Consider the following 65,942-nt stretch of genomic DNA (forward strand, 5'->3'; position numbering starts at 1 on the left):
ATTCAAGGACAGATACAAAAGGCTGCCCCTTTGGAAGGAGTAACCTCTCACAATTATAAGTGCTGGGGGTTTTCCAGCTGGGGAGCACCTCTCCTGAAAAGGGCTTGGGGATCTTGGTGGACAGCAAGCTGAATGTGAGCCAGCAGTGTGCCCTGGCAGAAAAGACCAACAGCATCTTGGCATATATTAACAGGAACATAGCTAGTAGATTGAGAAAAGTTGTTATCCTCCAGCAATCATCATTCATTCAACATTCAGAATGTTTGTCCAGTTTTGGGCCTGCCACTACCAGAAAGACATTGACAAATGTCAGTGGGTTCAGTGGAGGGGCACCAAGAGGGCTGGGGGCTTTGAGCACTTGCTGAGAGAGAAGACACTGAAGGAACTGGGCTTGTTCAGCCTGGAGAAGAGTAGGCTTTGGGGGAATCTAACACTAGTTTTATAATACCTCTGCCAGCTATCAAGAAGATGGAGTCAGATTCTTTACTGTGGTATATGGCAGGAGAACAAGGACAACAGGCATGATGTGAAATGCAACTGGTTCTAAACAGATGTCAAGAGAAACCTTTTTACCCATGGGAACGGCTCAGCAGTGGAACAGGTTACCCTGAATGGCTGTGATGTCTGTGTCCTTGGACATTTTCAAGACCTGACTGCATAAAAGCTTGAGCAAGCTGTTCTGACCCCATGTTGATGCTGCTTGAGCAAGAGGTTGAAATATATATGATATCTGGAGATCCCTTCCTAAATTATTCTATAATTGTAAATTTATTATTTTCAGTTGTATCACACACAAAATCATTTACTTCATTGATGTAATACAAGCATAACTAAATGACTTTTAATAACTAGTTCTCCTGAAGATGAAAATTGATGATAATACTATCCAGTATCTTTGCTTATCTTATGAGCACCATAATGGAATGGAAAAGTGGACGTCCTTTCATTACTGCGATCAAAAGGTATGACTTTGGCTATCTTCAGGTAGCACTGCTGTTAAGCAGAAATGACATCTTACACTATCACTTTTAAAGGTGATAGATTTCACCCTCAGCTTTGCCATATATGCATTATGCACTTTATCATTACTTCATATACAGAAATTAATTCAATAGTGTTATAACAAAGTAAATAGAAGTAAAGCTACCTTAATTTAGTTTGGAAGCATTCATATTGTAAAAGTAAATGTAGGCAGAATTTCCTGACCTTTGAATATTCTGTTCTTCATTTAAAGATTCTCTGAAATGTTTTGATTTTCATTTCCTCTGTCTTCTGTAGTCACTTTACATTCAAGATTTCTCACTGTCATGGCTTAAGCAGCAATGTCTCTAGCCATCCTGACACTTCAGAATAGTAGAGCTTTGACTTAGTAGCTCAAGGCTTGACAAGCTTCTAGCTCATGGCCTTGCTTAATTAACATAACACATGTGGCTGTCTGTACTTTGAGAAAAACCTGTACTTAACTTGCACTATGAATATCACACCTGTTAATTAAAAAGTTGCAGCAGTACCTGTCAGTAATAATGTGCCCATGCCCACTTCATAGTTCATCTTAGATAAAGACTATTAAGAGTGGTCCATCTTTTCTTTGTTTCCAATATGTGTATGTATATATATATACATCAAGCTAAAACTTTTCTTGTCTAATTATAGGTAGGGGTACATTTTCATCTGAAGAAGTTTAATTAAATCCTGCTTAAGCATGAATTACTGTTTTTCCAGCAAATGATATGCTGTGCTTGATTTGTTGGGGGTTTTTTAGCTTACAGCATTATCACCGTTGAACTCGTAATCTGGTCAACTGTGGTACTTCATGGATATTAATAGATACCATAAACTATGTTTAGTAGTAGGTCTTCATCCTTGTTAGTCCTATGGCAATGTTGCTACTTCTAGAGAAATAACATTTAAGTATGTCAGTGTAGGATTTTTGTTGGGCATTTTTAATTTATTAATTGAAATAACAGTACATACAAAAATCAAATCATTATTGCCAGTATTTTAAAAACTAGATGTGCTGAAATCACCTGGAATTCGAGGTCCTGTGTACTCAGGGCTAGACACACAGCAAAACTTTGCAGTACCATGATGGCTGAAGTTAGTACATGTTGCAGTTGATTTAGCATTATGTTTTCCTTTTTAGTCTCATAATGATTAATAGTGACACAATGAAACCAGCAGGTTTTTCTAAACTGGGCATGTCATTCACATTGTTTCTGGGAGGAAGCCTAAAAGGGAAGAAGGATGGTCTTGTGGTTAGGGTTCTGCCATAAGGATATATCTCTTTGTCAAGTGAAATCTAACATAGTGGTGTTGTAGATGGCTGCAAATAAGTTAATTAGTTCCTAGTTCAGACTGGAGTCTTGCTAAAACAAACAGTCTGGTAATTGTAGTGCCATGGCTAAACCTAGAGCACCTGAATGTCATACTACATTCTGCAGCATGCATGCATCCATAGGAGACAAAAATCAGTTTTGTGAAAAATGCTTATCTTTTCTATTCTTCCATTTGGCAAAGAGAGCAGGAAGCAGAAGTTTTCAGCTTTGTTCCATGCCAATGGGATCTCGAAGAAGCAATTTTTTCCTTATTTTTTTTCAGATGAGCATTATTTTCTTCAGGTAACAATTTTTAGTAACAATTAGCTTTTACTTTAAATGAAATATGTTTTCAGTACCTCAGTCTATTTGGCTTTTTTTTTTCTTTTTTTTAATTTTTTTCTTTTTTTTCTCCCCCACCACTTCCTTTAAAACTTGTTGAATTAGATGAGCCCTTTGAAGCTTAGCCCATGGCATATTTTCACTGCTCATTACCTGAATTACATGGGCTACTCGATAATCAGTCAGCTTTATCTTTTCCCCAAGCAAGCTATCCTGATTTGAATTGATCTTTCTTCAATCTGGTGCTAAGGAAAAAGAGGAAAATCTATTACTTCATTCTTCTCATGCTTCACTCTAAGTCCAAGTGATTAAAATGTGAGACTCCTTAAAAGATCCAAAGCTGAGCAAAGGAAGGGCTAGGGTGGCTTCTCAGAAACAGATGAATCAGAAGAAAGAAACAGGTTTCCTCTACCACTACCCACATCTGAACATACAAACAACAAAAACAATGGTAAGGTAAGGAACAAAATGAGGACAAACTCAAAAAAAAAGAAAAAAAGAGCTAGTACTCAGATAAAATCAAAGATTGTTTCCTACCATCAGTTTGTTTTGGAGCATTTATATTCATAGGGTGAATTTGTGTCTCTACTAAAATCAGTGGACTGTTTGTTACTGATTTCAGAATAAACCAAGTTTTTCATCTGGAGATTTTACCTTCGATTGCAAGAAACTTCAGCCTAAAGTTCTCAGTGAAAATCCTGGTAATTTTTCTTGATGGTTTTTAGAAAAGTGTCCATTTATGATTGCAAGAGATTAGGAGAAAGACACTGATTTATTCTAACAATCACTCTCATTTTTCAAAATGGGTATCTCTTGTTCAGATTGAATTCTAACTCACACTCCAGTGCCTGGACTTTGTTATGCTTTGGTTCTAAGCTGAAAAGCCTTCTTTCTTTTGGAAGCTAGATACAATGACCAAATTTTTTCTTTATTTTTTTATTTATAGAGAAAAAGTACCGTTAAGATCTGATGTCTCTCCCCATATGCCTGTATGGACTTTCCTCTATTATTACCGAGATCACATTTTGGAATCTAGCATCCCAGGTATTTGATCAGACTTTAAGGTTTAATTTATGTTAAGACTATCTAGAAATCAGGTATTCTTTTAATATTCACATTTTTTCTCCCACCTTCTATCTCAACGAACTGCTAACAAAACTTTCCGGTGTACTTTTAAAGTAGGACAAGCCAAATATAAAAAGTATGTTACAAAGGTTTAACGCTTAATACCCCCTTAGAAAATGACTGAGTCCATATTACTGCAGAATAAGAATGCAGCTTTCTTTAAAATGTGCTACTGACAGCAGCTATGGTCTTCTTGGACTTGGGGAAGATTTGTGGGATGTGTTATTTAGGATATTTATGTTATACTTCATGTTTCTTGTTGATTAACATCTCTCTAATAATACAATACTACTAGGATGAGATTGATTTCATATCTTGCAGCTGCAGTTTAACTTCACTAATCTTCTATAAAGACTTTTGATGCTGACACATACAAGCCTTTTAGCTTATAAATACATGAATGCACTATGAGATCAGTATCCTTGGCACTTCACTACAGAAAACATGTAGCATTCCTTACATGAAGGCAAACTATTTAATGTGAAAAAGCAGTTTAATCCATTGCCGGTGAGTATTGCAGCTGATCTTGGTCACATCAATGCTCTTGCAGGCTTAGTTATGAAACAGTGAGCTCACCTCTGTGTTAGTTTTATATATCTGTGTAAGTGGTCTGAGCCCTCTCGGAGTCAGAGAACAGGCAATGCTGTTAAATGGTCTTAGGCACTGTAAATTGGGTTTTCATATCTGCATTCTTAATTTGTCCTTTTTAATCTGCTGACAGGTGTTGATATCAGAACTGAAAAAAGTTACACACCTGCTCTATATTTATAAATGCAAACTCAATCTCACATAACATGTGTTTCAAATTCTTAACATTAGATCAAGTTGAACTAGATTTGTTTGACAGGAGCTGCACAATATTTTGAAATATAATTTACCCAAGATTTTCAAGATAACGTTATGATGGTGTGTTAATGGAGCTGGCTGTGTTAAACTATTGCATTTAAAAAGGCTTTTAGCTCAGGTAAGTGTAGCACATACAGAACAGAGGCCAGGCAGGTTTTTGGAAAGGCTGGCTAAAAGTATTGTTAATTCCTATTACAGGCATAAAAGCTTTTGCTGTTTTTTTTCTGTGCAAGCAGAGAATATATCGTAGAATTCTCCTGATGATTTTCTTCTGGCTAATTAAGCAACTCTATTCAGCCAGACATACAATGGTAATAAGCAGGTAAATGGTATTGGAGCAGAGATACTTGATTACACTGTCTAAGGTAATTGTATATATATATTGTATATATTTGATACTTGATTACACTGTCTAATGTATGTTGCTGGTAGGTTTTCTCACTTCCATTTATAAGACCCAAATGTAGATATGCTAATCCGAAACACGAGATGTTCTGCCTCTTTCAGTTAATGTGTCAATGGATTTTGTAACTCCTGTTCTAGAGGCCTATTTCACTAAGCAGGACACTGTGACCTGACCTAATTTGATCTGAGTAGGTTACACTACTAACACGCTCACAAATGCAAGCTGACCTAATTTAAATTATCATGTGTTACTGTGCTTAAAAGGTCCTTGCATTAAATTGATTGTCATGCTTATGTAAAAGCGATGGCATTTGGAAACTTTTCAGACAGCTAAACCAAATGAAATTAATGTCTCAGTAACTGCTGTAGCAGCAGTGACTCAGATACAATCATTTACATATCTGAGTTTAAGCCATGTTTTAACATTGGAAATATCCTCAGGAATATCAGCTCAGGGTTTATCCTACTATCTGAAAAGTTTTCAGAAACATCCTTTGTTGGACTACTTCAGTGCTGGAGGACATCTTCAGCCTCTTTCACATAGTCTTGTGTGATTTTCAAATGCAGAGTCAATAGCATTAATTAGGAACTTATTTTTTCTGCATAGATTCTTGCCTTCATGCAGTCAGAAGTGGCAAGTATCATTCTATCTTTTCAGTGACTTCAAGGCTGACTCTGGACTAGAATGGACATGAAGTTACGTCCAGTTAACCTCTTCTGTTGTAAAGGTTATCTTAAAAGTGGTGGTGGCATTGTAGTAGGAAAATGATCTTTTTTTCCTCTTCAGCTCTGCTGTTCAGTTGTTTTATGGTTCAACTAGCGTTTTGGACAAAACTAATGAGCAGTGGTCCTGAGGTGCATCACTAGGAGGGAAAGGACAGAAGCTGAAGCTGACAGATCCCAGATACTGAAATAAAGGAGGTGAGAGGGAAAGTGGGGAGTGACAGAAAGATGGAAGGAAGGAGCTGATTAAGGATTTTACTTGCGCTACTTAGCAGACACTGAGACCTACTCTCACACTGTAGAAAGATGCCCAGGCTAAATAAAAAACTCTCCTGCCCTGGTGCTAAGCCCAGGCTGGCTGACATATGGGAAGAGGGGAAGGAAAGGGGAGGGAAGGGGTTTTGCATCTTGCCAAGCATTAGATTTTTCCATTTTCACCTGTGAGAAGTGAAACTTCTTCAAAAGACAGAGATTTCTCTTATGCAATTAAGTAACTGTAGAGTGCTGATCTATGAGAAACATGCAGACCACAATCATTCATTCCCAACACATACAACCAGCAACAGGTTGACTGCATGCTAGTGGCTCATTAGATAAAACAGTTCTAGCACATAAACCACAGGCAAAAGTGTCACGTCGCACCCACACCTAAATGAAACACTTGCACATCTTCAGGGTAAATAAAAAATCTACATTGGACAATGTTTTTTCATAAGTACCTTTGTTTATTTTTACACAACAAAACAGTCAATTAGGTAATAAGTTTAAAAGAAGACATGCAACAAAACATGGTGACATGAATTTCTGTATCTCTTTGAAGATGGGAAACCCAGTATAAGAGCTGAGTTTTAATTAAGGTAATCAACTGGAGCTTGTTATCTGAAATAACTCTTGTAGACAATCTTTTCAGATGTAGTAAATTCTTGCAGCTCATTTGAAGGTGCTGGATTTTTGTGGTTTTACAGCAGATGAAAGGCTTTCAGATTAAATTACATGACAAACATTATTAGCAGAAGTGTCAAATCCATCCTTATATGTAGTTATTGAAATTATTATTTTCAAATAATTTAAAAAAAAAAACTTAGCCCCTTTCATCTTTGCCAGGCATTCACAAAATTATCCAAAGATGTGGCAATGCATTTGTGCTTCACAAACTTCATTCAGATTTTGGATTAAGAATTTGCACTTTGTACATATCAGTCCTATGCATTTTAACATTCCTGTTTATATGAGGTGATAAAGTGGGAGGGCAATAAGCAACATGTATTCTCGTTCATACATTAACAATAATCATCTGCTTCACATCCAAGTACAGATGTTTGCAGCAATTAATCTAGAAAGAATTTTTTGAATGGTTATATAAAACTAATATTACTTCTATAACTATTTGTTAATTATATATGAAGAGAGGCAGAAAGCTAAATGGAGCAGCTGCTGGGGTCTATCTTTGCCTCGCTGATGTCTGTGACAAAATCCCGCTGGTGCAGGAAGCCCCCCGCTCCCTGCAGTGTTCACTGCCTCTGAGTTTAAGAAGTGACATTCATGAACCTTGATCACTACCAACAAATCAGTTATCAAACCTACTTCTTTTTCCAAAATCTCTGTTCTGAGGCTTTCTAGTTCAACTAAATAACCAGCTCAAACCAGTTAAAGTGGTTTAACCCTCCATAGTCCCGAGTGCTGGTATCTTCTCTGTTGCTAGCTATTGCTGAACACTCTGTTTCATTGGCTGAATATTCTTACTTTGGAAGAGAAAATTTCAGGTGTTCAGTGCAAATGAAGCATTGGTAATTTTTGTATTGGTAACATTTTAATAATATTCAGGACTATAATAAACTTTTCAAGGTATAAGTATTGGCTCCGCTATGTAAACAGGAAAACATAGTTTTTTGATAGCTTCCTATCTGAACACCATTTTCTTGTTGGTATGTGCATATGAGTCAGTTGTCAGGAAACTTCAAGATTCTGCATGTGTTTGTTAAAATACCACTTCTGTGACAGCATAAACCACTGTTAGATAGCAAAGGTGCCTGGGAGGGATTCAGCATACCTATGTAAGACCCAAAGCTGCATATTTGTGGCAGAGACAGAATGTGCCTGTGTCCTGTTCTGATTCACGGTGCATTTCCCACCCTACGTCCCTTGATGCTGTTGTATTAAGCTACTTAGTTAAATCTGTAGTTCACATCATCGTTTTACATGAGTGAACAACTTTAAAGAAAATAAAATGAAGCTGACATAAAGGTGCATATCAAAATTTCTCAAGATTAAGAAGCCATGTTTTTTGGTACAGCCTTTCTGTGGTTTCAGAAAGGAGCAGAAATGAAGGTTTTTGTAATTGTTACTACTTTCTAAGTATAGAATCATGGTACCTGATGTAACATTGTTGTTGGTTAAAATCCTGACTTTTCCAAACACAATTTGACAGCTTCCATGACTTCACTGGAAATGCATATTCCTTGATTTAGTGCCTTCAGCTACTAATTACTGCTAATGAGGCTGCCTTCATTGAGTCTCTGGTAGGGCAGAAGAACAAAGTACTCCAAACCATGTGGTTGTGTTAAAATGTTGGTGCTCTTTCCAGTCTACTTTCCTAACCAACAGTGTCCAGTGTTCAATTCCTTTTTTGAATTTCTGATCCTTGTCAGGTATTTGAGTTTGATGGACAAGTGGAGAAAAAAAGCTGCTAAAGAATCATGATGCTGGCAGGATAGTTCACATTGTACAGTGAGTTTCCTCTCTGTGAAATGAAGCTAATATTTACTTCTAGTGTTTGGGGGGGTCTTACTAGCTCCAAATCAGTGTGCTGTAAATAGTTTTATTATACTTTGCTTTTGAAAAGCATGTTTGTGATGGTGTCTCCATTTTCTCTGCGGTGGGGCTGAAGGTAACTGCAACAGACACAAGGAACCTGTGCAGCCAGCCTGCCTTGGAAGGAGAGATGTCTGCAACCTCTACATGCCTTTAAAATTGTACTTAGCAGTGCTAACACTTCAAATGAATGTCCATTTCTATCTGTTGTGAATCCTTTTCTGACTTCTTTGTGTAAGGAAATCAGTACTCTTCATACATACTCAAAGTCCTGAATGAGTCAACATAAAATCACTCCCAGTTCTGGGCATTTCTCCAGATTGCTATGCTTACATTTTCCTGTAACTGCTAAATACAATCTACAGTAATCAAATCAATAAAACTCTCCCATGTAGCCCCATAGCTAGGCAAAGAGGTGGTAAAATGGAAGGAACATTTTCTGGAGCAACAGCCTTGTTAAATACTGTTCTGTGGAAGAAACTATGGAGAGTCCTTTGCAAAATAGTTCCTTAAAATCAGGTGCAGAAATCCATTTTTAGTTCCTCAAATATATAGTCAAATATTTAGAGGTAATAACCAGCTTCCAACAGATCAACGTAGGGTGTTGAGCAGCTGTGAAAATCAAGACAAATAGGTAACAATAGGTTTATCACGGGATTTTCAAAAGCTTTTCGGTGACTGAGATGCAGAAATCCCACTGAATTTTTTCCTGTTTATTTTACCTTATTACATTGAAAATCTTTTCCTAAAATGGAAATTAACCTGGAAGATTCCATTTTGCATTTTTTTCTCTACAGTACTCAGAAAACTGAGAAATTTAAATGTAACAGACGAGGAAATGTAAAGCTATTATTTCAGTACTATTTGCAGTGGAACTCCCTTGTCCCTGTGAAGTTAATTTCATGTAAGGATACACAAATGCTGAGTGCTTTACCATGCAGAAAAAGGTGTTGGTGGGAGAAGAAAATAGCGGAGAAATGGTAAACACTAAATATTTTCACTGATGTTGTAAGTGTGATAAAGTTTTGTTGTGGTTTGAGCCCAGAGGGCAACTGAGCACCATGCAGCTGCTTTCTCACCCCTTTCCCCTCAGAAATGGGAAGGAGAAAATGCAACAAAGGCTTGAGGACTGAGATAAGGACAGAGAGGGGTGATTCACCCATTATGGTCATGGGCAAAAGACAGAATCATTAGGAGAAGAAAAAAAATCAATTTAATTCAAACACTAAAAACTACACTTAACGTAATAGAGTATGCCAATGAGAAGTATTACTACATTTTAAAAAATCTTCCCCCCACCTCTTCCTTCTTCCCAGGCTCACCTTTGCTCCCACTTTCTCTATCTCCTCACCCCCAGTGGTACATGGGGCTGGGAATGGGGTGTTAAGTCAGTCCTGCTGCTTCTTCCTCCTCAGTGAGAGGACTCCACACATTCTTCTTTGTTGTGTGCTCCAGTGTGGTGTCCTTCTCACAGGAGACAGTTATAACCATAGCATAGTTATAACCTTACAAGACAGGCTGCAAACTGTGAGGGTCTCAGATGGACATGTCTTCTGGCTAGCCTTGGGCCAGGCAGCAATGCTAGCTGGATTCACTCAGTGTCCCTGTGTCTCACTTCAGTCCCTGGCCTTTTCTGCTCCTCGCAGGAGCAGGAACCTGCTTTCCTTCTATGCCCAGATACAGATGGCTTCCCTCACCGTGCCAGCTATGTTGTAGTAAGTGGAGAGCAGAGGCCCCAGACCATTGACTCTTCCTGCTTTTCACCACTGTCTCCATGAGAAAAAAAAGTCAGCACTTAATGAATTCCCTTTCTACTTGATCACAGGGAACAATAGTGGACACTAACAGTATTGACGCCTTATCCATAAGTCCATGGTCAGAGCTATCCTTTTGTTTACTGCTGTTCTTGGACTTAATATCTTACTGATCACTTTCCCAGCTGAATTTCAGGTTGCAACAAATATGCAGTTCAGCAGCTTTTATCTGTTGTGGTTTGGTTTTTCTCTTTGGCTGCTTGATAGTCATATTTTTGTTTCCCTCCCTCTTTTTTTCTTTTTTCTTTTCCAAGCCTAGGTGATTTAGTGCAGGTTTACAGAACACTCTCGTTGTGAACACAAACACCCTGACACCGATGGCTCCTGAGGCAGTTAAACTTTGGCTGCCCTGAGACTGGGCTTGCAGTTTTTGCCTTGAAAAGTGAAACCAGTGGAGATACGCCTGTTTTCATGTTTTGTTACAAACTCTACTTCAGGCCAAGGTCACTGTAAGGCTGAGCAGCCCTGGTAACCTATAAACAATGCATGTTTATTGTTTTTCTCCAGCATTGCTTCACGTTCATATAAGGTCTTGACACATGTTCATATGAGTGTGATCAATTTCTGACGTGGCTTTGACATTTTCCTTGACTTTTAAAGCAACACTGTTTGCATATAACCCACCATGGACTGAGAGCTAAGACAAAAATTGTGTCTTACGTACAAAACCCAGTGCCATCTCCACAAGTCCAGACAACAGTACGCAATGTAAATCCAAATATACGGTAGACAAATAAGAGCCAGCATATACCTAACTCAGCTGTATGCATTTTAATGCAGACAAATCAGCTTTGTGGAACAACAGAAAATGCTGGCTGATGCTGTGCAAGACAGAGTGCAAGAAGGGATCTGCTGCAGGAGCTGGGAAAGAAGGGGAACTGCCTGGTCCCTCTGAGGGTCTGCAGGCGGCCAGCTCCTCCTGCAGCACGGGCACCTCTGCTGAGTGCAAAGAGCTGTTGCCAGTGGAACTTACATTGTTCAGCAAGCTGAATAGCAAACAAAAAATCTCCTTCTTGGCCTATGTTGTGCCCAGAGCAAGGAAAAAGCCCTGTTTTACAGTAGGTGCAGTCACACCCTAAATTAAAGAAAGCATAACTTCAGTGCAGTATGTTCTGCACCGTGTCTATGTGCAGAGACCCAGAAACTTGTCAGGCTTTTTGTCTTCCTTCTCTCTGGTACACTGGCTCCGTTTGTGTGATGCTGATATTGCACAGATCCTGGCATGCTTCAACACAGGCACCGTGCTGGTCATTCAGGAGACCATAAGGTGGGTCAGCTTGTCCTGCTTGTGCTGCCCCTGCAGGCACCGAGAGCTGTCTTTCCACCTCTCCCCACATACCATAATTTCCACCCTTCCTTTAATTTTTTTTCCCTCCCTCCACATAGGCAACATCTCTCTCAAACCATAGTGAAATTGGAAAGAATATTGCCCCTTGCTTTGTTCATCAGAACCACTTTGGGTAATGTATTCCCTCATGAAACTTACCCATTTTTAACTGTGTTGATGTCCATTCAGCCCATCATGGGCAGCACAACTAGGCGGACAAAACAGCTGGGCAGCTGACCACAGCTTGTAGGGAAGGCATGTGGGCAAGTCAAGTAACAGCCCTATGAAATTAAGCAATTAGAGTCCCAAGTGGACTTGACTGAAGTAAGTGTGCTTAACGGCAGCCTCACATTCCCAGAAGTCAGCTTTTGTATATCATCTGGTCAATGTTTGCACTCCGTCATCCCTTTTATTGGATAAAGGTCTGTTCTCAGGGATGTAACAGCTTCAAAATGAAGTCAGGTAAGACTGTGACCATGTAATTCTGCAGTATACCAGATGCAGTAGTTAAAGCAACCATTGTGATCCAGAATGTACAAACATGAGAATGTGGAGAACTACAGTGATAATCATATCCCTGAACACAGGGGTTAGTGAGACTCTTATGAGAGTACTGTGCCTGGTTCTGGGCACTTCAGGAAAAAGCTGAAGGAAAATGTGGTGTCAGGAAGACCTGTTTTACTGAATGAGAAGTTTAAAGTCCTAGATTTAGTTTGCTTGTTCAAAAACATGATGAAATGATAATTTCATGGTTGACTATGATTATCTGCATGGTAAAAGATTTCAGATAATTCATTTCTGTAAACAAAAGCAGACAAGATCTGCTCAGTGGAAGTTGGATTTAGACAAATTTACATGTACAACTCAAACAATAAGGACACCTAATTTCAAGTGTGCAGTTGTTCCTCCTCTGCTTCAAGTCTTGAGAACACCAAATGTAATAGCACAGGCATCATAAATAAAACTGATACAGAGATGAGAGAGTGATAATCTTTGGACAGTGCTGTGCTACATCACCATGACAGTCAGTTCTGCCTTTTGAAACCTCAGGTTACATTCACAGTGCACAGTGCAGCATGGGGTAGAGATACCTCATCTGGATCTAGGAGAGAACCACAGTGGTAATATGGCTGTGCTGACGCAGTATCCATCTAAGCTCACCTCCCATTACAGTAAATTATGTCAATCAGAACTGTACGCAAATAGTGCTATATAGCATCCAGCTTTTGTTACTACGGCTTTATAGCATTTGAGGTGGTGCTTGTACCTGTAATCTTCATTAGACTGTGAACTGAGAATATTGCTGGGCCAGAGGATTCAGTTTCCTTGTTACACTGAAAGCTCAGCATACATGGGAGCAATTTTTTTGACTGTACCCTTCATGCAGTTCTCCATTTCAGCTAGAATGAAATTTTCAGTGAATCAGATTATCTTCTTTCTTACATTTTCTACATATTGCTGTGATGAAATTCCCTTTATTTCTTTGGTCTTTTTGCTGCTATGCCTCAGTGTAATGCAAAGGCAAGCCATAAAGGCTTGCTAGTTCCATATCACTACTCATTAAACACTACACTGACAGCAATCCCTCAAGAAAAATTGCCATGTAGAAAATAACAGCAGTAATGTGTCAAACAGTGTTCTGCTGTGCCCAGTAGACCTGCTGGATCCCACACCTTTCCATTGAGCAGACACCATGCTCTAGATTTCAGTCCTGTGTTACCTTTCTTTTTTTACATTATTGACACCATCCAATTTAATCCTCTAGAGAAAGAAAGGCCAATCATATTTAGTTTGGGGATTTATTCTGCTTTGTTCAGCATGAATAAGGACCCATATAAAAATGAAACAAAAAATATGAAGCAGATAAGAACCTTTCCCTTGGGGTGAAGGAGGTGACCGGCAGGCCTGCATTATCGGTAGCTCAGCTCTCGTATTTCAGTGGCTGAAGAACGTTCTTTGTGCTCTGCCCTGGCAGGAGCAGGGCAAAGCATTGCATGTTTGCCTTGTAGTGATGGTGTGGCACCCTGCTTTGGGGGAGACAGCAGGGAAGAGCATCTCTGCCCCTGAGCAGTTATGCATGACCAAAGGGAAACATAGAGCATAAGATGCAGGAATGGGAAACTGCCAGCGAACAGGGACTTCACGGCAGGAACGCAAACAGTGGAAGCAGACAGCAGCAGCCTTATCAGAGATTAAAAGAAAGAGACTTTCTGAAGGACACAGAGGGAAGAGTGGAACCTGCTTCTTGTTGCTGAGAGCAAGCCTGGAGAACGGCTCCTGTGTTACACTGAACAGTATTTGAAATCTGATGGCGTTTCTCCATTTCCAAACATGAAAAATGTGAAACCACCTTTGAGTGTTTTTTAAATGCTCAGTGTAATGACAAGATGACAACAATCTGCATGTCAGCTCTGCTAAGGTGGGGTCCCATCACAGCTTGCGTACAACCCTCTGGAATTAGTGCCTTATCCATCTATTTCTTTTTCTCCTGGCTAATCAGACATAATGAATGGGCAGAAACCCTGTAATTATTTTTTTCTGTTATAGAGATTTCCCCACCCTTACATTCATAATGAAAATGGAGGATAATCTTTCAGGTTGATCATATATATGTTCCTGTGGTTTTCTGGCATGAAGTGTCTCAATTTAATGTTATCTAAAACATTGCTCCTATTTAATTGATATGACACGGATGTAATTCAATTTGAACAGATAAACATCTAAATGCACAAAATTTGTGCCAAACCAAATCACATGAATTATATATCTTTTTGTTACTTTTGATAAGTGCTGTTTACAACATGTTTCTTTCAGTTACAATTTCATTTTCTTGTGTGCTTTTCTCAGTTCCTCTACTTCTAAGTAGGTTTCATAGCAGGGAAGAGATTTTAAAATTTCTCTTTTGTGACCTTTTGCTAGCTAATGTTTATCTAGTCCTTATTCACTTAAGAACTCTAAATGTTTTTTAAAAGACAGTCTTAAAAAATATTTTAATGGATTCAGCCTTACTGAGGAAGCTATGTTCAGCCACACTAATTTTAAACAATAAATACCGTTATCCCTATGGCTAACAGTTGGTATGTCTGTTGCTGGCTTCTCAATGATGCTTATTAAGCCACTGGAAGACTGATATGTACTGAGATGTGCAATGAGAAGTAAAGGGAACCTATAGTCAAGGTTGCCTTCAGCAGCCTGATCCACCCAGGTTGGCACCCAAGTCCACTTTGCATCCATCTAAACAGCACAAACCTTGGTTTAGATAGCCATTATCCTCCTAAAAGCCCATGTCTGGAGGACCTGCCTCTCCTGAGGGCTCATCCCTGTCTCTGAGTGGATGAGTGAGGACACAGTCACCACGGGGTTGGCATTGAAGGGCTGGAGCACAAAACCCACGGGAATGGCATGAGGGGATAAACATTGGCAAGATCAGTCCCACACAGGGCATTCAGCACAGCAGCCATGGTCCCTCCCATCCTACCTTACCACAGCTCCCTTGGGGCCACAGGCACTCTGGCTTTGCCACACCACCCGTGCTCAGCACCATTGTTTTTCCCTGAGGTTTCAGCTTCTGCTTTTGTCCATCTTCATAACTGCAGCAGCTATTACCAAAAGTACTGGCAGTACTTGCATACCACACCGTGCCCAGGCAGACGTGGATCCTGTGCCTGCCCAGTATGAGGGAAGGGGAGAAGAAAGGGTAAGCTGCCACCCTCACACAGGCACTGCCTGGGTGCACACCAGTCCTCCCTCTCTCCTTCCCACTTACCTGGTGGTGGCAAAGCCTCACACCCAGAACACATCAGATATAAATATTGCAAATGTTATTTGAGGTTCCTCACACTCTTTTGCACATGTCACCAGCCTCAACTCCCTCAAGATGGTTTCTGTCCATCTGTTCCATTTTACAGTAACATGTCATCATGTTCCTTCTGTTTGCTCCTTCTTTTTGTCCTGTTTGCTGAGGTCTACACTCGCTTTTCATTTGGGGTTTACAAAAGAGTCCAGGTCAGGGACTGGTCGTACATTGTAATGGATCCTCCTACATACCCTTGGCTTTTATTTCTGGAATGGGGTCTGCATGCAGGAACATTATGGCTAAATATTAAATATCCATAAAGCAACCACAACTGTTGTGGACAGATTCTTACAGAATGTATTCAGTTGAAACCAAATCAGGTTTTAGTAATTAAAATTTTTAAACTAAAGGAAATTCTAAACGAAAATTCATTTAAAATAATTCAAATTCAAACTTATTTCACTTAGAAGTTGCAAGGGTCAGATTGGAGTATTTTGCAGAATCAAAATGCATTCACAAAATGCCTCATTGCCACCAAAATGGCAGGGCTATGGCCAGAATTGTGCCTGAAAAATGTACTGAGCATGTATGGTAGTCTTATGGCGGGTGAATAGGGCAATGATCTGCTAGATCTCATAAATGATTAGTATGTCTTGCAGTAGGTTATATGTTTCTTTAAGACCTAAAACAACCATGAAGATAGTGTTAGCTTTCATTTCTTTAACTATGATTTAACTGAGGTTGTTGTAAAGAATAACTGAAAATATCATCCTAAGCACATGAAAGACTTATAAACTAGCAACCAAATAAAAGATGACCAGAAGAATTAATGACTGTTCTTGCTATTGCTGTTGCTAAATTTGTTACTTAGGGGAATAAAAAATCTTTTTTTTTTTTTGCTTGTCCTACAGTTTTGAAGTCTGAGCTCATAATATTTGAATGCCTGACCAAAGCGCACACCAGTCTCTCTTGCTTTACCCATCAGTGTTTTTCTAACCTTTCTATATTCTTCCCTCAGTAAAACAGGTCTCCTTGTTAATATGGTGTCAATTTATGAGTCCTGGGGGAGGAAGTTCAAAGCAGGAATTTTAAGTGACAAAACCTCAAAGACAAAAGACAGTTCAAAGAAACAGTCAAAAATTTCTCCTCTCTGGTACACATGGCTCCTTTCTTCAGGACAATGTATGAGGATCTATGTCTTCCACCCTGCATTGCTCTCATATTCTGCGGACCAATGTGATTTGCTGATGAGGGAAGCACAATATCTTCCAGAGTATCTCCAGCCAGAGCTTGTTTCTTAGCTGAGTAACAGCAGTGTCTACTCTTGTGTGTTCTCTTTCTCTCCACTCAAGGCTTCAAGCTATGTTGTCAGTGGCAATGTTGCCTTAAGCAGTACGACCCCCACATGCTCCTGCTCTTGGGCCAGCAAAACACTTGTTAGAGCAGCCTGAGGCTTACATGAAGTCCTTCAGCTGAGGAGCTGTCAAGAGATGTATCTCCCAGGGAGAAGATATGTTTTCAAAGCAGGTCAGAGTGAGAAATGTCAAGAAGCAACAAAAAAGAAGATCCCCATTCCTTTTTTTTTAAATGTAGAAGTCCTCCTCCTCACATCTGAAGCTGTCTGGAAGATTTCTATTTTCATGGCATATCTGGTTAAAAAATGAAGTCTGTTTGAGTATATATATGTAATACATGTTCTAATGAGATACTGGTTTATTTCTTGCCTTAACTTTACCAAAATCTTTGCTAACAACAACAATAAAAAGTAATAATAACCTGAAATAACAACATTTTTTAGACTTAGGCACGAATCTGTAACTTAGAACTATGGTTATTAACATCTCAATTTCAAGTGTTTATTGAATTTTAGTAATTCTCTTCCAGAGCTGCATGAATCTCCCAGTTTGTCTTTCTGGCAATAGTCTAAAGAAATATCCTATGGCAGATTTTTTTAAAGTGTGCTTAGGGTACTTTTTCTTGAAACTTTAGGTTAATGAGATTCAGAAACACGTTAAATTTATGCACAAATTAAGTATTGTACTGAAGGAGGATGGACCTAAATAGGTGTTAAAAAGCCATCTTGAATCAGCACCCATGGCCAATAGAAGGGCAGGGAAATTGTGCCATCCTCTCCTCAGGCTCCCCACTTCTTTGAGGAGCGGTGCAGAGCAGGTCAGGTTAGGTCACACAAGGGGACCAACACCCTCGTTCTGTGATATATTTAGATAATTTATTAATAGGCCAAGGAACAGAGGAACACCCATATACAATATAGATGGCCAAGAAGCCCAACAGCTCCTGCCAAATCTGATCAAAAGTTCCCTCCCAGTCCCAAGCTGGGCCATGGGTTTGCCCATGGGTATCTGACCAGGACACACCAACTGAGCTCCTCAAACACAAGGATGCTTGTAACCTCCAACCATCAGTGTCTACATGGCCTGTCCCCAGTGCTGCACGCTGGGATGTGTCTGGAGGACCCATTTCACTCACATCCCACAGATGTCCTGGGATCTCCCTGAACTGGAATGTTTGAAGCATGTAGCTGATAGAAGGATGTGATCTACTAACTTCATCTTTCTAAGCAGGTACTGACAGCAGATTTAAACCTAGCATACGTACAGACCCTTTTGCATTTTTTGGAGCCAAGCCATAATCAAAACAGACTTTTGAGTCCTCAGGAGAATAAATAACAAGTGAACAAACACTCTAAGAAGCAAAGAGAAATGCTAACTTGTAGATGACTTACTTGGTTAGTCATTTTCAATAGCTGCAACATACTCCAAGAAGGCGCTGGGTCATGTGGAGCTGTCAGCACGAAGTGCTGAGGAGCTGATACACGGCATGGACAGCACACACCTGTGAACCATAGGGCACTGGAAAAATTGCTTTCCCCAGTCAGCCCTATGACCGGGGAAAACGTATGGACTTTGTCAATGTCCAAAAATGTAAGAGGGTTTAGGGTGACTCAGAAGCAGGGTGTTGGACACAAAGAGGTCTGGCAGACCAATGAAGTACAGGTACATTTTTGCTGGACCTTCAAAACTCTTACCTGTTTAAAGTGAGGGGGGTTTGTGTTGGGTTTTGTTTTTTGTGGAACCCTGACTGAGACAGAAGCAGTGTAAATTTATTGCAAATAAAATGTAATCAAGTTTTTCTTTTAGCCTCTCCTGGGTACTAACACTTCATCTGTCCTAAGAAGTAGTCTCTTGCAAGTTTGATTTCCTATTTCTAGGGCGATAAAGGAAGACAACAAGGTGAGACTGATGGACTCAAATATGTCTCAAAAATCAAACAATTTTTGAAGCAGAGACCCAGAAGTAAAATAAAATATACTTTTGGTTCAGGGCTTTTTTCTATACGAGTTTTTCTTCTTCGCATAGTTCCCCCACCCAGACAAAATGCAGCTATGACAACATGGAAATCCCCTGAGCAGCACAGCCCTGATAATAAGATTGTTCAGGTTCAGCCAAAATATTATGTCTGAAAAGACTTTTTCTTTTAGTTTGCTTCAGCTGAAACAGGAAAAAAGAAAAAAAAAAAAAGATCAAAGTGATAGCCCACTCAATTATAAACAAGACAAATTTAAAGTGAGAAGGTGTAATTTCCAGATAATGATCAGTTTGTACAGGAGAGCCCTCCTTTATTGATATTTCTGGCTGAAAATGAGATAGAAATTAGCCTGAGGGTTTCTGGAATAATATGATATTGAATATTATTAAACCAGGTGCTGAAATCCTTAAATAAACATTTTTAAAGCAAACCAGGTCTAGGCCTTAAGGATGTGAAGTCACCAGGACCCAATTTCATTGATTCAAGTTTGGCTTCAATAGGCTTTCATCAAGCATAGGAAATTCAGGAGGGAGACATGAGGACTAACTACTCCTAAAGTCCCACCAGGTGGCTCAGACCTCTGAAAGAGGGTATTTCTTGAAGGGGTATCGTGTGAATGGGGCAGTGACCCAAATAATTCCCTAACTGAAGTCAAGCTTTTGAGTGAGGGTCAGTCAGGCCACAGTGCTGCCCTCTTCAGTGGCTCCTTGACCCTGCTGCCACGTCCAGCTCCTGCTCTGCTTTGTATGTACGGGTGGTCACTGTAGCCTGGCAGGTCCCTCTCCTGTTTGTGGGTGGGAAGTATTGTAGAGGTCTGACAAGCAGAAATCTGCCCCCTGACTCACATTGGAATCTTTTTGAATTCAATGGAGAGAAATAAATGTATTTAGATTTCATCTTGTTTAGATTTCATCTTTATAATGCCTATGTTAGAATGAGATAAATCACGTTCTCTGCTGGGTAGACAGGAGTGAAGCACAGAAAGTTCGGACATAGGAGTGTACACTGTAAATACCTACATATTTACCAATGAATCTAAACCCATTTTCTCGTATGTACCTAGGCTTAGTGCACTTTCAGGGAACACTTTGGTGGGGAGTCTCAGGGTCCTACCACAAGGAGAGACATGACACGGGTATGGGAGATGTCTGTCTGCTGGGCAGCCTCTCTAAGCTCTCATGGAAAAGACACCATTTCTTCCTACTAAAACAGGGCAGGGAAGCCTAGAAACACCCCCTTGACTACACACTACTCCCTGCTCAGGGCAGCAAGTGGCACTGGAGGACAGTCTCTGATGTCCTGATGAGAAGGACACTTCTCTATACATGAGCACCAAGTTTTCTTCATTTTGGTGAGTGGCTTAAATTATTTCCTTGCACATGAAAAATCTCCTGTGACTTCCATATTGAGTCTCCTTATTATAGTGTCATTGTTTTTCTGTTTGCTTGGGCATTGTTACCAACTTTGCCCTCGATTTCCTTTACGCCTCCAACATAAAGCTTTTTTGGTGCAGCCGAAGCTGTGCCAGAGCTTGTTCTGCTCTTTCAGGTCTTCAGCTCACTTCTAGTTAGCCACATCAGTCAGCCGTGTACATGGCCCTGCATTACGCTCTAGCATGCGTTGGTGTATACAGCCACAGAAAGTGTGCAAAGGAAATATTTAACACATCTTTATCTTCCGCTTTCTGTCTCTACTTTGTCCATAGACTGAAAAAATGTCAAATGTACCACTTTGTTCTCAAGAGCTAGGTTTTGCAGAATTAGTCTTTTAAATCACAGCTTTTCTGGGTCAGCATTGCCTTATGTGGGACTTCATAGAATCACAGAATGGTTTGGGTTGGAAGGGACCTTTGAAGATCATCTAGTCCAACCCACCCTGCTGTGCACAGGGACATTTTTCACTAGATCAGGTTGCTCAAAGCTTCATCCAACCTGTCCTTGAACATTTCCTGTGATGGGGCATCCCCAATTTCTCTGGGCAACCTGTTCCACAGTCTCACCACTCTAATAAAAAAAAGTCTTTCCTGTGTCCAGTCTAAATCTACCCTCTTTCAGTTTAAAACTATTGCCCCTTGTTTTGCCACTACAGGCCCTGGTAGAATATCTTTCTTATAAGTGCCACAATAATGTTTCCCTGGAGCCTTCTCCAGGCTGAACAGCCCCAATTCTCTCAGCCTGTCCTCACAGGAGAGGTGCTCCAGCCCCCTGATCATTTTTGTGGCATCCTCCGGACCTGATCCAACAGGTCCATTACTTTCCTGTGCTGAGGACTCCAGAGCTCAATACAGTACTCCAGATGAGGTCTCACCAGACCAGAGTAGAGGGGGAGAATCACCTCTGTTAACCTACTGGCCACACTCCTTTTGATGCTTAAAGAATAAATAACAGCAATCATGCTTAGTGTTTCACAGCTGGAAGATTTTTTTCCCTCAGACCTGGGTACATCCATTGAGAGGAAAGTGGATGAGAGAACTAGACCATGCTCTCAGGGAAATCAGCATCAAAAATCCCACTAGCCAAGCCCATGAAACATGGTCTCAGTGCACTGGACTTGACCAGGTTTGTCCTAATGAGTCAATAAGCCTGATCCAGCAGGTCCTTAGTTTTGAAGTGGGTAGCATGTTTCAAAGTAAAAGCTCTGTTAATATCTTCATGCTGGCTTCCTGCTCTCTGCCACTAGTCATCCTTGTCGGCATGTTTACATTTCCCCTTGCCTGCGGTCTCTTTATCAGGCAATGGGTTTGTTCTGCGTCTAGTATAAAGTAAGAGAGCGCGGGTTTCACACACAGACGTACTGCACACATGCAGCATGCTCAAGATGACACAGATGAGTACAGTACTGAGCATTTTCGTCTTGTTTCTTCGCACCACTTTTGGGGAAAGTGGTTGCACCTCAGCAGATGGTGATGGTGAGTCATTTCATCTTCATCTTTCCACTCATGTACGAGCTTGAAAAACCTGAGTTAAGAGCTCCGAAATGCAACTGCTGGGTTAAATGACTTAGTGTTTTAGCCTCCAGTCTCTTTCTTTTAGTGCCAGTACCCGAGGCAGATCTGGAGCTTTAATTCAATTCCCAAGTCGATGTCCTTGTAATGTCCAAATTTGTACGAAATTAAGGAGACCATAGCTGTATGCAGAGGGCATGCAAGATCAGACCTGTTAATCCTCTCTCATTGCATCTAGCGTCCATGAGGAGTTATGCCTGGGAGTGAGGAACTGCTTCACTCTTCTGCAGTCCATGGTCACTTTGAGCTGCCATCAGAGAGGGGTGATCTGGCTTCTCTTATTCTGGGCAGTTTCCTCCAAAGAAAATGTTTTAATGTACCTCAAACCTGGCCCAAGCTGTTCCGTTTCAAAAGCCAAGTTGTTTCTCTTTTTCTTTAAATAATTGTATCAGGTATATCTGTGGGATAGTCCGAGTCTCCCTTGTAGCATGACTGAAGCAGCAAGTCAGCCAGGGTGTTCTCACAGCCCATCACTAAAATCATTCATCCCTTACGAAGCAAATAATTATAAATTAATTCAACATTTTAAATTTAGGCTTACTGCAGACTTCATTATCTCATTTGGAGAAGTGAAAATTATTTAGCAGCATCAAAATCATAAATCAAAATGTAAAGAGTAGCAATAAAACCACTGCTTCAGACCACTGTACCTTTTGTTAAAAGGGAGATGAAAAATTGAATTTACAGATTCAGTCACAGATTTGTTAAACTCTTACTTGTCTAATACTAAAGCAACATCAGTAACAGAGCTTGTTGCATTGTGCCTGAAGGACGTGAGCTACTCAGTTAATGGTAGTTTTAGGGCTCCATTGTTCGGGAGTAAAAGAGTTTTTGGTTTTTAGGTAGATAATGGCTGTGTTCCTATGCTATCTCACAGGGAACCTCGTTTTCCCCTGTGTGCCATATATTATAACATGTATGTATGTACACATATATACACAGATAGAATGATAAGATTTTAGTTAGAAGAAAACAGGGAGTGGCTCAGAACTGCATCTAACAACCTTGGTTTTTCTATTTGTCTTTTATTTATACACTGTTTAGATTCAGCTTTGTCAAGCAGCTACAGTGGTGAATAGTCAATGCTGGTGATTTATCAGTGGTGACACTGAAATCTTAATGGCTTCCCAGAAGCAGATATGACCAAGACTTGCTTTGTTTCATCATCAACTTCCAGTAAACTATAATTTGTTTAGACTTAAAGACAAACAGATTCAGATAATCCCCACTGAGCAATTAGCAGCTTTTATGATTTCTTTATGAGTTTCCTGGGTTTGGCCAACAAATTAAACAATCCAGAGTAAAATCACCTGTGATAGATGTTCAGCTTTCAGTCTTCACCTTTCCAACTCACCCTGCCTCCTGGCAGAGTGCCACATGAGCTCACCCCTTCTTATGGGCAGAGGAGGGAGAAGTTCATTGCAGCACTTGCCTTCAATCTCTTCCTCTTTTCTGAGCAGCAGATTGCCTTCCAAGAGCTGTCCCCCAGCCTAAGAGAGTTTGTGGAGATCCCCAAAAGCCCTAACAGAGCTACAAGCAGAGCTAAGAAGGGGCAATCATGAGGCACAGGAGGGCCCACGCAGGGGCAGGAGGAGGCAGCAGGCTGCCGGGTCTCATGGGCAGGACAGCTGTTTTCAATCCTCCTTCTAACCCAGACTTGTATGGTTTGTGTAACCCACATCAAAACTGTTGTGATTAAAATGAGTTCTGCCTGAATCAGATCAGCACTAGAGATTTCGCATTGCTCTGGCCATGGACACAGTCACTTCATTGACACTGGAAATTCAGTCACTGATCCTGCAGGTGCTTAGCAGTGCCTTTAGTTTCACACGCTGTTGTTAATCCCAGTGGCTTCAGAGTTTAAAGCTGAAGCATGTCCATTGTCTCTGCTAACACTCCTCTCTTGGTAAAGGCTCATGAGATTCCTGCTGTGATTTGAACCATCCTGTTTGGTGTTGTCCAAACCTGAGACAATAATTTCTGTGAAGAACTTGTCGTGGCTGTTTTTCTGCCTCTAGAATCACACCATCTCAAACCCTGCCTTGTTTTCAGCAGAGCCAGGGCTCTGCCTTGTCTGAGCTTCTCAAGGAAAAAATGATAATCTTGTAAATTTTTCATTGTGTAAAGAAAGAGTCCTTAGTTGTGTGAGTCATGTTGGAGTCATCAAAACCATTTACGTATCAAACACATTTGTACATGGTAGTTCTGAGGTTTAGAGAAAAAGTGTAAGTTATGTCAGACAAAAAAATTACTGTCAGTCCATAGAGGAGCTGTACCAGAAAAGTGATTTAAATTGCTTACTTAATACCACTGATGAGATTTAATTATCATATATTCTATAATTAGGATATTATTTCCATGCATAAGGAACCATGTAATCACAATGTGAAAGTTCAGTGTCAAAGAGGTAAAACCAACTTTTCTTCCAGTGAGGCACCAAAGGTACACTACACTTATTAAATATTAAATGGCTGTTTGAGCTAAAAGATAAAACCTTTTTCTTTCTTGTCATTTTGCAGTTCAGCTTGATAGATAATTAATAAAATTTCTGTTACTTGTCAGCAAAGCAGTAGCAGACAGCTGAAAGATTTTTTCAGATATGTCATTTATTAATATGATGATTATCAGTTTTGTCTGTTTATGCAAAATCTGGTGTATGTACTTTGCATATACAGAAAGCACCTATCAGCCTCTCTCTCATATAAAGTAAGATCAGTCATCCAAATTCCTAAGTTTTAAAGTTGTCTCGAGGTAGCTATGAATGTAAATAAAACAGTCACCTGGTAGTTGCAAGTAAAGTCAGAGACATAAAATTTGACATATTTGAGCATGTGAACTTTGGGTGTAGCTCTCTATATAAAATAGGGGGGTGGGAGCGGGGGGGTGGGGGGTGTTCCATTTTATGCAGATTCGTTTCAACTTACTTGTTATCCCCTGAATTTTGAATATATGTATATCTATATGCACATTTTACCCACAAATATATATCTTTATGTAATATACATTTCTGTACACGCATGTCTGCACAGATGGCTCAGGACTGTGCTGGTCAAGACTCACCTGTGTGAAACTGCTGCAGGACTTGTTCTAGAGTTGCACTGACCTCTGTGTCTCTCTTGAATGCGATGGTCAAATACAGTAGCTTTGTAAATCACTTGCTTTGTCTGTGTCTCTACTGAACAAGTTATCCCCTCAAAGCAGCAGTGCTGGTGGAAGACACTGCATTTCGTTGTTCTTCAAGGAGACCTGAGGTCCTCTTGGGTGAGAAGGGAAGACCAGTAATTTCTTCTTAGCACTGGTTGCCCATGGTGGCAAAAGGCCACTAACTCTTAGCTTGGGGGATAGATCTGTCTCTGTGTTCTGGATTAGTGCGGCATCAGATACTCCGGTCTCTCCTGCTCCCCACCACGGGTGCTGGTGGCAGCAGCCCCATTCCTAACCCCTGCCCAGACTGCTTTTGCATTTTTCTTTGCATTCCTGACCCAAGTTCTTCTCTTACTCAAAGGTAAGATTGACTGACTCCAGATACACCTCAACTCCAAGGTCAGGAGGAAGCACTGTTGATAGTGACCCTGTGGGGTGACGTATTTAAATTACATTTTAAAGCAATAAAAATACTCTCCCCTGATTTCTCCCTGCTGTCATACCATGGCCATTTTGGATCTTCAGATATGCTCCATGCCAGACAATGTCTGGGTCTCCCTGTCCTCTGTCAGGGTTGTCCAGGGATCACAGGACATCACCAGGAGAACTATGAATCACAGTATCCAAGTAGCTGGTCACCCCTCAGTAATCCAATTCACGTGGGTGACAGCAAAGATGACCATCATTTTCTCTGGGAGGGATTTTCCATTAGAAATGTTTCCATGGACATTTCCCCACACTGAGTGTGAGTGTGAGTCAGAGTCACTGATATCCCTGGATCAGCCAAGGTCTTACTGTGGCAGGTGCCTTGCATGGCAAAGGCATGTCTGAGGAGTGGGTAGGAGAGGACCAAGCAGGGGATCAGGAATAGTCCCTGGATACGGGAAAGAGGGTTACGTATCATTATAGCTACCCCTATTCACCAGCAAAAGAAAGTAGAGGCATTCCTGCCCTGAGGATCCACTCAGGGGGTCATGGCAATAATCCTTTCCCTGTCTGCTTGGCTACAGCGGGTGAGATTTCATGAAATGAAGCTGAACTGACAGTTTCCACTGGTGAGGACGCCTCTCAGAAGCATCAGTTTTTGCTTCACTGACCTCATACCTGCCAAGTGTACTCAAATCGTGATTGTTTTATTAGTCATCGAAGCAAATTTGCAGGAAGCCATGCATTCTGACAGAAAGTCAGAGCTTTCCCTCCTGAGCCCAAATTTGTGACATTTCAGAAAATTTTGCAGTACAATCAAAATGGGGCTTAATTGCTTCATGACACCATAATATTCTTGCTTTCCTAAAACCACCCCTATCATTTTCCAGTCTTCTCAGGAAACTGGTCAGGCCAGACCTTCACAGCACAGGCAGGGACAGAGCAGGAGCAGCAGGGTGCTGCTTGGGCACTCTCCTCTCTCTGCAGCATGGCTGGTCTTGATGTAGGTGCAGCAATAGCAACTGCCGAGAATGCATCCTCAACTGTGGGTCTGACACTTCAGAGCTACAAGGTGTTTGATGTACTTTCTGGCTGTCCTGAGCTGAAATTCCTATACAAATAACTCCTGTTGAATCTAGCCCTTGCTCCTGAGCAGATGTTAGCCTTGAGCAGCAGACCTGGACGCCTCTGGCAGTAAGCGTTTGGAGTATACCTCCCAGTGCGTGTTTCTGTTCCATTTATTTTCAAGAGTGTTTTGGACCTTGATTTGAATATTCTGCTTTTCAAGAGGCATCATGAACATGTCTTGCTCCCCTCCGTGTGCCCAAGGATAGCAGCATTTTGTGGTTTCGAGTAGAAACACCTGTTCGAGAAAGTTCTGAGATGATTTTCAGATGGAGTAGGTCTTGCTTTATCTTGGTGTAAAGTTTATCTGTAACTTTTAAAATGAGAATTCCCCTGTCCCTGGCTCAAACTTAGGATGAATTAATCTGCAGAGCGGACAACATATTTTCTCTGGTTTGCACTTGACAGTAGGACTTTTTCATAGAGATTTCCAGGTTGACATCAGCAAACCTCTTTGCTCATGATTAATAGAAAAGAACGGACATAGGGGGTCTCATCTGACCAAACCACCCGTGACACTATGTGTTCACAGACCGATGATACAGAATGTACCTTCATGTATGGTAAGTGGGTGGGCTTCACTGGCATGCAGACATAGAGACCTTGAAAGGTGAGAGTGGCTTTTAATTTCATTTTGAACAAGCTTTCTTTGCTTCTTACAAAACGGGTGGGTTGATCCTCTTCCTTTCAGGCAACCATGTAAGGAAACAAGCTCCTATACAATGGAGCTGCAAATGGAATACACTCAGGTTTGCCTCAGTAACATCCTCTGGATCTCTCCTTAGGGACTTTTGTAGATGATGAACCAGACAACTTCGACATTGATTGCTACAGCCAGCTGGAATTTAAGGATTCCTACAGCAGCCTGACCTGCAGTTTTACTGAGCTGCCTCCTCACAACACTAACTATACCCTGGCTCTGTGGTAAGTGCTGTCAGCCCATCCTTTAGTAAACTTCTGGGAAGAGAAATGCTAAGCACCAGTGAGTCATGTTGCCATATGCTGGGAAACAGGAGCAACACAGCTAGACAAAATTCTGCTTCAGAGTGTTTTACAGAGTTTGAATACTACATTCGGCAAAGAAGAAGAGCTTACTGAAATGAAACATAACTCCCTAATAAGAAAAAATGTCAGCTGGAAGAGTCTGTAAAGGACATTATAACATCTCAATGTTCCTGATCTTGCCTCTGTTTCTCTGGAACACCTGTAATTACAGATGGTAGCCCAGCATGAACAGAGATCATTTTTCCTTTAAATTAAATGATATTTAAAGACTCCAAACATAGCTTTTATTAAGTGAAAAGTAAAAATGTTTTTAAAGAGGCAGATCCTCTCCACCGAAAATTCTTTGACAAGAAGGATGATTTTCCCCTGCAGGGAAAATGCCTTTATCTAGATCAAGACAAAAATTAAGCAATTGTCTTTGCATACACAGACATGCAGAAAACACACTAGAATGAGTATACAAAAACCCAACAGTTACTAAACATATTGGTCATCTTCACTTCTCATCAAAGCCTTGGAATTCTTTTCCACATTTTTCCTAACTGATACACTTCATTGAAGAAGCTCAGACTTTGTGTCTTTATCATACTTCCGCTTTTCCCTTTGCCTGCTTTTACTGAAACTGAAAATTTCACAGCGGCCAGCAAAAGTAGATTTTTTTTTAATCTTGTTATTCTAATCACTACTTAATTTTTTCCACCTATTTTATTAGGATTTTTCTATTTTAATGGGATTTATTCTGGATTTTGACTGAAATTTTATGACAGTCCTCAAACACAGGAGTCACACAGGTGGAGTAACAAACAGATACATTTCCACCTCTGAAAATGTGCTGTATGACTCCTTCATGACCTGGCTGACTCTTGACCCTGTATTTGCTACCACTTCAGTCAATAAAAAATTTCTCTTAATCTTCAGTGAACATCCAAATCTATTGCCCTGTGTTTAAAGGTGGCAGTGATGAGATCATTTTTAAAGATATAAAGGTTTCTAACACATGCATCTACAGCTTAATAATTGCTTTTTTTTTTTTCTTGGAGGGCTCCAGGACTCTTGCTGTGATTCTCACCACTTGATTATTGTGTTCAAAGACCATGAGGAAAAACATTTTCAACCTTTTAAACTCCTTATTTGCATGGCGGTTTTTCTTATTTCACATGGAATTTTACTTCATTTAATGTGAAATGAGCAACCGGGATTCATTCCTTACTATGCTATAGTACAACCAAGAAGAAATTAACATTGTGTCACTTTTATCAACAGTACCAAGGAAGATGGCAATTACATGTGTTTCAATATGGAGAAACGGGAAGGTGTCTATTTCTTACAATTCACTGATATACTCTCAAATAAAGATATTTGCATGGATTCTGAGACAAAGAGAAGGGTCTGTAGGAGTCTGGTTGTAACTGACATTGGTAAGACATGACATTTTTGATATTTTTAATATATAGGGATTACTGGGGAAAAAAATGCCCCAGTGCAATGCCTAAGTGTCAGTCTTGGTGAAATAGAGGCAGTATAAAATAGTGTCCTGGCATGGCACACGTAGTCTAGATTGGGGTGTTGGCAGAATGTGGTGTTCCCCTTGCTTCAAAGCCAAACATGATTAACCTCCATTCAAAATGTGCAGCTGAATTCTGGTTTATTTCAACAGTCTGCCCAGACCCTGACATATACTAAATCATGCACATGGGTGAAGCAGCTGTTGATGAACTCTCAAGCAGGGGCATTTTGTTCATCTCTTACTAGGACTGCACAGTGTCAGGGCTGACCATCCCAAGTCTAGAGTAAGCTCAGTAGCACAGGGACCGCAAGATTGCAAGATCTCACTTTTTCACATCTTGCTTCTTGGTGGAGCCTGTTGTCCGAATGCAGTGCTGAGGCATCCTGCAGCACAGGAGGGACACTGAGAGCCCATGAATGTGTTTGTCAAAGCCACGTTGGGGACCTGCCTAAGTGAAGAAATAAGGAACTCAGGGGAAGAGGGGCTACTTAGGACTTCTCCCTCTTGGGGGCTGGTCTCATTCACAGGCTGCAGAGAAGCCCGTGTAGGGCAGCTTGGTTCTGCTCTGGTACCACCTTGCTTTGCCTTTCTTTGGCAACAGGTGCTGCAGCATCCCTCTTACAAAACATTTCTGCCTCAGTCCAGTAGTTTTGTAACAATCTTACACTACCTCTCAGTTTATAGACCAGCCTGGACCATCTCTGATGGTCTCTCCTCTAGAAACCGTGGTTTCTGCAGGGATGGATTAAGTATCTGGGGGTTGCAAGAGTGTGCATATTTTCTGGCTCTATGCATTTTCCTGAGAGGAGGGAGGTGTGGGCTCTCTGTTCCTGTGAGAGCTGATGCACTTTACATGACTCATTCAAGAAGCCTCAGTGACACAGACACAGGTCACTGCAGACATCCAGCTCAGGCACAGCTTGCGGAGAGTCCCAAGGGCTGCATTTTGGACATGAGGTACATCTATAGATGGTCATCTGACACAGTCTCTGGCAGCAGGTCAGCCGTGGGTTCGTAAAAAAGGCCTGGAACCACAGCCCCCTCTGCTATAGCTGACAGTATCATACTTTATCCTTTCCTCTGTTCCACTGCCTTGATGGCTACCAGTCACTGTAGCTGTACCAGGATTTCTCCCCAGTGCCTTCCTCCCAGAGCAGGAATGGGTTTTGCCACAGGGTCTCCATCTCAGAGCACTGGTTAGAGGGACTGAATTTTAGGTCTTCAAGGAGTGCTACTGCAGGCATGGACATGCTCAGGAATTGCTTTCCAAGACTAAATGTCACATCCCCAGGAAGCGCCATCTCTGCTGGTCATACTGTTGCTTCAGCAGGTCAAAACCAAGCTCCTCTCAGGACCAAGGTATAAGGATGAACTGGGGCTCAGCATGAGACTGGCCCAGCTCAGGCTAGCCCTTTTCCAAGATAGGTCACCATGCAGGGCATGTAACTTGAAGTGGAATTCTTTTTTACTTTTAAAAACCTGTTTATTTTGTAGTAACATTATTCTATTCCTGTTATATCCTGGTTTGTTATCATTTGCAGTTAAGCCTGAAGTACCATTTGATATAAACATCACATACCAAAAGGAGGCAAATGAATATCTTATTCATTATAGTACACCACATTCATGGAAGAAATACTTAAAGGACAAATTAATACACCAAATAGCCTATCAGAAAGAAGAAGGTACTTGGAAGGTAAGTCATGATATATTAGTGAGCTTACACTAATTTCTAAAATTGAACATTAGCAGAAATACCTCTACCATGTAAAACCCCTCAAATCTGCATTTCTACAATTCTACAGCTGAAAACTTGGAAAAGTGTAATATTTGGCATTTGAAAATTTCATCAGTCAAAACAGTTCCAGACCAACAGCATCTATGTCTGTTAGACACTCCTCTGGGCTAACGAAGTTTCATTCCTTTGGGCTTTGCAGTGGGAAGAGAAGACATAACATAATGAACATCCTAGAGTGTTTGGGTGGCTTGCTCTTTGCTAGTATGGTTTTGCTCTTATTTTCTGAGCTTATCAGTCAGTAAATCGTATGACCCTTTTTCTTACTCAACAACAGTTTCTTTGTGTCCCTTTTTCACTGAGCCTCTCCAGGCTTTCGGTGTAGCCCTGCAGCTCTCCCACCCTTGGACCATGTTTTGGGCTGCAGCTGCCTGTGAACTGAAACTGGTTTGGGCTGCCCAGCTGCTGGGACCTCTGTGTCCTGTCACACAATCAGCCGTGCAAACGCTAGTCCAGATGGGGGGTGTTTGAAAGCATGGACTATACCTGCTTTTTACAGAAGGAACACAGGAGAACTGTAACTAGGGAAGGAAAAGGATTCAGGCAACAAAATACATTGACATGAAGAGCTGCACGGTGGGATTTCAGCTTCTTTCCTGCAGCTGCTCCTTCAGAAGTTGTCCTTTTATGCCACACAAATGTATTCTTTCCACTCTCCCTTCTAAACCTTCTCAGGGAAGCATACATTTACCACTGCACTGTCAACAGTAGCAAATCACAGTTAACACTTAAAGCTGTTTTCCAGACAGCTTTTACCCAGCATTAGTCTCTGTTCTCAATACTGTCTGGACTAACTTTCTGTTAAACTAGACTGATGTCATGATGACCACAAGTATAATAACCACAGACAAGCAGCAAGCAACACAGTGCTGCAGGGATGCACATGATCACGCATATGTTGCTGAAACTCAAAGATATTTTTGTCCTATCTTACAGAAAAATAATTGGATTTTTTTGTGTGTGTGTTTAGACAATAGAGACACCATATCTTCAGGTTAAATTACTGGGAAAAAACCTCGAAAGTGATGCATCGTATGAGGTGAAAGTACGTTCACAGCCCAACGGAGATTATTTTAAGGGCATGTGGAGTGAATGGAGCACTTCCAAGAGCTTCAGGACCGCCAAGGAGCAGCGCTCCACAGACAGCTGTAAGGGCAGAAATCACTTTGGTCCACCTGGAAGAGAGCAGAGCTAGGGGTCCTAGGGTCACTGGCCAGCCCTGGTGGCAGTGGTGATGAGAGCATGGGGAGGGGAGAGCCCACAGCCACAGCAGGGTCAGCCCTCACAGGCACCAGGCACCCCAGAGGACATGACTCAGAAAGTGGCTGTATCACTCCGGTCTGGGCCTGAGTCTCCATGTGAAGTTAAATCTCACTCAGGGATGATAAGATCAGATGCTGTAAAGGCATGTGTGGGGTGTAAAGGGAGGTGAAGACTGACTCAATCCTGCTTGCTCTCTGCTGGTATGCAGGGAGAAGGAACAGCTTGCATTGAGCATTTTAGGTAAGGCACATAGGGTGGTAAAACATGACCCGTTTCAGTGCCCTGGTTCTGTATGCAAACATGGCACTTCAATCACAAATACAATATGGGACAAAACCTTATTATAGCACTTGTAAACATGAATAACGCTTCTGGTCCTTTGGGTCCCTTCAGTCCCCAGGGGCACCTCAACATTACATGTGTTCAAAGTCACTTCAGTGCTGCTTTATGGATGCTTGGAGCTCAGCCAGGTGTTGATGCTCTGGCAGCCTACCTCTTCCCTCCTTCAGGGATGCAGAGGAAATGCACCACCGCACCAGTTCAATGACAGGAAAGTGCAATGCTTGGCATTAATTCCTAATTTATTGTCTGAAGAGATGTTACAGTTACAGTGGCTTAAAGTGACACATTTACATGCATTGGCTGATCTTCTTTGTTTTTCTTTAGATAACAGCATGGTTGTGGTAATACTCTCCATCCTGGGATTCATGCTGTCCATTGTCATGATTGTCCTGGTCATAACTTTTTGGGAAAACAGGTAATCTAAGTCTCTTTGTGTCAGAAAAAGTGTTGGTAGCCAATCCTGTTCTGACATTCTTATTGCTTTCCCTGTTATACTTGTGAACTATTCTCCTTCCATCTCTGGACCTCTATCTCAAGCAAAAGGCAGACAAAGAGTAGAAGTGGGCAGAATAAGAGAGGGTGTTGGCGGGCAGAGGGCGACCTGCCACTTTGAGCAGACTTCAGTCTTGGGCTTGAAACACGACACAGAGTTGGTGTCTCACTGGAGGCAAATTTGACTCAAAAGCCTCAAGCAAGATCCAGAAAAGAAAGCCACCTGTGGGTTTTAGTGAAGTCTCAAGAGGTGTGGAAATTGTATACCAGGGAGACTGCCTCTTTCCCTGTCATAGGCTGAGTCAGCAGAGTGTTTGCTCTGCAGTGCCTTAAGGTGACGTCAGTGACCAGCACAGCCTCCAGCCATCCATGTGGTGAAACCAGGCTCTACATCCTCCACCAAAGCAGTCACGGCAGAAGTGGGACTGGAGATACATTCATTACACAGGCAGTCCTTTGTCTGCATTGGGTTTTTTTCATATATTGGCTACAAAGGAGTAGATAGATAGCTGTAAATATATATTTTAAATATGTGGCTATATATGCTTGTAGAGAAGATAGTTGACAAATTTAAGAAATTGGACAGATATGTAGACAATCTGGTGAAACCAGAATCTGAAGTGAAAAAGTCCCAAGTTTAACCATACGAGATGAACCCTTCCCAAGGCAGAAAACCTTGTGCTCTTCGGTGGCATGCAGAGCAGCCTGTCCATGACATCCACCTCTACTGACATCAAGGGAGGTGGCTGCATGCAAACTACGTTTTGGGAACAACACTTGAGCTGTTCTAACTCCTGAATTACACACAGGGATTGCTGTAAATGTGCTGGGTGGCCCCGTCAAACCATGCCAAGAACAATTTTAATAATTAATAGTTTTATACACTGGAGTTATCTGCCGGGGAATGCTCCTTGGTGCTGTTTTATTTGCAAGTATAGCTGTAGCTTGAGATTTCTGGCTGTTTCTTTTTACTGTTGTTGAGCACCTGTAATTCTCTTACTTTGGTAGCTCTATTTATGTAAAACTGCTGAAAAACTGGCTTTTAGATGGTGACACTTTCTGAACCCAGAGATTTCCCTTTTAAAAAGATTTATATATGTATGTATATACATCCACATATACAGACACACATACAAAATAAAATATATATTCATATACATCTATAGTTATATTTATATCACTGCAACATTGAATATCAGTCAGGCAGTATTCTCTAGATGCATTATAGCTGAGTGTTTCTAGCAGCACAAAGAAAGAACTTTGTTAATTTAGGCAGTAAAAATGAGACCTGTGGAACAAGGCTACAATACAGATATCTGAAACACAGATAGCTGGCCAAGGAGTAGAACAATATGCAGTTTTTTAACTTATATAAATATGCAGAAGCAAATATCAGCAAATTTGCACTTTAACCACGGCATCTTTTTGCCCTTGCAGAAATTGGTTTCACCATGCAAAACCCCGTTAACACAGCTAGATGCAAATTAGGTCTTTGTCAGCATGATTTGTTGCTTTTCAAGTACTTGGTGATGTGTCTTCCTTTAACAATTTGTGCACTCAAAAGAACAATTAGTACTCAGTGACCTTTATAACACCTGTCCTCCTGTCTTTGTTCTGTTCTGAGACTTCTCTGTCATTATTCTGGGCAATGCAAGCCAGCCCTAAGGCTTTGTGAGAATTAGTACAAAGGATACAATATGAACCTCTGACATCTTGACTGTCCCTCTTTTATTGTTGTTGAACCCCTTTTTGTCTACTGTTTCTGTTTCAGGATCAAGCCTGCTGTATGGCCAAACCTTCCTGATCATAAAAAAACACTGGAGCAACTATGTAAGAAGCCAAAAAATGTATGTACTTCCGCTGTTGTTTTCACCTGCATATAGACTATTGGGAAGAAAACACTTATGAGATACAGTATGTGCATTTGCTGCATGGACTGGGACATCCTTCAGAAATTACTTCTACATTTCACTGAAGAGAGCCCACATTTGCCCAGGCAGATGCTAGTCAAGGGTATGGAAATAACAGATAATTCAACTAGTGCCTGGTCTTTGACCTGTGCACTGTAACTACAGAGGGCTGGAGAATTTGATACATGAAGAAAGATTGAAGGAACTGAATTAGTTACAGGAAAGAGGAAGCTTGGGGTGGTGACTACTAATCACAACCTTCCAATACCTAAAGTGTAGGTAGAGAGATGGTGGAGGTGCTCTTGACGCAAGGCTGCATGGTGACAGCACCAGAGGCCAAAGGCACATGTTTCTTCAGGGATATAAGATATAAAAGTGTCCATGAGAACAACAAAAGCAATGTAGGTTTCCCAGATAAGAGGTAGGTTCTCCTTTGATAGAAATGTTCAAGGCTTGGCTTGATAGGGCTCTGGATAACCCAATCCAGGCCCTGCCTCTGGTGGAAGGTTGAACCAGTTGGACTCCAGAGGTCCTTTCCAACCAAGCTGCTTCAGTGATTCTACAAAACTGTGATGGCGGGCCTGGATGGGGACCCTCTGCAAACATCACTGGTGCCAGCTTACACAGCCAGCAGAATTGCTCATACACCATACAGTGTAAGAACTGCTCTGCCAGATAAAAGCCAGATGGACAATGTTACAAATAATGTGTGGGTGTGGGATTAACCCATTGCCTTAACTATGTGTCTAGTGTATTTTTTCACTAAAAAACTCATCAGTGCTGTTCTCTCCAGTTAATACATTATTAGCACGTTCTTAATTTAATAAGAGGTCTAAGATGACTCTACCACCCCCCATGCTCCCCAGTACAAGGATTCCTAATGTCTTTCAGGAAGTCATGGCAATATTTTACTTCCCTCACTGCTAAATTAGGAAGGTAAAACTGAAAGGAACCGCCTGGGTTGGTATACTCATTCCTGTGAAATAGCAGGCATGCAATAGTCGCGTGTCTCAGAAAAGTCTCTGAAACACCAGCTCCCACCACATCGTCTAACACATGAAAGGCTCTTCGGTGGCACTGTCTGCAGGAAGCCACTGAATAGATTCAGACTAATATGGCAAAGGATTTTAAGACATGTGATAATTTATTCTTTGTTAACCAATTGTTCAGCCTGCTAAGGGTTACTTTCAGAGTTAAAGAAATAATAAATACCCTTATAATATCTAATGAGTTATCAAAGTACCTTTTCTCTTCAGCTAATACCCACTGTTAACTGACCATGCTGTTTCTTTGCCATGCAGAATTTTGATATAAGCTTTAACCCAGAGAGTTTTGGTTATGTTCATATCCATAAAGTGGATGGCATTCGAGCAAAAGTTGAACTGGAAAATTTTCTGCAGCCATCAACTGCTCTAGAGATGAACCTCACAGAAAAAATTAGGAGTGGATCAGACCTGAAGATGAACCTTGCAATGACAGACAAAAGCAACCAAAACCTGTCTGTGACTTATGGAGGAATCTGGCCAGCTGAAGCCCTGCACAGACTCCTGAGCACCAACCAGTTTGCAGTCACCAAAGGAAACTGCAGTTCTAGCACATATGAGGTTTGCCACAGCAACAGGGTGCCCCTGTGTGATGATGGTTTCAACCTTTCCTCTGCTCCTTTCCCGGATCCCTCTGGCCAGCCTGGACCAGAGTCCCTAAATGATGACACCATATCCCAGATGCTGCCTACCAGTGAAATGAGGTCACCAAACAATGAGGAAGCCTATGTCACAATGTCTAGCTTCTATAAAATTCTGTAAATCTCACAGGAATGAGAGCATACATTTTTTTCTCTAACACAGGCAGGACATTGACGTTTTCTGTTTTGTTTTCCTGCATCCTGTGAGTTCTCACTTCTGCAACATACCCTGTTCACAGTGCAATGCCATACTGGCAAGGAAGTGGGTTCTCCCACATTGATAAGTGGCCTAACATCATCTCTCAGTATGCTGGTAACAATCTCCATTGCAGCATAAATTAAATTTAATTCAACTTGACTTTTATCTTCAGATCTGATTAATCCATAGCAATGACATTGCAATCCTAGGTGAGAATCCTAGCATGTCTCATGAAAGTTAATGAACTCTTCTGTTTACCTCTTGGTTGCAGAGTTAAACTCTTATTAAAGCCCAAGCTAGAAATATGGCAAGAAATTAAAGTTACATAGAATCCAATCTCTCAAACAGTGGTAGGTCAAAAGTAACTCCTCTGCAATCAGTGAAAGCTCACAAGTTTGAAAAATGCTAATAAATGAGAGTTCCTATCCAGCATTAGTCACCTGGGTACTCATTCAAGAGCTTGATCAACTCAAAGAGAGTTTACTGAGCCACCAGGAAAAAGCGCATATGGACTACTTTAGGAAGATGTTTCCTCAGACTACTTTTTTTTTTTTTTTTTTTTTTTTGAGAGGGAGAGATTGAAACAAAACAAAAGCCTACATGCCACTTCTTTTTGCTGTTGGTAAAGATCTGTCCCAGAGACAATTTTAGGATCCACAGGTACTGCTGCTAGTGCTATATGTTAAAGATCTTAAATATTTAATGTACTAGCAATGTTTAGCTAGGAAAACAAAACAAAATCAATGAAAAACAAAGTCCCATCTCTTCCTATAAACTGTAAAATGCAAGATGCTGTCTTTCTCTGCAGCTCTTGCTCGAGCATTAGTGCAACATGTAAGTACTTTCCAGGCAGAAGGGCCGAGCTGACTAGCTTTGTTTACTAGCATTATTCCCAATGGCTGTGACTTCATGAGAGTACTTTGAATTTAACCAGGCAATGTTCTCATACAACATCTGACCTAAGAAGATGGATGGAGAGTCATGGATCCTGCCAGTGATCAGAGACCTACATTTTTTAAAAGTACCTTGAAAATTGCCTAGATATAGCTTCTTTTTTTAAAAAAAAAATTTTTTTTACATTATGATGAAGGAAGACATTCTGTCCCTTCCCTTTCACCTTCCTCTGGACTCTGAGCCCAGCTCTAAGGGGTTCCCCACGTGCTATCACACAGAGATGGCTGAGACGCTTCACAGACCCTCTGGGATGGTGCATAACGCGGAGCACATGCTTGGAGATAAAGCTGCTATAGACACATGGTTGCATGACAGCCAAGCAGTGTGGCCATGGGAAATCCAAGCTGTTTTTCTGCGCTTGGGGATTGGGGTTCACCTTGCTGTGCAGGCTCAGTTTCTCTAGCTGCTTGAAATTCTCCTTTACTGAAATGTATTCGCATTCCCAGAGTCTAAGGGTAAAAAGAGCCCTTTCTCATCCCTGGAGCTGCTCGAATTTTGCTCTGACTGGTAATAATCACTGAGATGTCTCTATATTTGTGTAGCCTGCTGGAGAAAAACATCACTCCCAAGACAAGACTCCACTTGCTCCACCTCCACCAGACACCAGGGAAACCTTCAAACCTTATGATGCCTGAGTGCAAAGGGGCCGAGGATTTGGCTCAAGGTATTCCAGTGACATTTTACAGAATGTTTTTTATTGCTGTTTCTTACCAGCTGAAACATTGACTAATGCAGTATGAAAAGATGAAAGCCCTGGATATTAATTTGCTTCATAATGCTTGTATTTCTCTTTTAAAATGCTGCTGGTAGTGCTCATACTGTGCTGACTTGCACAGTGCGATTGTAAATGCAGACAAATTATATCCTCTTCCAGTAACACAGTGACAAGCAGGTCATAAAGGAAGAAGTAAAAGCACATCAGAAAAATCCTATATAATATGTGCTATGCTTGTTTTGAACTCATACACACATTTTTAAGGATTAAAAGTGACATCACAAATGCCTATTTGCACTATTTAAGCAGTAGGGTACTCATGTGTAATCGTCTTTCTCTTTGTCCAGAAAGGTATACTGCTCTTTAATATGGGAAAAGTAGTAGAAGCTTGATGTTTGCTCTTTAATATGGGAAAAGTAGTAGAAATCTGATTTTTATTTACTTTAATGACTAAAATAGTTATATTTTTCCTATGTAGCACTCATTTTTGCATAGCTGCTAATGTTTAAACATTTGTTTATTTTCTATGTCTTAGTATCTTATTTAATTAGATAACATGTAACCTTGGTTTTATAATATTTCTACTGTATTAAAAGGACATGAATATCTGCATGGCCTATTTATGCTGCTCTAATTCAGTTTTCTAATGTACATCTATCAGGATAGGACTTACTCTGCCCTCACTGCAATTAGGATAACTCTGGACTTTACCTAGTTTCTGCCAGAATAAATCCCAAACAAGTCTGGACAGCTCAGAGGCCTGAAAGCACTGCAGGATAACAGTAATCATCACCCTCCCTTCATTGCCACCCCCCTGGGAGCCAGGGAATCCTGTCCACAACTCTGGTCCCTATGTTTTGGACTGGGCATGTCTTTGTTCATCCTGACTCAGACTGCAATCCAGCCCCTGTTACCCAGAAAACATAGAGATAACAGCTCTGAGAATCAGGATGGTGAAGTCAAACTCCTGCCAATGTATTGTACTTGCTTAGGTGAGCGAGAAGCTTTGACCAAGCCCCTGTGTGCAGCCATGGGTCTGCACCACGAGCACCAGAAAACAGAAAAACCCTCAGGCTTGCAGTAGCATACATATGCATACAGTAAGGCAAATTCCCATACAGGCTGTGTCCTCAGAGATGGTACTTCGTTAATACACTGCTGAATGATGACAAATATACAACTGATGGAAAATAAAGCAGCCTTTTGTTAATTATGTTAAACCTAATGTCGCTTTTCTCGGTGGAGGATATAGGCTAACTCACACCAGACATGAGGGTTACTTTACTCCAGGCATGCACCTGGGTGTATGATGAAGCCTGTCCAGAAGGGTATTTTTCCAGGAGAGCAGTGGCAAGCACAGCCAGATCAAAAGGGGTTAAAGGTTAGTATTAAGGTTTCTAAAGGACCCTAGCTCCCAGAAATGGCCATGAAAACTCTTCGTTGAACAATATGCAGCTGCTACCAAGCCAGTGCTGACAATCAGGTCATCACAGTGATGTTCAGTCAAGTCCTGTCAGGCTGAACTTTCACAAGCACTAAGTTCCTCCAAGATAACTCTATTTGGGGATGAGGCTGTTCCGAAGCACACGGAGACTAGCAGTCTCCTTCAGCTTTGACAATCTGGCATGAATTGCGGGAGTTAAATCTTTTGGAAAAATTGGTCCCCAACTATTTTGCAGGTGCACAGTACCAATATTTGAGCAGTCTTAGTATTAGCATCACTGAACATCACATGCAATTTTATAGCCATCAATATAAATTTGATGGGTGTATACAGATATAAAAACTTTTGGCTTCCTTTTGCAAAAACAGAAATCCATATATGCACCAAAGCAAGAAGCAACACAATCACTCTTGGTCCGTGGCCAGCTTTTAGATATGTAGTATATATGAAGATACAGCCATGGATATGTCTTGACAATACTTCACCGGGTCAGGACCGAGTAGTTTCCTTATTCTACAAAATACTTTCCCCCATAGCAGCTGACAAATTCCCATCTGACTCAGCGTCTAAACAGGAGTATAGCTCAGCTTTCACATACTCCACATATCTTCTTTACTTCAGCATTACATTCTTCCTCTACACTTTCTGCCTCCTGTGCTCATACTCAGCTGCACACACAAAAAGAACTTGCTGATCCTGGTTTCTATGCAGCTGCTTTATGATGCTGTCCTTGAAGCTGCTTACTCCTCTCTCCACACATACCTATCAGGCTCCTCTGCCTCTTCTCTGCTCATGGTAATACAGCCCCTCTTCTGTTGTCATTTCTCCCCTCATCTATGCACAGCTTATTTGCACTATGCAAACATCTCCTAGCGGCACACAAACTCTAATCCGTGAAATAAAATAAGTCTTTTGTCAGTTATAACACTGACTCACAGCCTAATTTTAATGATGCTGAAAAACCATAATTACCTCCCGAGGCAATACTTGTCCCCCGCTGAATTTGTTTGTTTACCAAATCTCCTCCTCTTGTGTATTGTTCATTAGACAGGGTGATAAAACACACAAAAATGCTCTGTGTGTCAGTGGGGTTGTAGAAGACCAGCTAAGCATGGAGAGACAGGGGAACTGTTCCTGTCAGGGTGAAGGGATGGTTAAACACATGAGCTGTGCAGTGAGGTCTGGACCATGAAGTAAACAGTGAAGGGTGGCCTGGCCACCGCTGCTGCAGGAACAGGTGGCTGAATTTGGGGCAGTCCTAGGCAGGCACAAGCTGACTATGAAGCCATCCCTTCTGGCAGCAAGGGACCTGGTGATGATAGCAGGGTACTTCTGCAGGGCAGGAGTTCAGCTCCTTCTAGGCTTCTTAGAAAAAGTGTTTATTGACTTGAAGGCCTGTATTTATACAACAATACTGAAGTGCTGCATCCCTGGGAGGAACAGCAGCAGGTTTATAGTCAATATGCTTTTGGCTCAAGCTAGTTATCTCTTTGGTTGTGGGTTTCTGAAACTACACTTTAAAACCGGCTACAATGCAAGATAAAATGTAACCGTCTCTGTGAAGAATTATTTTAGGGCCAATCCGTTCCTTATTACTGTGATTATGAAGCCTTCCAAATTAGCACTCTGGTGTGTAACAGGGCATTGGCAAAACAAATCTATCGTAGAGACACACAAGAAAACAACTGATCATGCCAGGAAACGCAATCGCTAATTTCTACTGACTATCCCATCCATTTGCTCACTCGGCAGCTCTAGGATTCAGTCAGGCTGGCTATCCCTTGGCTTTTAAGCGCCACCTGTTGAAACATGAAGCCACATGTTAGAGTCCAGAACTGGGACAATTGCTGGTGTCATCAAATCATGAAGCTCTGAAAAAGGTGTTTAGATGGGAATTGGGAGAAAAAAAAATCAAACCCACAACAAACGTTTTACTTCTTTATAGTCTCTAATCCCAAAGGAGTTGGGGGAAATAAAAGCAAAAGTCAGAGTTTCCAGGATTTCTTCATCATTAAAATGAAGTAGGCATCACTGTCCACAGAAGCACTAACTCCCGAGTAGTAGTTCAAAAACTCATCTTTTGTAACCTAAGAATGAAAAAAACAGTGTTTACATGTGATGGCTATACACTGTAGCCCAAATCAAGATGTTTATGTAACACATCCCTGTATTTTGCAAGTAATTCTTTTGCGTCTTCCACAGAAATCTGGTTTTTATGTCAAACTGTCCTAATCTGACATTAGGATGTGTTGTGGCAGCAAGATCTCACACAGCATTTGGTCCAGTGACACTGAGGTCAATGGACTGAGCTTCTTGCATTGGGAGACAGAGCTGTTGCTATGTCCTTGAAAAAAAAAAAAATGTTAAGGAAAGTTATGCTGGTTATTGGTATATTTACAGCATAACATAGATGTCACGATGAAATTAGATTAGTAGCATCAACAAATGAATGTAAAAATCTCCAAAGTTTAGTCAAGAAATAAAAAATGAAAAACAAAGCAGAAATGTATTTGTGGAAATATCTAAAGGAATAAATCCATGCCTTCCCAAAAAAAAAAAAAAAAAAAAAAAAGTACATAAACTAAAACAAACAAACAAACACAAAAACCAGTAAATTTTGAATGCTGAAGTATCAACTGAAAGAAAAAAAAATGCAGCTTTTGGCAAAAATATCATGTTTTCAATGCAAAAATAACAGATTTATCTCTGGAAAATAAACACTTCTCACATTTTGCCACAATCTCTGCTTTTCCACAGAAAACCAGACTTGAGTTAAATTCCATGAAACATTTCACTTCCTTTCTTTCTCATTTTCCTACTTGCCAAGACATTCAACAGAGTCTGGATCCCATCCCCATTCTTCAGGGGCAGGTCCTGTTGGGATCAAGAGCAACCTTGTAAACTGGGAGGAAGCCTGGGTCCATGTTTTGTCAGAGGTGGGGCTGCCATACCCGGGGTTGGCTGCAAACCAGCGAGCTGAAGCTTTTGCATCCTACCGTGCTTATGCCTCCTGCAGCCTCTGTTGGTGTGAGAGCTGAAGAGGTGCTAGACCTGAAACCAACGCTCACTCATCTGAGGTAAACCAGTATGGCTGGGGGGCTGCGTCAAATACCAAGGCTGCTCTCAACCACCTGAAAACTTGGCATTGAGTACAGACCACTAGAAAACCTGCTTCCTGCTCACCCCTTCCTCCTGAGCTGTCTATGAGAAAGCATTTCTAGAGAAACAGGATGGGCTATAAGCATAGCAAAAGTCATAGAAAGTGGGCAGCTGCCAACGGTGGCAGGTTGCTCTCGGCGTTATCTCTTTTACGAGGGAAAGCTGAGCATGCTGCTGCTGCTTCTTGTGTGGAGGACAGCAGCTGGAAGGCAAAAATAGCCAAAATCCCAGGCTCACTCCTCCTGCCAGCCAGTGACAGCAGAGGCTGGGAGGCCTGCTCCGGAGTGGCAAAGCTCTGTTCTGCTCATGCAGCTACAGAGGTTTGAGGCAATACCTTGTAAAAGCTGTTACATAAAGACAAACTGGCTTTCATACAGCAATGTGCACAGGTGGTTTCATCTGCAAAAACCCCAGCTGCTTCCACCTGCCTCTGCCAAGACAGCTTTGTGCCAGGAGACCAGCATAAAGAATCACATCAGTGAATATACCTTGTGGTGTAATTTCAAGAATATATGCCAGTGAGTTGGGCTTGCATTAAAACCCAATTTCTTGAACCAGAAATTTATGCTGTGGGAGTGAACATGAGCCAAACAACAGCTGTGGGCCATATCAAGCCAAAAATTTCCCATCCAGGACAAAAACATGAAGCCACAAAAGCACACAAGGGGTAAAACCAAAATGCAGTGAAGAATTCTGCTGGAGTGCTGCCTTTCCCCAGGGAACATGTCAGAGGGAGAGGCTGTCCCCTGCTTCTCCACTCCCAGGCCTTGTGTTATTTTGGGATGGTGGTGGGTCACAGAGATGCTCTGATGGCTCAGGTAGAGCTTGAAGCAGGTGGGGGGGGGGGGGGGGGGGGGGAGGATAAGGGAGTCTTTTCCCTCTATGAGGGACCAGAGGGTTCAGCCAGAATTTTTAGAGTATGCTTCTGGTGCAGCCTGGTGGGGAGGGCAGAGCTCAGCCCTGAAGCCCTGACAAGGTGCTGTGCAGTGGGGCAAGCTGGAGCCCAAGTTTCAAGCAAAACCTTTGCCTCTGGTATTGGCCCACAGCCCTGCAGACTTAAATGTACTTATGGTTTGTGCTATTCTGTTTGGCATCTGTTGCACAATCAGAAAGAAGAAATAGTGCTTTGAACATGAAGCATGAACCAAGATCTGACAATCTTGATGCTAGCACCAGATATGATCATGTGCATTGCCACCTATCTCCCAGTTTCTGCTGTGTGTGCTGTGCAACCACAGACTGGCAGGACAGCCTGCATCACCATCTCCAGCATCTGCTGGGTCTCTAACCAGCACACAGCAAGCAGCCTGCAGCTGAACACAAACGCCTGAGCTTCATTTTTTTCTCTCCCAGATCACAGTGCAGCAGGCCCAGCAGACAGGGACAGTGATGTGTTGAAGGGTGGCTCTGGTCACCCCCTGTTAGCCCTGATATTCCTTCAAGTCTGGTTCAAATCCCTCTAACTTGACTTTAACCTCTGCAGACTGCTTCCACTGAATCTCAGGTGTGCGTGCCCAGTGTGTCATTATGGCTGCACATCTCCTAGTAGAGATTTTCCTAGCTTAGCAGCCAATGTAATGACTGTTTGTTCCATGAATTTGCACACATATTAATCAAATGACATTTCTTACAGCACAGAGTCCAATTTGTGTTCTATGGCATCTGATTACAAGTGAAAAATCACAAGGTATTCTTTCCCAGATTATTTCTTTCACCTGAAAGCACTATGCCTTTTCTGCAGTTACTAGTTTTTATTCAGATTGCTCCAGTAGCAACTCTCTTCCCACAGAAGAGAAAAGAAACTTTGTAACCCACTTCAAACGAAACTAAAACCAGCCTTTGGAAACATGCTCCATACAAATTTCAAAATGAGTACATTGTGAAAAACGTCCTCCTGATGCTTCAAAACTTAATCCAGTGAGCAATAAGGTCCACTGGCAGGCAGACCCAAGGAGCTGGGAGCGGGTCTGAGGGCACCAGGGCTGCACCAGCTGCATCTCTCACCCGCAGGGTGGGTGCTGAGCCTTCCCACCAGGACAAGAGAGTTTGTGGTCTCCTGGCTTAAGTCCCCCAGATCCCCACACAAACCCCCTGTGCTCAGCACAGAAACCTCACCCTGGAGCACTGAGCTTTCCCCAGCCATCACAGGCTCCTGCTAAGGAATCTGACAGCTGGTGACAAAGCTTCTGCTGTTTAAAAAAACCCCATAGTTGCTTCCAGTACCACTCCTCCCTTCTGAAAAGATATATTGCATTCGGGATTAAATAAAATTGGAGAATATTAACAGTGAGAAGACAAACTGGTTGCAGCTGAGATTAAAACTTCCACTACACTTGATTAAATGTCAACACAACAGATCACTGTGGGGTCTGAAGACATGAGATAGTGTGTCAAAAGGAAATAGTTTTTTCATTTTGTGATTTCCACAGACAATTCACACTACTTCTTTTTTTTTTTTTAATATAGAATACAGATAACATCACACCCTGTGTGAAGCCAATTAATAAATGAGAAATAAATGGATTCTGCTCAAGCTGCCAGGACATGTACAGCTTCTATTTGATAATAAATTTGTTATTCATGTAAGGTATGTTGGCACTTCTGTAGCATTGCAGTAAGTAAAGGCTCCTCTTATCAGTGTCAATCATAAAGAGACCCTCTCCAACAGTTTCCTGTGTCAGGCAGTATGTAAGTTTCTGGAGGCTTACATATCAAAGAAAATAATTGAGTTTGCACAGCCTTTACTAAGGAATTGCAAGCAGTTATTGCTTGTACTGAGATCATGGCTGGACAAAACAAAAGCAGAGTTTGAACAAGACCAGAGCAGTAAGAACTCAGGACCTCAGTATTTGAACTGCTAGCAGGCCAGACTAAGTAAAAGCTGAGACTTCATCAGTCGAGCTCTTTTGAAAGTCCAATCTGTAAGCCTATACTGTTTTTAGTTGATGGCCAGCCTGAAATGGAGCAAATGTTGTCATATCAAGCCCTTTGCTACAGAGGCAGCATCTCAGTATGGGAGAGCAGCACAACAATGCAAGAGAAGCAGAAAGAAGATCACAAAAATAAAAGGAACCAAGGCAAGAATAAATATTTTTTTGTTTGTTTTTTTTTTTCTCCCCAGTTTCCTTTGTGCACCATTTCCCCACTCTCTGTATGGGGAAAGGACAGAAGATCTCAGAACTGAGATAGCCTCATTGGCATGAACAAGAGGGCAGGCTCCCATCCTTTTTTAGCAACATAAAGAGAAGATGACAAGGCAAGAAATTTACAAGTTTTTGAATTCCCAGAAAGTACCCTGAAGTCATAGCTTGGTCATAAACCAGTATAAATACAAAAAGTAGAAAGCAACTTTTGGTGTAGATATGTACAGACAGCAGCTACTGGACCAATAAATATTCCAGGAATGATGAGAAGAAACTACTGTAACATAGGTATGTCCTTTAAAGAAAAATATTAGTGAGGTGATCTCACAGTACAAAAAGAAAGAAACCAAAGGGGGAAAAAAAAGCTATAAGCAGGCCCACACAGGTTTGAAACAAGGCATGCACAGGAAAGATGCCTATATGTTGAGTTGTAAGCTGGGGAGAAAACAGGTCTTTAAAGAGCAGTTTGCATTTATTCTGGTCCATGTCTCCCCTTCTCGATTTGTTTCTCCTTCCAGCCTCCTGGCACTGGGAACTCACATGTTCTCAGCAGTGAGCCAAGCAGTTGAACCATCCCACAAGTGAGTCCCAAGAAGTCAAGAGATGTTGCAGTGCTACAGGTGAGAGGGTTATGTGACACTCCTGGGACAGACTTCCTCACATTTATAACAGTCTTCCCCAGACCACCACCCTTCCAGATTATTTCAGTCTCTTCCTCTTGATCCTCTGTCAAGCAGAGCTAACACTGGAGGAGGGGATACAATCAGGAGCCACAGGGACTTAATGCGGATGTCTGAGAAGAAAGGAGCATCTCATCTCAGAAAAGAAGTGTCAGGGATGCAGGGAGAAAAGGGACAGATATGCAGACTGACTGGATGCCAGATCTGCTCTGATTATGCTCCATTCCCCTGAGGCTGAGCCTACAGAAGCATCAGGGAATTATTTCTGCAGATTGACTGTAATTGGCACAGTTACTGGAAGCTGTTATTACGGAAAATGAGCGTGTTGTTGTGCATAAACTTAATCATGGGAACCTACAAAAGGTGGAAGTAAAGTCTTGCTCTTTTAATCATATGATCAGATTTTCCAAGCATTCTTCATCATGATGATAAAATAGACATCTGTGTCTATTGACGCGCTGACTCCTGCATAGTAGTTCATGAATTCTTCCGTTGTGACCTGAGACAGAAGGATTTAAAATAGAAAATTGAACCTTTATGTTTTTAATACTAAAAGTCAAAACCACACATTGAGAAGAACTCTAAATGGAACTTAACACCCGCTATTTCATGTTGTTGCTGGTGAAAAGGAATCCAACCGGAAGAATGAAGACACTGCAAATTTGCGTCAGTTCACTTCTTTTTTAGAAATAAGAGCTCTTGTCCTCCGGGAACACTTGGATGGAAATGAAACATGTAGAGTTAAACTAACCTTACCAGGAACTGAAGTTAAAATCAGTGCTGCTCAAGAAGACAAATGTTTTAATGCTTCCCCCCCCACCCCCCCACCCTGAGATGCTATAAACTGGGGGGGGTGGGGGGTGGGGGGTGGGGGTGTTTGCATTATTATTAATAAAAGTGGATGGGTTTTCTGGTGCAACCCAGGGACAGCTAGGATCTTTATATCCATTCACTAAAGATGAAATATTATAGTTTTAAACAGGTCTCACTTAAAGAAGCAAACATTTTTTCAAATAACTGAGTTTTGAAAATCTTTCATGGATATTTTGAGGTTGACTTGCTTTTAAAATTACTGTTTAAAAAACCCCAAACAGATTGGCAGATACAAAAGTGCATGTCTCTTGTGATGCCTTATCTCTCAAATGCACAATGCAGTAGAAGCAAATATTTTTCTATGTGATGTTTATTCAAGGAATGACCTATACCGTTTGAAAGTTAAGTAAAAAGTCACAATGGGGAGAAGTGAACACTGCAGACTGTCTTACTGTCAGGAAACAATTATAAGCTTCACTGACCCTGCCAATTTCAGAAGCATCCAGCAAGATCATGGTGAAGAGGACCTTTCTAGCAGATGCCTTTAAGCATTTCTGCTAAAAACATTTTAGGTTTCAGCTCATACCAGTGTCATTAGTGACCTCTGAATCAGGCACAGGATTGTCACAGTTCTTGGAAGAAACTGCAACTGGGTGAACTAATGTCAGGATTGCTGAACAAGATGCGGGTGCTCAGAGTAACTTTTTCATAAGCTCAAACACTGCAGAATTTATGAGGTACAAGGTACTGAACTGGTCAAGGATCATTTTGGAGACTCTAATGTGTTCATGTATCAGCACAAAAAGCAGGAACATTTTGCCTGAGGTTTGCTAGATGTCACCACTGCTGCAGAGAAGGAAGGGGACAACTCACACAACTGGTACCTCTGAGGATGGCAGAACAGAAAAAGGGATGAAATTCAGCTCCACCAAGTGAGAAGTGATGCCTGAAGGAAATAAAAAACATTGCCTCCCTACAAACTGAGAGCCTTCCTGTTGGAAGCAAAGCAAGTGGAGGATTTGGGTGTAGTAGCCAGCCATTAGACAGGTAAGAGTCACCAGTGTGGTGCAGCCGTTTAAACCCAGGTGACACCCGAGAAGCGTGAAGTGTTAAAGACATTCCACAAAGCACTGATGAAACCTTATCTAGTTTGTTATTATGAACAACTCAGACCAAGAATACCACCATGTGAACAGAGGAGATCCACAATTGCTCTAAGTTCGTCAGACACATCTAAGTTCAGACCAAAGAAGTTTGCAGACACATAGCTAGGGGAAAGAAGGCATGCTTGACTTGGAGATGTTACAAAGTGGATGCGTAAGAAGTGCATCACAGGAAGTGCCCAGGCTTTGTACCTGCACTGGAGAGTCAAAGTGGAGGGCAGGAGGGGCTTCCAGCCCCAGCCCAGCCAGTGGTTCCTCAAGGCACACGGCTGGTGGCAGCCACGCCAATCCCACCCTCTCTTCAACTCTCTGTCAATAAATCTATCTGTGTTATGGACTGATTTCCATGTCTTTCAGTAATTACACACACTGGAGAACTGGTAACTGTAAAGTTTGACATTAGGGAAGCTGCTTTCTAAATGGATCCTCGTACTTATTCTCCTAAGAAGTAAAAAATCCTCCAATTTATGTGGATCTTGAAAATCAGCAATCATGTGGGTTACTCTGAAGATATACTTAATCTATGAAAGTAGATCATTCAGGCTACAAGCCTGTAAATGCCATCTCACATCTACCCTTGCATTTCCTGCAGAGCCCCTTTGTTTCTGAATGTGTAAGCAAGCTGTAACAGTCCTATGCAGAGGTTATGCATCCATCTTAATGCCCCCCCCCCCCCCCCCCCCATATGTAACACAAATGCATGTTTGGCACTGCAATCACTCTCGCATTTAATAATTTAAGTCAAATACTGAGTCAGATGGTGATTTCATGGCTTGACGTTAGGTGTTTGCTTTACTCACCTTCCCATCTTTGTCATAGGGTGAATCAAAATTATCCAGAAAGGCCCTAAAAACTTGATCTTCTGTCCAGTCTCCATTTTGGTATTTGGGGTGATGCTTTGCATTATACACCCCTCGCAAATCTTCAATTGTTATGACACCATCTCCAGTTTTATCTAACTTCCTAAATGCCTGCATGATGATCTCTTTTCTTGCATTTGACATTGGGGGCTGTAAAGAAATAGTAACAGAATAATTTTATTTCTGCCAATTACTTGCAGAGTTTCAAACTCAAGTAACTGTTGCTGTTAATAATAATCCTGTTTCAAGGCACTTGGGACAACAAACTACTGACAGTCTACACTGTCTATGAGCTAGGAAGGGCAAAATATCACCAAAAAAGCAGTACGATCAAGACTATTCAGTGTCTATCAATATGATAACAAATGGACAGTAAGAGAGAAAATGCTACCTAGAACACTTTCCTATTCTACCTACTTTAATTATTTCCTTTCCTAATTGCTTAGACATCAGCATTAATTATTTCCTTTCTTAATTGCTTAGACAGCAGCAGAGCAAGAAGGCTCCAACGCAAATCAGTCACACTGCGGCTGACTGGGAAAGCCACCACTGAATTAGTTCATATTATAAGGAGATGCATGAGAAAATTTCAGAAAAAGAAGTGCAATTAATAGTCTGAACCACATAAGTACCTGGACTGCAATTTAGGTACCTGAATCAAGGCAGCAAATAATAATAATAATAATAATAATAATAATAATAATAATAATAATAATAATAATAATATCACAACCATTTCTTTTAACTATACACTTCACAGCTCTCTCATCTCTCTTATCCACAGAGGTGGTGTTTAGGGTGATTTTCCTCCTTTAGTGTATTTAGATGGACATAGAACCTTTTAACTTTTCAAGAGTTACTGATTTTTTAAATAGAGCTGTAGACTTTCCTAGTTACTAAGTTGAAAAAAGTGCTGTGTTTCATTTTCACTTAATGAGAAATCAAGGATTTTTCTCCATTTTTGCAGTAATAACATAAATTCCCAGACTTACTCTCAGTGTAACAAGAAATTCATCAAAATCAATTGTTCCATTGCCATCTTTATCAAATATCCGGAAAATCTCTTGTGCTTCTTCCTTGTCTATCATCATAGCATAATCATTTAATCCTTTCACAAATTCTTTGAAATCAAGAGTCCTGCTGTTGTCATCATCCATAATACGAAATACTCTGTGAAAAATGTGCAATTTGAGGAGAATGCATTGGACAACCTGGAAAATGCTGCAGCGGTTTAGCACAATGACAGAGCACAGGGACACCTTTCTGAGGTAACATTTCCCCCTTGTACAGTCTTCTGAGGGAAAAAGAAAAAAAAATAGGGAGGGAGGGATAAAAACCCCACAATAACAAAAACCCGCCACACTTACTGGCAGCAGTGGTGACTTGCTTAGATTGGGTGCCTGAATATTACACTGCTAAACTTAAATGAGGTGAAGTCTGCCTTAACTGAAGGAGTCTTCCTATTCATTATACATTGAGTCATCTAAAAGTTGGGCTTGTAGATGAAGTTCCAGCTGGTGACCTTGTATCCCTCTGTGGTTTATGAGGCCCAGGAGTGGTTTCAGGGTGTGATGTACCCTTTCCTAAGGGTGGGGTGACCCACACTCTCAGTGTGACTGCAGAAGAATTCTAGATGTCTCTCATAAACTAAACAGCTAATAGATCATTACACACAGGGGAATCACACCCCAAGGGAAAGGAAGCACAAAATCCCAGCACTGAGATACTTAATTATAGAAAATACCAACGAGAGAGATCATGTTCCCCCTCCTTTGTTCCCCCTTTCAAGGACACACCTTCCTCTGAGGGATTCATGGTCTGCATCCTTCAACAAACGAGCAGGTCAGTCCTCTCTCCCAAAACACAGGAGACCCAAGCCCAGGCTCTGTGGGTTGTATCATTTGCATTGGAATCAGGAAACTCAAGTTTTGGTCCCTGCTTAGCCTATCAGCCTCCTACAGCTAAAGCTATTAAGCTGAAGAATGGATTTGACTTAGACTTACCTGCCAAGTCCTTTGATGCCTGCAGATCCCCTTGCTAAACACTGCAGGCGAAGTCTTTCTACAGGGTCGGTCGTTTTGGACAGGTTTCTTTTGGCCTGGATTGCCATCTCTCGGTCATGTCTTGCTGTGCCTGGCATCTGGAAGACCAAAGTGCTCATATAGTATGGATTCACATGCACAAGGCAGAGTGCTGAAACCTGCCTTAGTATATGAAGCATCCCAAATCCCTCACTTGAAAAGTGGTGGCAGCTCTCTCCGTGAGGACTCATTTTGACCCTCTCTTTTCCTTATATCCTTTTATCAGAAGGGGAAATTGACAATATGGGCCATCAGCCCTGAAAGAAAAGCTCAGGAAACCACCCTGGGATTAACCCAGATGCAAATATGAAAGTGTGGGTAAGAATTTGCTGCCTACAGTGTACGGATACAGTGAAAACTGGTGAAGGCAGTCAGGAGAGCACTGCTGCCTCCGCAGTCCCAGCACCCTGTTGAGCCTTCTCAGCCTGCCAGGTGTGCAGTTAGAATTTGCTCACAGGTAGAGCTGTGACAGCACAGTTGTCCTGGCTGAGGACCTTTTCCTTATGTTTGCTTTTGTTCCACTGTAGCTGTAATTCTCCGGAGCAGGGCTTTCTTCCATTGCAACGGCAGTCACCCCGAGACCTGACCTCACCTACAGATGACACATTGTGCTACTTCAACACAACTGCAGAAGAAATTAATACCTTAAACTTGCACAGCATTTAGCACTCCAGGATTTCAGGACTCTGCCAACAGTCACATAAGGCTTCCAGCTTCCCTCAGAGGAAGACAGTGGAATAAAAAATGGGAAAACCAGACCATGGACTTGCAGCACTGCAACAGCACCACCAAGAGCAGCACGCCTGGGCTGGCAGAGGGTTGCTCCTTCTCCCACATGGATTATTTGTGCCTAATGCTAAGAGCATCAGGGCTGCCCATGGCCATACTGACATTTAGGGGTACACTGAATCTTCACCCCTGAGCACATGGTCAGGACCAGGACTGCCATTCCCTAGCCTGGCTGCTGGGTCTACAGATCACAAAGGCCCCCAAAATATTTTCCAGCCTTTAAAGCATCACAGGACCAGGGCACAAAAAGAATTACAGAAGGACTGGGTTGAGTTACAGCAGAGCTCCTGACTCAGAGGTGCTCTGCTAAGGGTGCTGAGGGTGGGGAGATGAAAAAGATGGGCAGCCCTGTGAGGCATCATCCATGTACATTGCACTTCCAATCTCGTTGTTATTGCACATGCAGAGGTGTGAATTGAAATGGTCAGAGAAATCTTCTGAGAAACATAGAATTAAACTGTTTCATCTTAACTACTCTGCTCCTGTCTACAGAGCATTATTGGCTATGGCTATGTCACATGTGCTGACTTCTGCAACCTCTTCAGACAACACCACCTGGGCTTAGAAAAACAGAAAAGTAAAATGGTTTTGTTCCTCCTCAAATGGTTTCAGTACTAGCTAATTGTAGGAATCTAGCATGGTAGAAAAGAGACCATTTCAGCTTTTGCTTCAGCCAGAATGAGCAAAGTTCTTCTGGGAATTCATTAATGAATGACCAGAAAGACCTTACAGCTGTGTGAGATCAGCAGTCACAAATGTTTTCTGCAAACAATGATCTGTCTTTAAGTGATGTTTAACTGGCAAGAATATAAAATATAGTGAGGTTACGTGAACACAGTGCAAACTATATTTACATTACATAATTACATACTATAGCTTACATATATATAATGTCTATAAATCTGTATACAGAGTGCATAACCCATGCATAGCAGTGTGCAGTATGCCTCTATACTATGATATGTATTTATACAGATCTATAAATAATGAGACCAGTGATGACATAATTTGTCTCCACTGTACACTGCAAAAATCTGCACAAGCACACACAATGCAAAGAGTGTAGCAGCTCTTTGCCTTGGGTTCTACAGAGGCATTTCCAGCATATTGCAATGCACATCAAATAATCATTGCAAGCGAGATTCATGAATTGAGGCTAGGAAAGTATCATCTGATACGGTATCAGATGGGCCCCTCACTACAAAAAGGACATTGAATGACTCGAGCGTGTCCAGAGAAGGGCAACGGAGCTGGTGCAGGGTCTGGAGCACAGGTCGTACGAGGAGCAGCTGAGGGAACTGGGGGTGTTTAGTCTGGAGAAGAGGATGCTGAGGGGAGACCTCATCACCCTCTACAGCTACCTGAAAGGAGGGTGCAGAGAGCTGGGGATGAGCCTCTTTAACCAAGGAACAAGTGATAGGACAAGAGGGAATGGCCTCAAGTTGCACCAGGGAAGGTTTAGACTGGATATTAGGAAGCATTTCTTTCCAGAAGTGGTTGTTAGGTGTTGGAATGGGCTGCCCAGGGCAGTGGTGGAGTCCCCATCCCTGGAGGTCTTTAAGAGTCAGGCTGACATAGTGCTGAGGGATATGGTGTGGTTGGGAACTGTCAGTGTGAGGTTAATGGTTGGACTGGGTGATCTCCAAGGTCTTTTCCAACCTTGATGATTCTGTGATTCTGTGGTATCTATTAGGATCTCCTGCACCTCAATAAAAGCCACTGAAACTGGCCAGTCCTCAGTTATGTCTGCAGTAAGTACAAAGTTTGCTTCTACACTCACAAGCACTTCTAGCTGAGAAGTGACCATCTCTAGGCTAAGCTGTGCTAGTATTGAATATTTTCTTTTTAAAATATGTTGTTTGTTTCTAGTCTGAATTTCCCCCATATTAGACACTGTTTTACTTTCTTTTACTAGATTAAAGAGATACCTGTTAAAAAATTGTCCACATGCAAACACTTGAAAGACTCTTTTAAGCCCTCTTTGGCTAAGTAATTAGACAGACCTTAGGATTCTTGTTACAAAATGAGTTTCTAGGTGTTAGATAGTTCTGCTTTTGTTCCTGAACTTTTCCAGTTTTTTCCAGTGTTCCTCCTGAAGTGGGACAGAGCAGTCTAGTAATGTCACTAATGCCATAGGCTGAGATATTAACTCTTTTTTTTTCCCCATGTATCATGGTTAAAAACACTAATAATAAATATATCTGCTGCTCTTTGAAAATCTCCATTCTCTGTAATGTTCAATACATCAACACCACATTGCTATATAAAAATCACTTAGACATCACACTAAAGCTTCTTAAACATGATCTGTCTTTCTTTATCACACAGCAGCATGCATTTGAGAATCCTTTCTATACATTCAGTAAATACAGAAAACCAGTTAAACATAAAGCGTACTACATGCAAACCTGGTCAGTAGTAACACATCTACCACTCCACTATTTCTGTTGGCTGCTGGTTTAAGCTAGAGATAAACCCTTCCCAGGCTGTTAAAAGTCTATACTGCATTGTAAAATCACAGATTCTGAATCAGAGCAAGGATAGAGGAATCACATTCACCTGGTCTCTCCTCTCCTTCCATTTTGCTTTTCCCCCTTTTTGGATAATGTGAAGTAGGTAAAGATACAGTCAGGATTTGCTGACTGTAACAGTTCTCTGTATACCTTACAAACATGTTATGCATTAATAACAATTAATAAAACAAGAAAAGGCCATAACCGTAATTTTGTATGTTTTTAATTCTTACATCTCTTCCAAGATCATCAGACATCTCCCATGGTGACATGAAAGAGGCTGGTTAATTTAATTCTGATTGCTAGAGTGTTTTGTTTTGTGTAACAACCTGGACAGTTACAATACCCCGTGTTCTCAGCATTCTTTGTTTCTATGGGCAATTTTGTGTTGTGAAGGCTGGACAGAAACAATTGCATTTCTTCTTAACAAATACAAAACCTGAAATTCTCAATTGTTTTGTTTTGTTTTGTTTTGTTTTGTTTTGTTTTTTTTCCAGAAGAATCTTAGGCTGTTCAGCAATCAGATCTCTTTACATCCCTCTAAGATTGAGGCTTAAATCTGGGAAGAAAAAGATTTAATCTAAGCTCAGCACCATTCATTTATATGTTAGCCTTCAGCTAAGTCCAAGAGACACTTGTGAAATCCTGAAAAACACCCCAGTGTGGCAGGCAGAAACCCATACTAGCCTCCCCATTATCACAGGCTCCTGAAAGTCCCTGTCCTGGCCAAACACATGAGTTGCACACCATCCCTGAGCAGATCTCAGAGTCTGAGAAAAGATTTACTGACCTAAACTAGTTGCACGCATTTGGTTTGTTCCTAATAATTTCATTAAGTTATTAAAAGTGTGAAAACTGCATGAGTGTTTGGCAATCATCTGAAGACCTCCTTAAAAATTTGGTTTCCCAGTCCCACTCACCCCTCTGTAGCAGCCTCCTCTATGCCTCTCCACCACCCCCAGCATCGTCCAGCTCCTATCTTCTTGCAGGTGGGGCAGTACCACTCTTGCTATTTTGCATATATATAATTTGCATATTTTATATACGCAACATGTATTTGATATATATATATAAATATATGTGTATAAAAAAGCCCACTCTTGGCTGAACCGCAAGCTCAACTGATCAGAGAAGCTCACTGCAAGCTAGAAAACAAGAGAGAAAATCCTTTACCTGCAATGCTATCCTGCACTTGGGGTTTCCACCCTGGACTTGGGAGGTGTTGGGGGGTTGGGGCAAAGTCGTGCTCCACCTGCCTCCCTGCTCCCAGGCTCTCACTGGGCTCAGGTGGCAAGTGGAGAGGCTGCAGGGCCGCAGACTCACTGCAGAGCTTCCTTGTCCATCTCGTTTTACTTGTTTGCACACCCAGCTGCCTTGGCCCCCCCTTTTTTGGGAAGCCTAGAGTTTACCAGCCGGTCTCCAAGGTGACACTGGTGGCTGCGGCTGGCCCAACCTGCAATTACGCCACTTCCCTGGGCAATTGCCACTGCGTTGCAAGAGTTTTTTTATTTAACTTATTTTTAAATCAATGCCTTCCTTCTCTTCTCTGCCCACATGGACTGGGGGAGAGAGAGTGGGAGACACCTCACACTGTCCCTCACCAAGATGCCAGCAGGAGGGTGCAGTATCACCATGCCAACATTGGGCATGGCAATATTTTGATAATGTTTCTCTGTTCTGTAGTTCATAGGGCTGAAAAAACTTGCTGCTTCAGTCCTTTACTCAAAACACAATAGGAGAAAATAAGTAAAAGCCTGCCAATTGTGTTTCACAAAAAACAAGTTGCTGGTGTATTTTTTGTCCTGCTGCTTAATTGCCAATTTGAAGACTCGATGGTGGTGAGAACCTCTAGGGAGATGTTGAGATTGTGTTCATTTGCAGCAAGAAGAGAACTGAAAAGGTTAAACACCCATATGATGAGGAAAAATTGCCCTCTGCCTAGACACAGCTATCAACAACTGTCTGCAGAAGGTCACAAACATTATCAGTGACATAGTGTAACACTTGGGGAAAGAATTGGTGTATTGACAGACTCCATAGGGGTCAAAAAATAGTCTGTGTTACACTCCCTGGCCCTCTGCGGCAGCAGCAAGCTGAGCACACAGGCTCAGGGCTAATGGCAATGGCAGCTCCTACAAGTCAGTGCGAGAACACATGGGAAATGGAGAGAGCCCACTTCTGCTCATGGATAAAACACTGAGCAAGAATGAGTAAGTGTATTGTTTCTTGACATGAGCAGAAAATTATTTTAGGCAATTACAAGAGTAATAACATTTGCATCCTGGCAGGCTGCTATCTTTCATCGACAGGTACTTCCTGGTACTAAACCGTAGCTTGTGCAAGACTTTGTATTACGCTTTATATCTCTCATCTGGCAACTGATTGTACATTAATGCACAAGCAGGAAACAATGCTTATTTAATCATTCTGTGATTCAAAAATATTGACTTTGTGACAATGTAACATCCCCCCATCTGCTATCTTTGTTTTGTGAACTGATCTCTAGAAGCCTCCTGGGAATACAGAAGAGATAAGGGGCTTCTGATGTGACCTGGGCTGCCGGCGATGGAGGAGCAGCCCCTGCCGTCAGCCAGCACACACTGCAAAGGCAAAACGGAGAGTGAAAACGGAAGAGATAATTCTTAATGAACAACAACTCGGTCCTTGAAATTCAGCATCCCACCTGAGTAAAGAAATTCTTCAAATGCAGAATTTGCATTGATTATCGGAGGGGTGCCATTAGATTGGAAAATCAAGGACAGGTTATTGAAAGCAAAATAATAAGTCAGTTTAACATCTGGATACTTCAGTGCCTTCTGCTGCCTTTCCTGACCTCTGCCAGTGAGCCCAGGCATACACATACGCACATCGTTGTTCAGTTTACATTTCACATACTCTGAACATTGGACTATCATGTCTGATCTGGTTAATGAGTCACAAATCTGAAAAATTATTAAGATGCTTTCAAGTGTTTCAAATTGCATCGAGTTGTGCTTAAGTTTATTTGATTGTACCTGCTCTGTTACTGTGCACAAAGTTGTAAGCAGAGCTCAGTGCATTCAGAATTCATCATAAAGGAGATGGGGATTTCATGAGAACTCTGTAATTTTTCCTCCTCATTTTCTGGCTCTGAATATATACCTGTTCAATTTTTGGTTTTCAGTCTGGACAGCCTGAACTGTCCGTTCCACTCGTGGTTCAGCACTGGACTGAATCTATTAAGAAAAAAAATCTGTGAGATCTAACATGATCACTTATGACAGAGATTGAGATCTTGTAAGTTTTCAAAAGTTCAGACATCTTGTTGAATTTTGGCAGGAGAAAATGTATAAGACATGCCTTATAAGCATTGTAAAAAGTGTCTCAAAGAAAAGAAAGAAGCCACTGGGTATTTTGCCATAGTTAGTTTACTTGCACTAGCATTGTTTCTTAACATGCTACCTGTGATTATCACTGCCAAGTTCTCCAGCAGTGAGAAGTGCATGTATGAACACATCTGCTTGTACTTGGTAAGGGAATTGGCATGGTGTTTAATTTTCAATACACTAAATAAGCAGGTTAAAAAAACCCAAAAAACAAAAACAAAACCAAGAAAACAAGCATGAAATATTAGAACACTATACTCCAAAGAAGACTAATTTTACAGGATAAACCTTTGGGGCTTTTTCCTGCTATTAAAATTGAGAAAGTTTCACATACACTGAAAAAGAAACCCCCATCGTAAGTAACATTGTCAAGGGAAAAGTATTCCCATTATAAACCAAGCTATAATCCAATTAAATTGAGCTCCCAATCCAAATAAAATGCTTTTATATCCAAAAATGCCATCTCCCTGTGTGGTTTGTAGTTACCCAGCTGGAATTAATTATACTTACGATTGTTCTCTGGAGCTGAGACCAGCTGGCATATGCAGACCAGGCCCATGCTACTGAACTCTTTCCAAGGAGGGTGGTCACATCCAACCTGCCTGCTGGGGATGGTCCTCTGTGCTGCTCACAACAGACACGCAGCCCAGTCTCTCCGCATGGGTCTGACCCCACTGCAGTGACCCTCAACTCATCCCTCCAGGCCGAGGAGCCTTTCCAACCTGGAGAGTGCATGGTGCTGGCAGCGCCTGCACAATGGATCACTCCGCCTGGCTGCTCATCTTCAGCATTCCCTTTACCTTGTCTTGCCTTACCTTTTCCCCTCACTTCGCAGAAGCACAAATATTTTTTTTTTAACACTATGCCTGCTGTTAAAGACATGTGTTGCCTGACAAGTTTTTTAAGGTGATTTGAGATCAGGAGCATTCCAGAAAAGGGGGTAGTCATTTTGAAATATTTTTTACTTGCAAACCTACCACAAATCTGTTTTCAGTTGGAGAACAGAAAATAAGAACACTAGATAGTTCAGTTTTTTAAGAAGTCCAACAACTAATGTTTACCAAAACCCAATTATTTTTACCCTGTGCCTTGAAATAATGAAACTTTAAGTTTTTAAAGATTTCAGGCAAAGTGGAAAAAACTTAATGGTGTGAGGTCTGGGGTTTTTTTAACTCACATTTCTCAAAAATACTGACAAGCTTCTGTGAACCACAGTCAAACAATGCAATGGAGGTCTGATATACATGGGAATCTTCTGTGTTCAACATCCTCTCTTTCCTCCAGAGAAAAAAACAGTTAAATGGAACCAATGTTTAGTAGGAACAAATACCTTCTGATGCTGAAAAGCTGTGCTTCATCACTGAAGAGGGGAGGAGGTGAAGAAGAACAGGAATGCAGTCTGCAGCTTGCTGCAAAAAACCCCAGAACAATCTGTCCTCAGTGAAGAAGGCAAAGAGAAGGGAGCCAAAACCAGAGCGGAGAAGATTTCAGTAAAGTGTTCCTCAAGGAGGCCTCCCTAAAGACAATCACAAAGTGCTGGAATATGCTGGGGAAAGAAGAATGGTTGTGAAGTCTCTGCTCTTGGCACAGGCACATGTCAAGAGAGGAAGTCTTGATCATTTGATGTCCCTCCCAGTTCTCTGAAATGTGGATTTTTACAGGTATATGGGATCATGCAGGCACAATGAGGCAGGAGGGGAAAAGGTGGTAAGGAAGCAATGGCAGTAGTTGTACAAGAGAGGGCAGAGGCTCTTTCTTCTAGGACATGGGCAAAGCATTGGCTTTCGGAGTAGCTGGAGGGTGTGAGGAGAAGAAGCTGTACTAGTTGCCAGTGAGGGGAACACTTTGCTTGTCAGTCCATGGAGCCTGTTTGACTGCAGCTATTACTTCAGTCTGTGTGGTACCATTCTAAAATAACCACAAATAAGATGTATTTCTTGTTGTTGTTCTCTGAATCTTCCTCTCCAAATTACGAGGGACTGTTTTGGTTCCTGTCTACAGAAACTTGGTGGTGGCATGTAAGTCAGATGCTTTTCCCTACCAGGGATGGCAGCACGATTCAGCACAGGCCTACCTACCCTAACAGCCACCCTCTCACTTGCTCTGCTCATCAGTGCACTGGTGATACACCACCAGTCTAGAGGACTTGGTGATGTCCCAAATTCCCTTCTCTCCATGGCCTTCTCACTTCAGAAGTGACTTTTGTCACACAAAAGGATTAGCTATTGTCAGGCTGCTCTGCACACGTTGAGCCCTGAGATGGTGCCACCTTGGCGTATGAGCTGCTGTTGCCTCAGCTTCTCTGGCTGTGAAAAGCAGATTCATACGGGGTGAGTCAGCAGACTAAAGAACCAGGGCCAGATCTCAAAACTGATTAATGTCAAGTATGGACATTTACCCTCTCCTAATGCTGCAATGCCCAGAAACTTGTGGTTTGTGACCTCCAGAACCTGAACATTCAACTCTTTCAAAAGTACTGCTGTTCAAAGAGGCCCCCCTCTGCAATTCTAACCTGGTCCCATAAACAGTGAAAAAACAACCATATGTACTTAGAGCCATTTTAGCTACCAAGGACACTCCAGGTATCTTCTTAGAGCCACACAGGATTTACCTGAGCTCTCCCTGCAGAGGAGCTGAAGGGATGGCAGAATGCTTCATGGTACCAGATGCTGGCATTTAGGCAACTGAATTACCCTCAACCTGTCCCTTCTATAGAATTACAGCATCATAAGAACATTTAAAGTTAAAAATCAGTTTGTCTGGATCAGATCAAAGGTCTGCTGGCCCAATCTCTTAATCCCCCCAGTGGCCAGAAGCCACCATAGAGGTATAAGCACTGGGCATGCCTGTAGAGTTCTCCTCCCCCATCTGCCCTCCAGCAACCAGCCATGTCCCAGCTTCCTGAGCTGGAAGTCATACCTATAGAGCTATTCTCCATGAGTTTCTCTAGTCCCTTTTTGAATCTATTAGCAGATTTGGCCCTTGCGAAAATCTCACAGTAACAAATAACACAAGCACTGAGCTGTCGTATCCTGCAGATCACATCTGGTGTTGCAAGAAGCCGTTCAGATTTTGGGGCATCCTCAATGATGAATGAGAACTGGAAGGTAAGAGGTGATGTGGTTGGCAAAGTCCAGCAAGAGTGTCTTTGCCAACAGGCTTGTCAACTGCTTGATGAGGGCTTTAACCCAGATTTTCTGGGACTCATGACCAAAGCCTGAGGAGAAGGAGAGGCATGGGATGGCCATAACACTTTCCAGCTGAAAGTAGCACTGCTGGCAACCAGCACAAGTGCCTGCATAGCACAGATGAACATGCACAAGGAGAACAGAAGGAAATAGAAGTCTAAGCACACTCTTTCTTGATTAGTTTCTTTCTGTTTGCCTGATGTAGGAGTCAGACTTACGGGTTTGTAATTCCAGGCTAGGTCATCAGACATGAATTTCTGAAGATGATACTGTTTAGCCTTGGTGGAATAAAATCTGCTTAGCACCTGGAGCACCTTCATAAGTCTCAAAATTTTAGGTCCCCAGGAAAATGTCTCTCTTATAATGTGTATGTATTCCCTACCTAAACAGCTGACATGTGTAGGTGCCTTTGACATCCTCCAGGTAAGCCCAAGGGAGTTTGATGTCCATTTTCCCAAAAGCTTCCAAGAGAGTGAGGCTTTCACAGAATTCATAGCACTCAGCAAAGAGATGGGGGATCTGCCATTACAGCCTGGAGTACTGACCTGAGCCCACAGTTCTCACAGGGCATGTATATGGGATAAGGATGAAGATAGATTCCTTCTCCGCTATCTCCTGGCTCCTTGTAGTTTGGCTTTTGGACTGTTTTTTCCAGTATCATCCTCCAGCATCCAGTCTGGGCATGCTCTTCATTACTGGAGGAAGCAGACCACTGAGACAGGATACACCAGCTAAAACTTGTGAACTTCTGTGGCTTTGTAGATGCTGACTAGGAGAAACTGCCAAACCCCAGTTTCTCTGGGGTTTGGCAGCAAAATTAGTGTTTTCCAGTTTAAGCAGGACCTAAATAACAGGCTCAGATGCTGTAGCCCTTGTAGCTTGGGATTCATTTCAATTTTAGCAAAAATCACATACTTATGTCTTTTTTATTTTGAGGTGACGTGGGAGATCAAGTCTGCTGTCAGGTGAGAAGAAAAAGAGTTCTATGGACTTGCCCTTTCAAAGGCAATCCTGTGTTTGCTTTTCATTCTAAATTAAGGCAAAAACACATTTGAAATTTCTGGTGAAAAAGCTTTCTGCAATGCCATTTCAGGTGAATCATAATGTCCAGTTTTGATAAACCCAAAGGACTTTGGCTCTGGCATGGATCTTACTGCACATGGTCAGCTAGCCATCCCAGAAGCAAGGAAACACAAAGATGCTTCTCTTTCCCCTCTAGCTTTTGATGTACAAAATTAAAACCAAAACATCTACTTTAGTTTTAAAATTCTCAGGGTTTTTTCATACCTCTTAACATGGAATGAAATAGACGATTCTTTTCAGCAGCTGCAAACGATCTCAATCTTACAGGCTTCCTTTCTCCCACATGGCGGTTTTAGAAATCAAATTAGAGATGTCTTTCTATACTGTTCTGTCTCTCTGTTATGATGGCATGAAAGGCTTCAGCCAAATGGATCTTACTTTAAAAGTCCTTTTAAAAAGAATTCATATGAAGGAGTGCATGTAAACTAGTTCCATCTGCTTACTACCCCTTGTGTATTACAAACCACTGAAATGAAACAGTCACTATGCTGAGAGGGTTTTCTCACAAGCACGATTTTCTCATGCCTTTGACACAAATGGTTCAAACCTTTGACACCAGTTTGGCAGCATAGTACTAGTGGTAGGAAAGGTCCTGGGATATGTGTGTGTGTGCACTGAAAGCTTAACTCGCTGCAGGATGATACGTGAGGATAAAAAACCACAAGAGCTCTTCTTGTCTTGCTGCTCCACTCATAGCTACTGATCTCTAAAACTACTAATATCTCAATAGTCTCTTTCATCGGTGAACACTCAACTAAAGAGGTAAAGACTTGCATTGGATGTACTATATCATAAAAAATTAAAGGATTTCCCCACACTTTAGCATGACTTATTCCCTGAAAATCAGTCAAGAAATGCTAGGAAGTGCAGCAGTGTAGCCCTGTAACCTGGCATTGCCATTACTAGCAACAGGCCACCAGCTTTGTCGTAACTTTGCAGAGCTTCAGGATGAGGGCCTGCCAGGCTTGCTTTGTTTGAACTTTTCTTGATCTACCTGTAGCTTTGTTCTATTTCCTTCTGTGACAGCAGTTTCTTTACCTGACCAACTGCCTATATTAATTCATTTTAATTTTATCTTTGTATAGTGCAGTTTTATATAGACAGCAGTAACAAGTAGCAAATCTATGTATAATGAGATGTTTACAACTAACACAATACATGGTTGAGAAGTACCAGACTGATACAATTGCAGAGGCCATGAGAAGTGGAGCACAGAGCAATACAGGCATGAAATGATAAAAGCTGGGGCACAAGCTTCACACTGGACTCCAATAGCTCCTCATCAATTGCCACTTAGAGAAATGCAGACCTGGAGCTAGATAAAACTGGATTCGAGGGTAGCAAAGAGAACAAAGAAATAGCTTTTAACATATGTGAAATACACCACATACAGTAAATTCAGCTGTAATGGAGCTGTAGACCAGTAAAAAAAAAAAAAAAAAAAAAAGAAAATGTGTAAATGCATGTTAGGAAACACAAATGACCTCAAGTAGATCCTAGACCATCAGCATGATAATTTTCCCAACAAAGGACACCATCAGCTGAAGATTTACAGTGTTAAGTCATTCTGCAGGCTGTAGACACTGAATTTAGGACCCAGAAGAACAGAGGGGTGAGCATAATCCCAAGAAAATCGATAAAACCTAGGTGTGTGTTATAATTTTAATTGTATTATTAATATTATTGACACTTTTCTCTGTATTGAAGTATTTTAATTGCATTATTAATATTATTAATAGAAAACTATAACAATTAGATTTAGATTAGCAATATTAGACTCTTCAGATTTCAATCAACAATAAATTTTGGCTTGACTGATATGTAAGGTGTTTGTTCTTTTTGCCCATAAACAAGACCTTGAACATAACAGAAGGGAGGCAAGATGAGCATGAGGGCCTCTTCAAACTCCTAGCAAGAGGCCAAAAGTCACTCTGTAACATCATCCCTGCTCTTTCCATATGTTGCCACCGGTGACCTGCATTAATGAGAAGCTTAACTGTTATGTTGTGTGTGGTTATTTTCACATCCACAGAGCTGAGGTCTGCCCCAGCAGTGAGATTGCTTTACTCCTTTGCAGTTTTTCCCCTTGGAATGGGATGGTGGTTTTTTTTTAGCTGGGAAGTTAGGCAGGTGATGTTTCTCTCCATACTGGCTGCAGGGTAGTGATGTCTTTGTGTATGCCACTCACTTGACCCTTGATCCCTGTTTAGCATATAATCAAGAATTATTTTAAATAGAGGTGATAGCGTGTGTTGGTTATGCTCAGCAGATTTGGCATCAGTTCTTTGGATCTTCCAGCAAAGACCCTTCCGTCCAGCTTGTGAGGAAATACGCCCAAACTGTGACATGCTCTTTCCTTCAATCTTTGTTCCCCTTCTGTCTGCCCTCTATTTTATGAACTGCTGGAAAACAAAGAAATCTGTGTTAAGCTCCCCTATATGTACACAAGTTTTAATTCCAAAACCCAGGAGCTCCTGACTAGCTGCAGGTTAGGTGGGAGTGCCACCAGTAGTAGGAGACCATAGCTCCCAGGCAATCATTCATGACCACACCTTGGCAGTGCAGTAGACATCTATGTGGCTTGTATGGGAAGGGACTAAGAAGCATTGTATGGTGGCACAGTTCCACAGGCGTATGCTTGAGAGGACATCTGACAGGGAAATGCAGAGAAGTAGGCACACCCAATGCTGCAGAAATGGCAACAGGATTACCAAAACTTTTCTAGTTCCACAGGCCAGTTTACATGTTACAGACCCTCCGTTGTTTCAAACCTTCTCCACTAGTCAAGTCATAATTTAACTCCCTAAAAAAGTTCCTGCTGATTTTAGAAGTGTGGCATCAAACATGTGCACCTAGGCCTGAGGCAATAGAGATGAAGAGTCCAGTATCCATAGTTGTCCCTGAAGTTAGTCACCTGGGCCATGACTGTTTACACTAGCTAACGTTCTCACTCTGTGCCTCACTGTGTATCCCCATTACAGACACTGATGTGGATGGGGACCCTCTCACAGTACAAACCATCAGCAGTGTCAAGGAAGCAGTCATTTATACATCATCAGGTCTAGGATAGTGGCACCAGTCAGCATTTAAGTGTTTTGTAAACTAATTTTTCTGCCTGAAGACTTGTCCTTTTTAAAACTGTTAGTCATATTGTCTCACACGGATTTAGGCTGATTGCAGTTCAGCCATATGAACAAGCAGTCAGACTACAATTACTGAAGTGTTTCTGATACACTGGTCCTGCATTTGAGGCCAGATAAAC

At 41.6% G+C, this 65,942-nt stretch overlaps 2 protein-coding genes across 2 annotated transcripts; one reads left to right on the forward strand and one right to left on the reverse strand.

Moving 5' to 3' along the window:
* The first annotated feature begins 21,642 nt into the window (after window positions 1–21,642).
* IL7R (interleukin 7 receptor) lies at window positions 21,643–36,652 on the forward strand. The gene is made up of 8 exons (XM_074931513.1): window positions 21,643–21,742; window positions 27,319–27,457; window positions 28,802–28,956; window positions 30,587–30,741; window positions 31,811–31,988; window positions 32,770–32,860; window positions 34,709–34,784; window positions 36,149–36,652. Exons 1-8 carry the CDS (start codon window positions 21,643–21,645, stop codon window positions 36,650–36,652), a joined length of 1,398 nt encoding a protein of 465 aa, XP_074787614.1.
* A 5,224-nt stretch (window positions 36,653–41,876) lies between these two features.
* CAPSL (calcyphosine like) lies at window positions 41,877–56,326 on the reverse strand. Its single transcript, XM_074932473.1, has 6 exons — window positions 56,218–56,326; window positions 51,665–51,801; window positions 50,654–50,831; window positions 49,602–49,811; window positions 47,184–47,324; window positions 41,877–41,930 (listed from the first exon to the last, which is right to left on the reverse strand). Exons 2-5 carry the CDS (start codon window positions 51,799–51,801, stop codon window positions 47,223–47,225), a joined length of 627 nt encoding a protein of 208 aa, XP_074788574.1. The 5' UTR covers window positions 56,218–56,326; the 3' UTR covers window positions 41,877–41,930; window positions 47,184–47,222.
* Window positions 56,327–65,942: the final 9,616 nt, after the last annotated feature.

The sequence above is a fragment of the Athene noctua genome, chromosome Z (assembly GCF_965140245.1).
Source record: "Athene noctua chromosome Z, bAthNoc1.hap1.1, whole genome shotgun sequence".
NCBI classification, from domain to species: Eukaryota; Metazoa; Chordata; class Aves; order Strigiformes; family Strigidae; genus Athene; species Athene noctua.

What these genes read in the sequence shown, in the direction of transcription:
- IL7R (XM_074931513.1), top strand. Translation starts at nt 21,643, where the DNA reads ATGCTCAAGATGACACAGATGAGTACAGTACTGAGCATTTTCGTCTTG. An exon ending in CACCTCAGCAGATGGTGATG is followed by an intron (nt 21,743 to 27,318) that starts GTGAGTCATTTC and finishes ATCTCTCCTTAG; the next exon opens with GGACTTTTGTAGATGATGAA. An exon ending in GCAGCGCTCCACAGACAGCT is followed by an intron (nt 31,989 to 32,769) that starts GTAAGGGCAGAA and finishes GTTTTTCTTTAG; the next exon opens with ATAACAGCATGGTTGTGGTA.
- CAPSL (XM_074932473.1), bottom strand. Translation starts at nt 51,801, where the DNA reads ATGCCAGGCACAGCAAGACATGACCGAGAGATGGCAATCCAGGCCAAA. An exon ending in GGCATCAAAGGACTTGGCAG is followed by an intron (nt 50,832 to 51,664) that starts GTAAGTCTAAGT and finishes CATTTTTCACAG; the next exon opens with AGTATTTCGTATTATGGATG. An exon ending in AATTTCTTGTTACACTGAGA is followed by an intron (nt 49,812 to 50,653) that starts GTAAGTCTGGGA and finishes ATTTCTTTACAG; the next exon opens with CCCCCAATGTCAAATGCAAG.